Raw genomic sequence first — 72,089 nt, forward strand, 5'->3', positions numbered from 1 at the left:
AAGTTCCAAAAGCCACACCCACAGTGACCTGCCTTCTCTACTCAGGTACCACTTCCTGGTTGTCAACTCAAATGAAAAAGAATTAATTCGTGTGTGCCTGTGTGTGTACTTGTGTGTGCACATGTGTTGGGAGGTGCATGTATCACTGCTTGTTAAAGTTTGAAGTCAGGAGACAACTTGCTGAAGTTGGTTTCCTCCTACCATGGGGACTCTGTGGCTGAACTCAGATCATCAAGCTTGACAACAAGTAGTGTCCCCCACTGGGCTGTCTGCAGGCTTCCCCCCCCCACTCCTACCCCCATCATTTTAAACTAAAAGTTTTAAATCATACTGAAAATAAAAAATTCTCTTAGAACACTGAAATGCAAAATCAAAACAGATATTTACAAATGAATAATGACTGGACTATTGGTATTGTTGAGTGTGGGTTAAAGTTGGTTTTGATGTGACCAAATTGACCTACTGCCCACTGTGACTCTGACCCCATGCTGGGCCTCATCATGTTCTTCACCTTCACCTCTTCCCTCTTCTGTAGAAGGAATATAGTGATACTTGGATCTCTCTCTCTCTCTCTCTCTCTCTCTCTCTCTCTCTCTCTCTCTCTCTCCCCTCTCCTCTCCTCTCCTCTCCTCTCCTCTCCTCTCCTCTCCTCTCCATCCCCTCCCTCCCTTCCTTTTTTAAAAAACAGGGTTTCTCTGTTTAGGATGAGGCTGGCCTCAAACTCCTGCCTCTGCTTCCGAAGTGCTGGGATTAAAGGAGTGCTCCACCACTGCCTGGCAACTTGGGGCAAGTCTTAACACTCCATGAAGTACAGTTGTAGAGCTCTTACCACACCTGCAACCTCAGACCCCTGAGGCTGAGGCAGGAGAATTCAAGTTCAAGCCCAGCCTGATGGAGTGATTCTGCCTCAAAAACAAAGAAAGAAACAGAACCAACCAACAAGCTGACTGAGCTCTTAGATGCAGACATTCTCAGGTGTCCATCAAAGTCAAGGTTTTGGTGCACAAGGCTCACATGTCTTTGTATGGAGGAAACCCGATTCCACTGCTTAGATTCTCATTGCCAATGACATCTGAATGTGTCCATTCAAGGAAACTCTGTCACATCTACTTCAGTTCCTTTGGAGAAAATATTCCAGCAACTCAGAATTTTTCCTTGACATACCTTTGAGTCTGCTCCTCCAGATCCAAGTTCTCGAGTGGGAACCTGGGTTGATGGAGCCTGGGTCCTGCCCTCAAGTCAGAACCAGAAAGAGGACAAGACACACTCCTGCCCATCACCGTCAGGCCTCAGCTGCCTTTACACGGACTCTTCCACTTGCTAAGCAATCTAATCCAGCTAACAGCCACCACCCCCTTCTTTTCTTTTTCATTGTCTTTTTCTTTCTTCCATTCTGATTTTGGTTTTAAAAGAGGGTCTCAGGTGTCCTTGAACTCTACATGGAGTCAGAGATGACCTTGAACTTCTGAACCTCGTGCCCCTATTTCCCATACAATGACATTACAGACATGTATGCCCACACCTGGCAACACACACAAAACCACACCACACACGCACATATACACACAGAGAACACACACACATTATATACATGCCCCATACACATCACATACACATATATACACACACTCCATACATAAGCACACAACACACACATACACACAGAACACACATACATCATACATGCATACCATATATATGACACACACAAATTACACTATACACACACACATCTCACACAACACACCCCATGCACATCACAAACACAAATACACACCACACACATACATATACAGAACACACATACCACATACAAACCCTACAAACATCACATGCACACACATACACATTCCACACCACACATACATATGCAAAATATACCCATCACATATGTACACACAAAACACACACCCTATACACATTACACAGACACACATATATACCACATACATCACATACACATACCACACACATATCCCTCCCACAACACCTCCACCCCCACCACCAAGCACATCACACCACACACACACACGTTGTTTCAGTATTGAGGCTAGAACACAGGGTCTTACACAGAATAAAAAAGCCCTTTGCCACTAAGCTACACTGCAGCGGCCCTGTTCTCAAAAGGGGGAGAACCTGTTCTCCTATTTCCTCAGTCTCCTGCAGACACAACTCGTCCTGGTCTGTGTCTAAGCTCTTGTGTCTTTGGGAATTCTCCTTCAGCCTGTGGCTTATGAGATAAGCTGTACTCCAGGCATAGCTTTAAGCTTTGGTTCTTGATCTGCGGAGCTTTGGGAAGGGAAAATACTCACTGTAACAGACAAAGGGTTGAAGATGATGCTATGAGGAAAATGGCAGAGAATTTCATCACATTGTTACATTTCATCATCATTATTTCATGACACTTCAGGATGGAGCCTAAGGCCTTGACCATCCATGCTGGGCACGCCCTCTGTCACTTTTTATTATTGCTAGAAAACCTGGGTTGTAACCAAAGCTGCACCTGGAGGGAAAGGATGGCACGATAAATGTGGACCTGAGCTCTGCGTTAGACGCGGTTCAGAATGTCTGCTCTGCTTTTATCCATCTGTGTAACCTCAGAATCAAGGCTCTGAACACCTGTTCTGACAGGAAATAGAGCTCAATTCCCGACTCTCATCAACTTAGTAAGGTTAAGGTCGAATCTTCTTTTTAAAGGCTTTGGTTTATATATTTATCTAGTATGTTAAATTTCTCAAGTGTTTTTTTTTTTTTTTTTTTTTTTTTTTTTTACATCATTTGATTCTTATTTTTGGAAGGCTAAGACAATGGATTAATTCCTTCATTTCTCATTTTTATATCATAAATTGTTATTAGTTTAAAAACCTTTTTTTTTTTTTAATTTTTGAGAGTATAATTACATCATTTCTCTCCTCCCCTTTCCTCTCCCACCCTTCCACATACCTCTCCTTGCTCCTTGTTCTTTTTCAAATTCATGGCCTTTAAAAATAAACTTTTTATTCTTTGTGAATTTTATATCATGCACCCCAATCCCATTCATCTCTCTGTCCCTCCATATCCTCTCTCCACCCGTGCAACCTCCCCACCAAAAGAAAACAAACAAAAACCATTCTTGCCAAGGACCCTGCAGGGCACCCTTTTGTCCACACATCTTTACTGCAAAGAACTGTTAATTGCAGTGAGTCTTTGGTCTGGTTCGGGCTCTGGTTTCTGCTACACTTTGAATACAGGATCCTCACTAAGACTCTTCTCAGATATCTGGTTGTTGCCCTGTTTTGTGGTGGTCCTGTGGCTTTGGTTCTGGAGGACCAGTCCCCTCACACACTCCAGCAGATCATAGCTGGGGTAGATATTGGGGTGGGCTAACTCAAAGCCCTGGATCTGAGTCTGGAGAGAAGCTAAACTGGTCAGCCCACCAGCTCTCCCATGGTCAACACCATCTAGGGTTGGCTCTCCTGTGCTGCCCAGGCATAGGGCCACTTGTTGTTATTACATGCAATTCAATGTATTATTATTCAATGTATGTTATCACATGCATATATGTATATGTATATACACATACATTCTAAAATACAACCTGCTCGGTCTGTATAATGTTACATGTATGTATGTTTTCAGGGCTGACGATTTGGTATGGGATAACCATTTGGTGTGTGTCTCCCGGGGGAAGACTATTTTCCCTACTCCCAGCATTCCTTAGGTACCTGAGGTCAAGTCTTCTTGAAAAAAAAAAACCACACATTTATTTTATATGTGTGTGTGTGCCTGAGTATGTACCACATGTGTGCAGGAGTTCACAGAGGTTAGAAGGGGGTCTTGGCTCCCTGGACCTGGAGTTAGAGATTGTTTCGAGATACCATGTCATTGCTGGACCTGGGCCTGGGACTTCTGCAAGACCTGTAAGTGCTCTTAACTTCTGAAGCCCTTAATATAAAGTCTTAATTGTATTAACTGTGTGGTATTAGAAACACTGTGTAGAAGAATCCCATGAGAGAATTCACTTAGCATGTTTGGCACTATGCTTAGAGGACAAGAATCCTTGGACAGCCTTGAGGAAATGGGTCAGGAATCTTGATTCTTCTTCATCATTTATCATGTGACAGTTCTCCCAGTGAAAGGTGAGAAACAAAACACAAGCTGTCCCATCTCAGGGGACAACTGTACCGGGCCTCCGAGTGTCTTCCAGGTGGGACAGACTGGAGGAACAAAGCGAGGCTGTGTGACTGGAGGATGGTATTGAATGCCATTCTGAACAGGAGAGGTGTGTGGCGTCTACCGCTTGGCTGGAGACAGAGGTGCACACAGCAAAGCCAGAATGGTCACTTCTTCTTGGAAAAAAATAGTGTTTTCATCTTAAGACTGATAAGCAGAAACTGCAGAGGCAAACACGGAACCAGGTTGTGTACTGAAGTGAGTGAGGTCTGTAACCAGAGCAGTGGCTCTGGCTCTTTGCCATCTAACTCACCTGCACTCAAGTGTGTGTTGGCTCTAACAGCAGCAGTATAGCCCGTAACTAAGCCAGTTACGGCCCTCGCTCCCTCTGGCCAGTAACTAGTGTGGGAGCTTGATCCTGTCGGCCACAGAGAAAGGATAGATGTGGAGATGGTTCTGAGAAACAGTTCCTACCCATAGAAGCCACTGCTGAGAGAAGGGGCTCCCTGTGGCTCTTACCACCTATCCTCATGCTAGAACACTGACGGTCTGCAGACATGACAAGCTATGGATGGAATGGAAGGCCCTTTTTATACCGTTACCTCAGCCAGCCTGTCTTCCTCCTGCAGAAGGCCTTTCTTCTGCATTCACAAGTGCTCCCTGTTTGGGTAAGCTCCAGGGCACAGGGATCTCTCCTCAGCGAACTTCTCTGCCTGTGGATCTCAAGATCACTGCTGGGGTAGGAGTGGGTGTTCTAGCAAGAGCTCCACTTGCTTGGTGGCTGGGAAGTCATTATGATTTGAGCACAAGGCAGTTGGATGTCCACTTCAGCATCAGAACCTTTGAGGACATTATCCCCCAAGCTAACCCAACTCTATCACCATTCGGGGGTTCTTGTGATTATAGTCCCAGGGCGGGATTAACTTTAGATTTCCCCATTCATATATTCCCTCACCAACCTGACTTACAGGCCATAGCATACCATACCCACCCTTCTACTAGGAACCCTGTCAGTCCTGGCTCGTCTGTCCTCATGAGGATGGCATCATTCAAAATACTCATCACCTCTCCCCAAGACAGACGCCACCACCACAGGAATCCTTTATATTCCCACCCAGACTTTTTGCTCAGGAACCATCATGTAACTTTCTCTGGCCACTAAAATGTAGCAGAAATGACTGGCACTTGGGAGTGGAGACTTCAGGAACAGTTGTGGATCTGGGTCTTTCTCCCTTCTGTAAGGACACAGCAATGGGACAGCATTGAGGAGAGCTGCAGCTGGGGTGGGGGGGGGGCAGGGACATGATAGGGTTGGTGTGCTTATCCTAAGTAACTGATGGGATTAAGTAGGTCCTCATCAGGAGACCCTACATCCCCACACTGCACAGTCATCTGTCCCCAAATGTAACCTGGAGCTGGAACATGAGGCCAAGGGAATAGACCTGCCTGTCTGTTCCTGTCTTGGAAGCTTCAGTCTGCACTGGGCTCTGCTCCTGGCCGTGCCTGGGTGTTTGATGCACGCTTCACTCTCCTGCAGGCCTTGGCCTGGATGATGTGGACGATGTCACTGCAGGACCTCTCACTGCACAGTGAGGACAAAGCTCAGTCAAGGGTGAGGAACTGTTTCATTCCAAATGTTCACATTGCCGGAAGTACACATGATCATATAAAATTACTTTTATTAAAATAGAAAAGCTTTCAAGTATACTGCTGTATACTATATATAAAACATACATAGCATATTACAGTATACTATATATAGAATATACATACAATATAGTCTGGTATGTTGAAAACATTTAGACAGAAATAGGCAACTGTGACCGAGCACTGAGATCCTCTGAAAGCCTTAAGTGCCCACTTTTCACAACATTTTGGTATAATAAGCATATTACTATATTTCAGAGGGTATATATAACACTGGAAATACTTCATGTCAAATCTAAGTTCAGGTGCATACAAACAGGAAGTATTACATTAATAGCTTATTTCAAACTGTAAAACATTCAAAGTATCCAATTTCTTAGACAACATGCAAACATTTTAATATTTAGTCTGACATTTTAAATATATAAACCACATTCTTTATAATTCTATATAAAAGGAAAGTCAGACACACACTTAACCACACTGTGCACATTACAAAAAGCAGATGTGTCTTTATGAACGGAAAAGTATGGGACTAACACACATGATTGTCATTTTACAAATATGGCTATTCACTTTCATAATAAAATTAAAAATCATGTACTATTTACATGAACTACTAATTATCTTACTTTTTGGCAATTATATAGTAGCAGCAATTGGTTTAAAGTCTGATCTTTAAACCTGTGAACTTGGTGAGTACTGATGAGTGCATCTGGCTAACACAAAGCAGCCTGACACAGATGCCTGGATGCTGTGGGCCACCCCCATTCACAGACACAAACCGCAACTACTGAGAGGGCCGCTTGTCAGACAGGCACATGCGTGTCACTTGGTCGTCTTGCTTTTGCTAAGCACAGAGTCCTGCCTTAAATTTCTGTGGCGTCAGCCTGATGAGCTAATGATAATTTTAACACATTTTCTCTCCTCCCACTCTGTCATGGCAGTGGCTTTTCACTGAGCCCTCAGTTTCTAGACACACAAACAAGTACACAGCAGCCTCGACACTTACACGAACTGAGGAGACTAGGGCACAAACCCAACGACAAAGGGGGCTCCTCCTATAAAGTGACCATGTCATTGGTCAGTGATGGTAAATTTGCTTTGGGGCAGGGGAGCCATCTACTGAGCAAGTGTAAACTGGCCGGTGATCCACCAGTAAGAAGCATCGTCTTCCATTACATTGGGAGAGTCTAACTTATTGTTTTAAAAACCAAGGCAAAACCCCTAATATTGGCAGATTAAAAAAATACTGTGTGGTGCTAAGAGGTGACATGCTTTCAGTTGGTCACCAGCTAGCAGTGCTGAATGTCTTTCACAAGGTGGGACGGCTGGGTCGAGGAAGGCTTTGCAGTTTTGTGTGTGGTCAGGGACACATCTGGACCAAGTGCATGGTGATGCCCAGGCTGAGGAAGAGGAGCAAGGAGTGGATGGGAGGCCCGCTCACAATAGCAAATGACGGGAGACTGCTGGAGACCTGCACTTGGGAGATGATGAGGGCAGAGAGCGGGACGTGGGACGCCAGCGTGGGGCTGTCGGAGTTGATGAGGGACTCGATTTTCTCAGCCTCCTTATTGCAGGCCTCAATCTGCAAAGGAAAAGATCCTTTCAATATAAAACCTCAGAACCTTGAACAGGGCCTGGCAACAAGCTCCTGGCACACGTCAGAGAGAATGGCCACCGAGGCACTCTGCTTCCCTCTGTCCTTATTGTCAGAGCTACTGGTAACTATGGTCTTAACTGATTACACACATATAAGTGCATTAATGGAAATTAGAAACTGCAATGCCACTGCACTCGTCAGTCAGCCACTTTTAGCTTTGCACTATAGCATACCACACACTGCCTATCTACCAGCCACAGGAGATGCTTTTACTTCTGCTTTAAACGTGAGGACACAAACAGGCTTGGACAGAGGCAGCTGGAACTGCTTCCATTCACCCACCCTTGAGTCCTCGCTACTTTCTGATGAAACCTGGGCCTACACCAGTGAGGTTCCATGGCCTCCTGATCCACCGGTGAGGAAGAAAACTTGGGCCCTTGAAACTGACTCTGATGGACCTCCTCTGGAGATACTGGAGGCTTTGGCTTGGTCACTGCATGCCCCCTGCCAGTGCCCTACTCCTCAGGCCTTGGTGGCCTCATCTGCACAATGGGAAGATTTAGTGTGGCAGACTCCAGTCATTCAGAGGCTGCCTTGCCCTTTCCCCCTGCCCTCTCCAACTTCCGAGGTGCTCACACTTCCTTACCCCGTAGTCTTCTCTCCACTGTTAGTCCACTAAACTCTACACTGGCAAGATGGCTGCACAGTGTGCCGACTCTCACCTGCAAAGCTTTTGGATAATGGTCCACAGGAATAATCAGGATCACAATTTCTGACTCTATGCTCAGGTATCCAAACACGTCACACTGCGGCACAGACACGTGCATGCGGATCTTCTGAAGAAGCTCCAGAACTGTTATTGGCTTCTTGTCTGTCACCTGGAAGACATCCAGGGCCTGGAATGGATCTCTGCTGCCTAGGCTACTCTACTTTAGGTAGAGAAGAAGTACTCTACTTAAAAACAGTACTTTTTTTTTTTTTTTTTTTTTTTTTTTTTTAGCAGGGCCTTGCTATATAGACCAAGCTAGCTTTAAATTCATGATCCTGGCTCAAAAGTGCTGCTTATTTATTTAGGTTCTTTTTGTGTTTGAAATAGGGTTGCAGGTAACCAAGGATGGTCTTGAACAACAACAACAACAACAACAACAACTTCTTCTTCTTTTTCTTCTTCTTTGATTTATTTATTTTCTGTACATGAGTACACTGTAGCTGCCTCCCAACACACCAGAAGAGGGCATCAGATCCCATTACAGATGGTTGTGGCCACCATGTGGTTTCTGGGAATTGAACTCAGGACCTCTGGAAGAGCAATCAGTGCTCTTAACTGCTGAGCCATCTCTCCAACCCCAGTCTTGAACTTATCCTCCTGTCTCTACCTCTCAAGAGCTAGGAGATATATATATATATATGTGTCTATATGCTTGCTCTATCTATCTATCTATCTATCTATCTATCTATCTATCTATCTACCTGCCTGTTTGTCTGAGAGAGAGAGAGAGAGAGAGAGAGAGAGAGAGAGAGAGGAGGAGGAGGAGGAGGAAAAGGAGGAGGAGAAAGAGGAGGAGGAAGAAGAGGAGGATGATGAAGAGGAGGATGAGGAAGAAGAAGAGGAGGAGGAGGAAGAGAAAGAGAAGGAAGAAGAAGAAGGAGGAGGAGGAGGAGGAGGAGGAGGAGGAGGAGGAGGGAGGAGGAGGACAGACAGACACACACACACACACAAACACACAGGAGCCAGAGGTCAATCCTGGATGTCATTTGGGAGCTGTTTATACCCCCTTTAAAAAACTATTTTTATTTTATTTTGATTATGTGTGCATGACTTTTGTAAGGGTATTGTATGCATGTGCAGGCACCATGGAGGCTGGTGTTGCATGTGGCTGTAAGCTACCTGGTGCCTTGGGACCCGCATCTGAGTCCTCTGAAAGAACAGTAAGCACAGGAGCACTTAGGGACTGAGTGACTCACATTGTTTTTAAGACACAGTCTCTCATTAGCCAGGAACTTGCTGAGGAAAGACCTAAGCTGGAATCACAGACCTCACATCAAAATGTAAATGTTCTCTGTGTGGTGGGACATACTTGTAATCTCAGCACTGAGGCAAAGACAGGGTCGCTGGGGCATGCTTGCCAGCAGTCTAGCTGAATGAGAGAGACTGTAAACACAAGGCAATGACTAAGTGAAGCATCCAGCTGAGGGATGGCGCCAGTCCCATCAGCACTTCTCAGAGAGTGAGTGCTTGGAACAGGAGAGCACCGGCAAACAGTCCTGTGGGAACACAGGTCTCAGTAAAGACAGGAAGGATGCTCTGGCAGTGGCAAGTGTTTCCTGTTGCATCACCAGGGTTCTGGCTTCCCAAAAGAGAGCAACAGGAAATGGAAAGATGCACAGACAGGGAAGGTGGCTCCTTGGAGGACAGGATGGGTGCTGTGAGGAAGTGGGGTGCAGAGCATCTGGGTTTCTACCACTGTTGGCCAAGTGGCCCTGACCATGCTCTCTGTGCTGGCAGGGGCTTTTCTAAGGGCACAGCAGGAGGGAGCACAGGTCATGTGGGCACCAACCCCTGCTTTATTGATTGTGCAAGTCTAGGGACCTGGTTTATCTATACACAGAGACAATACATTCAGCTCTCAAGGATTCCTGAGATTAGCAATATGCTTTCAACAGTCTCTGGCTTATGACGCAACCTTACCTTAGCAATAGTGTCCAGTTTTTCTTTGTCAAATAAAACCCGTAACATCCCAGCACATAGTGGGCAGCAAGCCCCTGTAACAGAAACCATTTTTGTGTGTTCAGAATTAAAGCAAGGAGAATCCAAAATTACTGGTGAGGTGACCAGGTCCCAGGTGGCCTTCACCCGACTTCCTGATGATTGTATTTTTCAGCTGTGCTCAAAGACCAACCCAGGATCCTAATATCACCAAAGCTATCCGTCCTCCGAAAACGGTCCTCTGGGGATGCAATGCGCAGGCTAAGGGGCTGGGGAGTTGTTACGTGCACCTCTTCTGTGTCCCCTTCGCCCGCGAATAAGGACACGGAGGCAGTAATTGGGTATCACTACAGACGAGGCTTTACTTGTAACAGCAAAAGCGGAAAAGACGGAAGAAACCGGAAGAGGCTCCCTTAAATACACCCTAGAGTGACGTATTCACTTCTGAATGGCTGCTTGCTCACCACCCAATATTACGCCTCGGGATAGGCCAGTGACCTGGCGCTCTTTCTGCCTGGCAGCTGCGCAGAATGATTGTTTACATCTGGAGAAGACACGCGGCCAGTGCCATCTTGGAAATGCAACTGTGTAGCCACTGAAACAGCGGCTCACTACATCTCCCCCTGTTTAAATTATTAATATGAAACAGCCTTTTGCCGATTAAATGTAGTAACAAATAAGATTCGAACTCAAACCCGATCAAGCAAACTCCATCTTGGGGGAATAAGCGATCAAGAGCTTATAGCCCGAAGATTTTTCCTTACCCTAACCAGGTGCAATAGAAGCGAGTCCTCTGGGTGCTAAGGGCTAAGGAGATATAAAGAGAATTGACACCCATCCCTGTGCAATGGAGTATATATAGCTCCCAGGGGTGCGAGGGCTGTCAACCTATTATTAGGTACCACAATTATTTAGGCAAGAGCTGACTGGACTTGATCTCCCATCTATCCCAGTGCAATGAGCTGAGCTCCTGGGGTGCATAGACTGAGAGGGTCTCTGTCATAGGCTATTTTCTAGCCTAGATCGTCAAATTTCAGGGAGGGATGCTTGCTCCAAGGCTTGCGAGTGCTTAGGCTTTAAGCTACCTTGTCACTTATTTTGTTGGGCTCTGAGCTTACAAACCAACCATCTATGAATACTAATTCACATCATAGGGCTGTACCAATCAAGCCTATTCCCGCTCTTTAGAAAGAAAGAAAGAAAGAAAAGGGCAGAAGACATTTAAGAAGTAAAATCTCCACAGGAAACAGGGTCCATCCACACTCCATCAAGGCTGGAAATCCGGATTTGCAATTGCTGTTGTACCTGGTCCAGCTTCCCATTCCACTTTCCTTTTAAATAAGCAGAAAGATTATGGCTTTAAGTAAATGCATCATTCACAAATCTTAGAGGTGTAACACCTGGATGTGGGGCTGCTGACACAGCTTATTTGAGCCACATCTGTGAGCTGCTTCACATGGGCTAGAGCCAATCAACTCTTTGATTGACCAAAGTCTATTTTAAGTCTCCATAACGATGTACTGAGATGGGCACAAAGGTAGGCACATGTACAACCGAGGCTAGGTCTAGTGATCCATTTTAGCCTTGTGCTAAAAAGCATGTAACATTCTTACAATCCAAGATATCAGAATTATTCTGAAAGTTGGATAACATAAAGAAAAATGAAGGGTCTATACACACCAACACCGATTGTGCAGATGTATTCCCAAAACACCTTATTAATTTTTAATGTTATTTAAATGACTAGAGATATTAAATCTTGTAGCCGAAACATTTTGCACTTTATGAAACATATTTAACAAGACAAAGGCAGATATACCCCTTTTTAACATTTAAAACAGTGGCTACAACACATAATTTAATTGTGTTGAAGCAGGGTAAATTTAAGAAAATATATATATGATTTAATTTTGGACTTGTATCCCTTTGAAAACATTAAACAGAGGTTTTAAATCCTCTTATGGTAAGCTTAAAATGAGGTTTTAGTCAAATAATATCTCTTAACAACTTTTAAAATCACTAAGAGTAAATCAAGATTAAAAGTAAACTATTTTTCTTTGCATGTACACTCACAAGCCAGAAGATGGCGTTAGATTCCCACCACAAATGGTTGTGAGACACCACGTGGCCGCTGGGAGTTTAGCCTTTATATTTTAAATTAAGACCAGCCTTTAATGGCTGAGCTATTTCTAAAGCCAAATTGACTCAAACATAGAAAGACACTGTCTTTGAATACTTTTTTGGAGTAACAAGTATTTTAAAAAATTTAAGAGCTCGCTATATTGAAGCAATAGCTTGTAGAAAAAAATTTCTTTAGAGAAATCCACTAGTAAAATATCACATATGAATAATACACACCAAAAGATTTAACCTCTTACCCTTTTTGTATTAAGGCAACAAAATTTGTATATATATGTAAAATATAAAACATTACCCATTTTGTGAAGCAATTATTTTTTAATAAATATTGCTCCATGGGCTCTTAAACATTATGAATAAATTTATTACCTGTAAACCTTTTACCTTTACCAGAAATGTAAAGGAATGGTATAAAAATATCTTTTATGTAAACATTTATTGAAATGGTAGCTGGAGAAGACATGTTAGGCTGTATAAATCTTAAATTTGAACTTTATTTTGGATTAATTTAATAACCAATCTTTTTTGTCCCATGAGAATATCGGATAAAAGCCAATTTTATTCTCTAATAATTGTAACACATATTAAAGGAATCTAAGGCATCTTATTTTTAACAACTTTGAATATAGAGGAATTAAAATAATTTGAACCATATTTCATAAGCACATTTTTAGGATCTGGTCTTTAGACTCAGAACGAAAGCTGGTTTTTCTGGCCGCAGTCTGCATGTCTTAATTCAAATGTAAATGCACTTAACCTCCCTCTGTCTGCCTGCCTGCCAGTTTAGGCGCAGTTCCGAACTGAGTGATTTTGCTTTTAATTAAAACCTTAAATTTGAACTAAAACCCTCTGGAACAGTTTAAGATTTTACCAAATCCCACATCGATATACTCAGTCAAAAATGGCAGGAGAGTCAGAGCCGAAATCTTGTAATCCAGCTTCCTTCTTTCTGATCCTCCGACAGCTCCCGCTCCTGCAGCCGCATCTGCACCACGTGGGGGCCAGCGACTCCAGGCCGCGCTCCGCCGTCGCTCCGCCATTTTGGCTGCAGCAGCCGCGTGGGGACCCAAATTAAATTGTTTCCACCTGTGAAATAAACACAAACAGCTTCCCACCCCGGGCCACAGCAGGCCCTCAGCCAATCTTGTATCCTCTTGTTCTTACGAGGGACAATGGCTGCACGGCACCCAGCCATGACATCCTCAAATATCATCTTTTCCATCACTGGCATTGCTTGCTCTGAGCCCGCAGGACACTCCCTGTGTGCCCGCAGCTGGAAGGCAGCTTCCCAGGGCAGACTGCCTCCCTCCTCTGTCTGCCTTTCGCGGCACGCTCCCTTGCTCTGCCGGGCTGCAAGCCGCCACATGTAGCAGAGCGCAGACACCTCTGCAACCGGTCTGACCCAGGCCCTGTCGCAGTGTCTCTGTTCCCACAGCCCGAGCTGAGAAGCACGGCAGGGGATCCTCGAGCCCGAGCGAGCCGCTGGCTCCGGCCGAGGTCGGTGGGGCTGGGCTGAGTGACTTAAGATCCTTCTTAGTCTTATCTCAGAACGGCTATCCTTTGCACAAGCGACTACTTCCTCCTCTATGCTCTCCTCCTCGGAGCTGCCCAGTTCTATGGAGTCAGGCTCCTTAATGAAGTCCAGGGGGGTCCTTTTGACCTCCGTTCTCTCTCCACCATCTGGTGGAGGGTCCTCAAGCTTAATGGACTCTGCAGTAGCCCTTGTTCCTTTTGAGTACTCTATCTCTCCAGGCTCTTTGGCCTGACCTCCAGGCTCCTTGGCCTGATGCCGGCTAACACTAACACACTCTGATTCTGATAGCCTGGAGCGGACCTCTCTTGAAACCTCTTGACTTGCCCTAATAGCAGAAAGCAACACAAACAGGAGGCTAGCTATTGCTGCGGTGGCAATGGGTGAATATCCACCCGCAACGAAGGTTTCTGCCCCAAGCATACCTTCCAAAGGTGACCCCGTATCCTGTAGTTTTTTAACCCGCCCCAAAACTTGGGTGGTCTTCCGCGGCGCCTTGAAATTCCAGGGTTTCGGCTCCAGTTGTTACGCGCACCTCTTCTGTGTCCCCTTCGCCCGCGAATAAGGACATGGAGGCAGTAATCGGGTATCACTACAGACGAGGCTTTACTTGTAACAGCAAAAGCGGAAAAGACAGAAGAAACCGGAAGAGGCTCCCTTAAATACACCCTAGAGTGACGTATTCACTTCTGAATGGCTGCTCGCTCACCACCCAATATTACGCCTCGGGATAGGCCAGTGACCTGGCGCTCTTTCTGCCTGGCAGCTGCGCAGAATGATTGTTTACATCTGGAGAAGACACGCGGCCAGTGCCATCTTGGAAATGCAAATGTGTAGCCACTGAAACAGCAGCTCACTACAGGGAGTAACAGCACACGGGCCTGCCTGCCTCTCATCTCCCACTCTGGTCCTGAACCAACAGCTTGTGCTGTGCCTCTCTCTGCTTCTCTGTCTGCATAAGGGAATTTCAGGGCTCCTGAGTGTTTGCTTCCCGTGTAATATATTCCAAACTACCTTAACCTGTTTAAAAACCACGGCAAGGGTTGAGACAGTCACATCTAGGCCACAATTAACAGAGTTCCCACCAGGTCCCCCCATCCCTTCATCAGCTCCATCAGGCAGTTCTGATTTGACAGTAGGGTCTTGGGGAACCTTATGTCCCCTCCCTTAGAACATGGTCTCCAGGAGGGAAGGCTTTGTTTTGTTCACTGCTGGGTCCCTGGTGCTTAGAATATTATCCTGAACACAGTGGGGGCCCAGTGCGTCCCTGATGAGCTCACAGATGGAGACTTTGGAGACCCAGAATAACCTGTACTGAGCAGGCTTGGAGCGAAGGCTCCTCCACTCCGTCTCACTGATAAGCATGTGTTTAAGGTGCACTGTCCCTGAAAACTGACGCTCACAGCTGTTTGTGTGAATGGGCTCTCTGTTCCTACACACAGCTGAGATAAGGTGACTCCCCACCCCCACCACTTCTCTCAATTATGCGTTTGTGTTCATCAAACACGACAACTATCCATTTAACTAATAACTAATTGTCCAAGCATTTAAAAATAAGTAAATGCTATGTATTTAATCCACAATCCTAATTTTTTAATTTAAATGCTATTTACCTGCTTATGTACTGACACCTGATATAAAATTTTGCTCAAAAAAGTTGCCATGCTGCTGTTTTTCTTTCTAATTTTTATATTAGATTTATTCATTTTATGTGTGTTTTCATGTATATATGTATATATGTATGTATGTATGTATGTATGTATATATGTATATATGTATGTATGTATGTATATATGTATGTATGTATGTATATATGTATGTATGTATATATGTATGTATGTATATATGTATGTATGTATGTATGTATGTATATATGTATATATGTATGTATGTATATATATATGTATGTATGTATGTATGTATATATGTATGTATGTATGTATATATGTATGTATGTATGTATATATGTATGTATGTATATATGTATGTATGTATGTATGTATATATGTATGTATGTATGCATATATATATATGTATGTATATATGTATGTATGTATGTATATATGTATGTATGTATATATGTATATATGTATGTATGTATATATATATATATATGTATGTATGTATATATGTATGCATGTATGTATATATGTATATATGTATGTATGTATATATATATGTATGTATGTATATATGTATGTATGTATGTATATATGTATGTATGTATGTATATATATATATGTATGTATGTATGTATACCATATGTGCACTCGGTGCCAGAAGAGGTCAGAAAGGGGCATAGTATCCTCCAGAACTAGAGTTACAGATGGTTATGAACCAACTCATTAGTGCTAGAAATTGAACCCCGGTCTTGTATGAGAACGAGTGCTCTTACCCTGAGCCAGCTCTCCAGCCATTGCCGAGCTGCTCTGATGTCAGCAGAGCCTGTCTATCTAAGGTAACCCATGGCATTGGGGTTAGCTCACAATAATCAGCCTATGAGTCCCTTTTCATTAGGGATAGTGTCTTCTACCGTATCCCAGGATGCCTGTACCATGGGCACCCTTCCTGTCTCAGCTGAGTCTTCCATCACAACTTTTCAGTGTTTACAGACCAGTGAACTCTCTTCTCGATGGCTCATTTTCTGGGGTGGATCAGCAAATCTTTCTGGTCCTACCCCTGCCCGGCCGAGGCCTCCAGCTCACCTGGTGGAATGATGGGTTTGCAGCCTATAGCTGAGAGGGAAGGACACTTCACAGCAGCACACTCGGCCACAGCACTGTATTCAGAGAGGACCCCCACAGCCTGGCAGGGCCCATAGTAATCCACTGCCACACGATCCGAGTAGGCAGCACACACACTACTGTACGTCTCACCATTGTGCCCACAAACAGGCTCTGTGGTCCTGCAGAAAGGCTGAGGAAAGACAAATAACTTTAGCCTGGAAACTTCCATGGTGCATCTTTCTAATTGTGAGCACAGAGCTGATCTCCCTATTTTCAGGAAGTGAAAAGACACAGGTTTAAGTTTGGGGGACCCTCTAAAGTCCTGGGGTGGACTAAGTAATAGGTCGTCACCAGATTAACTGAAAAGGCTTTTATTCCACTGAGACTGATACAAGATAAAAATATCCCTTCACCCACACTTCTAGTGATTGTGAAGGTCTAAACAGAAAGCTCGCTCTTCATGAAAAGGTGGGGCCTGACCATTTCATGCTGGGTATGAGAAAAGATCTGTGGAAGCAGATCTTCCAAGTCTAAAAGACTGAGTTAGGACTATGTAAAACAAATCTTAGAGATAGATGTTCATGTCACTTCAGACCAGTGGGAGAAGGTGGGAAGCAGGGAGTGGGGGGAGGGGAGACTGCTTTTCTTCCTGATTTTTTTCCTTCCTTCCTTCCTTTTTTTTTTAATTTTTTTTAACTTTTTTTTTTTTTTTGAGATAGGGTTTCTCTGTGTAGCCTGTCCTGAAACTTACTCTGTAGACCAGGCTGGTTTCAAACTCATAGATCTCTTCCTGCCTCAACCTCCCAAGTGCTGGGATCAAAGGCATGTGCCACCACTGCCTGACCTGATTTGTTTTCTATGGCAGCCATAGAACTGCGAACTGGTGAAGCCTAATGGCAGCGGAAGACCCCGGCATATGAGATGCTAGTCTCATGGCATGATCAACAAGAACAGCAGCAGCAGTGGAGTGGATCAACCTGAGCTCAGAGTGCTACAGTGAGCAGAGCTGGAAAAATGATGCCAGCCCTTTGGAGGAGCCCAGAAGATCATGTGTAGATCCCAGACACTGAAACAAGAAGCTGTAACACTGAAGTTGCCTTGGAGACCCCAAGATGTTCAAGCCATGGGCTATCTGCTGAGGAAAGCTGCTAACAGGGAGTGGAACCAGCCCAGGAGAAAAAAGTTTGCAGTCAACAAAGATGAAAGAAGAGATGGAGATCTGAAGACGGCTTTGACAACAAAGAAATGCAGATTTGGAGTTTGCCCAGCTGGTTTCCTGTCTTGCTTTGGGGATTACAGTTAACTGATTGGATGAATCTCAGAAGGGACTTTGAACTTTGGACTTTTAACACTCTTGATACTGCTCTAGACTACGGAGAACTTTTTTTTGTTTTTTGTTTTTTTTTGTTTTGTTTTGTTTTTGTTTTTTGAGATAGGTTTTCTCTATGTAGCCCTGGCTGTCCTGGAACTCACTCTGTAGGCCAGGCTGGCCTCAAACTCAGAAATCCACCTGCCTCTGCCTCCCAAGTGCTAGTGCTGGGATTAAAGGCGTGCGCCACCACTGCCTGCCTAGCGGAGGCTTTTAAAGTTGGACTAAATGTACTTTTATTATTATTATTATGCTATGGCTAGATATGGCCCCTATAGACTCATGTGTTTGAACAGCCCTATGGTCTACCACGCATACCCTCTAACGCGCATCCCCCGAGACTTTACCATCCATGGAATATAAAACACGAGTCGGGTGTATCTGCAGAACAAGGACTTTTACTCTTTATCACACACGTGGGAAAATGCGGAAGGACTGAGGTGAGGAAGGGGCTTGGCTTAAATACAGTCTAGAGTGACGTATTCACTTCTGATTGGCTGTTCGCTCACCACCCAACATTCAGTGACTATGGCACGCCTCTCAGCCTAGCAACTGTGCAGATCAATGTATTGTGGCTCCTAACATCTCCCCCTGTTTAAATTATTAAAATGAAACAGCCTTTTGCCTATTAAATGTAGCACCAATTAAGATTCGAACTCAAACCCGATCAAGCAAACTCCATCGTGGGGGAATAAGCGATCAAGAGCTTATAGCCCGAAGATTTTTCCTTACCCTTCCAGGTGCAATGGAAACCAGTCCTCTGGGTGCTAGGGCTAAGGAGATATAAAGAGAATTGACACCCATTCCTGTGCAATGGAGTATAGCTCCCAGGAGTGCAAGGGCTGTCAACCTACTATTAGATACCACAATTATTTAGGCAAGAGCTGGCTGGACTTAGACCTCTCATCTACCCAGTGCAATGGGCCCAACCCCTGGTGTGCATAGACTGAGAGGGTCCCTGTCATAGGCTATTTTCTTAGCCTAGATAGTCAAATTTCAGGGAGAGACTCTTGCTCTAAGTCTGCGAGTGCTTAGGCTTTAAGCTACCTTGTCACGCTTTTTGCTGGGCTCTGAGCTTACAAACCAACCATCTATGAATACTACTTCACATCATAGGGCTGTACCAAGCAAGCCTATTCCTGCTCTTTAGAAAGAAAGAAAGAAAGAAAAGGGCAGAAGACATTTAAGAAGTAAAATCTCCACAGGAAACAGGTTCCATCCGCACTCCATCAAGGCTGGAAATCCGGATTTGCAATTGCTGCTGTACCTGGTCCAACTTCCCATTCCACTTTCCTTTTAAATAAGCAGAAAGATTATGGCTTTAAATAAATGTATCATTCACAAATCTTAGAGGTATAACACCTGGATGTGAGGCTGTTGACACACAGCTTATTTGAACCACATCTGTGAGCTGCTTCACATGGGCTTAGAGCCAATCAACTCTTTGATTGACCGAAGTCTATTTTAAGTCTCCATAACGATGTACTGAGATGGGCACAAAGGTAGGCACATGTACAACCAAGGCTAGGTCTAGTGATCCATTCTAGCCTTGTGCTAAAAGCATGTAACATTTTTACAATCCAAGATATCAGAATTATTCTGAAAGTTGGATAACATAAAGAAAAATAAAGGGTCTACACACACCAACACCGGTTGTGTAGATGCATTTTTAAACACCTTATTAATTTTTAATGTTATTCAAATGGCTAGAGATATTAAATCTTGTAGCCAAAACATTCTGCACTTCATGAACCATATTTAACAAGACAAAGGCAAATATACCCCTTTTTAACATTTTAAAACAGTGGCTACAACACATAATTTAATTGTGTTGAAGCAAGATAAACTCAAGAAAATATACATATGATTTAATTTAGGACTTACATCCCTTTGAAAACATTAAATAAAGGTTTTAAATCCTCTTATGTTAAGCTTAAGATGAGGTTTTAGTCAATTAATATTTCTTAACAACCTTTAAAAATTACTAAGAGCAAATTAAGATTAAAAGTAAACTATTTTTCTTTGCATGTACACTCACAAGCCAGAAGATGGCGTTAGATCCCCACCACAAATGGTTGTGAGACACCACGTGGCCGCTGGGAGTTTAGCCGTTATATTTTTTAAATTAAGTCCAGCCTTTAATGGCTGAGCTATTTTTAAAGCCAAATTGACTCAAATATTGAAAGACACTGTCTTTGAATCTCTTCTTTTTTTGGAGTAACAAATATTTAAAAAATTTTAAAGCTCATTATATTGAAGCAATGGCTTGCAGAAAAAATTTCTTTAGAGAAATCCACTAATAAAATATCACACATGAATAATATACACCAAAGGATTTAACCTTTTACCCTTTTGTATTAAAGCAATAACAAAAGTTTTATATATATATATATATATATATATATATATATATATATATATAAAATGTAAAACATTGGCCATTTCTTGAAGCAATTATTTTTAACAAATATTGCTCTATGGGCTCTTAAACATTATGAATAAATTTATTAACTGTAAACCTTTTACCTCTACCAGAAATGTAAAGGAATGGTATAGAAATATTTTTTATGTAAACATTTACTGAAATGGTAGCTGGAGAAGACAAGTTATGTTGTATAAATCTTAAATTTGAACTTTATTTTGGATTAATTTAATAACCAATCTTTTTTGTCCCATGAGAATATCGGATAAAAGCCAATTTTATTCTCTAATAATTGTAACACATATTAAAGGAATCTAAGGCATCTTGTTTTTAACAACTTTGAATATAGAGGAATTAAAATAATTTGAACCATATTTCATAAGCACATTTTTAGGATCTGGTCTTTAGACTCAGAACGAAAGCTGCTTTTTCTGGCCGCAGCCTGCGTGTCTTAATTCAAATGTAAATGCACTTAACCTCCCTCTGCCTGCCTGCCTGCCAGTTCAGGTGCAGTCTCGAACTGAGCGATTTTGCTTTTATTTAAAACCTTAAATTTGAACTAAAAACCTCTGGAACAGTTTAAGATTTGACCAAATCCCACAGCGATATACTCAGCCACAAATGGCAGGAGAGTCAGAGCCGAAATCTTGTAATCCAGCTTGCTTCTTTCTGATCCTCAGACTCTCCAGCTCCGCCTCCTGCGCCCCGCACCTCCGGCCGCTACGCCGCTGCGGGCAGCTCCGCCCTCTCGGCTTCGCCAGCCAGCCACACTCCGGAAGACGAGAGCCTGTGACCCAAATTAAATTGTTTTCACCTGTGGAATAAACACAAATATAGCCCCTATCCCCGGCCTGCAAAATGCACCCAGGCAATTTCGCAGCCTCCCGTTCCCGCAAGAGGCGGCTGCTGCTGCCGCGGCTGTACGGAGTTCCGCCACTGCCATCGCTGTGCGGCGTTTTGCAAAAATCCTTTGTTCCATTACTGGCATTCTCTGCTCTAAGCTGTGCCTCCCAAGTGCTGGGATTAAAGGCGTGTGCCACCACTGCCCGGCTTGCTTTGTCTGCAACCTTCTCCCACCTGCCGGTGGTTCCATGGACTCTGCAGCAGTCCGTGTTCCCTTTGAACACTCCCTTTTATCACCAGGCCCTTTTTGTAGCCTGCCAACACACTTTAGTTCTGATATACCCGAGTAGCCATAAAACAATTGCGATATGAGCAAGAGTTTAATTAATGAAGTGGCTGCGGTGGATTTAAATCCGCTTGTTAAGATTTCAACTCCGGCCATACCTTCTAAAGGTGCACCCCGCACACCTGCAGTCTTTTTAACCCTCCTCAAGTCTCGGGTCCCTCCGCTGCGCCTAGAAGTTTCCACGCCTAGAGGTTCCTGCACGCCTGGAACTCTCGCAGCGCCTGGAAAACCCGGGTTTCGGCACCAGATCTACCACGCATACCCTCTAACACACATCCCCCGAGACTTTACCATCCTTGGAATATAAAACACGAGTCGGGTGTATCTGCAGAACAAGGACTTTTACTCTTTATCACACACGTGGGAAAATGCGGAAGGGCTGAGCTGAGGAAGGGGCTTGGCTTAAATACAGTCTAGAGTGACGTATTCACTTCTGATTGGCTGTTCGCTCACCACCCAACATTCAGTGACTATGGCACGCCTCTCAGCCTAGCAACTGCGCAGATCAATGTATTGCGGCTCCTAACACTATGGGAGCCAGGGGGTGGAATGTCATGGTTTGAATATGCTTGGCCCAGGGAGTGGCACTATTTGGAGGTGTGGCCTTGTTGGAATAGGTGTATCACTGTGGGCGTGGGCTTTAAGACCCTCATCCTAGCTGTCTGGAAAGTCAGTATTCTGCTAGCAGCCTTCAGATGAAGATGTAGAACTCTCAGCTCCTCCTGTACCATGCCTGCCTGGATGCTGCCATGTTCCTGCCTTGATGATAATGGACTGAACCTCTGAATCTGTAAGCCAGCCCCAATTAAATGTTGTCCTTTATAAGACACCTTGGTCATAGTGTCTGTTCATAGCAGTAAAACCCTAAGACAGAGATGTACAACCAAGTCAATTTTATTCAGGGTATCAGCCAGTAACTCTCAGTTTTGCTTCTGTTGTATGGATGTGATGGTTGGTTTTACTGTCAGCCTGACACAACCAAGAATTACCTTGGGAGAGAAATTATCTGTATCATGGCCTATGGTCATGTCTGTAAAGACTGTCTTGATTGCCCTGTGTGGACAGCAACACTTTATGAGCTGGGCCCTGAACAGTATAATCAGAGCAAGTGTGGACACAGCTATCCCTCTGCTCCTGCTGTGGGCCAGTGCTTTAGGTTCCTGTGCTGGCTTCCCTGCTCTAGTGCACTGTCACCTGGAACAAGCCCTTCCCTTCTTAGAGCTGGGTTTGTGCTCGGGGTGCTTTATCACAGCAGAGGTGAACCTGGAACCGGGACCTCTGACAGACAGTCGCTGGCTCTTTGCTCCGTTGTTACATAAGAAAACCTCCCCTCTTATTCTGTGTCAGGGTTTCCATGACAAAGACTGCAATTTTCTGCACAGACTTCCTTCCTCATCAGGATAGAGCTGTGAGTCTAGGTGGAGGCCTGCTCAAGTCTCAGAGGTGAAGACCCCAGGTCCAGAAACTGATCTAGGTCAGCCACACCTGCCTGGGGTCCCCACAAGCAGAAGACACCAAGGCCAGGCCAATCTGGCTTGGTGAGGTGACAGAGAAGGAAGTCCAAGTAGAATGACAGCAGCTAACACTAACGCTGCACTCTGAGAGGCCTCACGTCTGCTTCCTACAGGAATGCTCGACTAGAAGAACCGGGTGGCTAATGAGAACGCACCCACTTCTCTCGGCTGCTTTGCTCCTGCCCTTTCCTTACTCTCTGCTTCAGTCTTGTCTCTCCTGGCAGAGAATCTCCTGTCCTGCTCCTTTGGCCGTCTGATTTCACCTATGCCAGCTTTCCTCTCTGCTTTTCATAGCTCCAGCTCAGGGTCCCGTCTGGTCTGAGACCCTCTGAGGCCCCTCCCTACCCAGCTGCACTCATTGCTCTACGTCTGCACTTTTCCACGGGCAGCCAGGAGCTCTGTGCAGCTCGCTCTCTCCAGACTCCACACCATTAGGACTGGGATCACTTTTTCCCTTGAGACATTGCAACATGTAGCACAGTAGGACCTTGAACTCACAATTCTCTAAGTGCTGGGATTACATGTGAGCCACTAAACCCAGCTAGACTACTTCTCAATCCACTTTGTGCTTTCATCCTGTGGGACATTCATAGTGGATACTCTGTAATGCACTGGTCTTTGGCTGAAAAAGAGAAGTCACTTATGGCCTACCTTTGGCTTTTTGGACAGAGGTTAGGATTACAGGGATCCTTGGAGATACAAGGTCCAAACTCAAACTGATGGTCTTGGAGACCCACACAGCGAGCGATGCAGGCACTGGGGTAAGTGCGTCCATTCTGTGCACACACTGGGACAAACTGATCTGCACAGTTACAGGGCAGACCTGAGGAGAGAAAACAGCCTCACATGAACACATCTGCTCCTTCCTTACATGCTGATGAAGGCAAACCACTGACAAATCATACTGAAATGGAATTAATTAACTCAGGAAAAAGACAAAAACAAAACAAATCACTCCCACAACCCCTGACATGGATTTATTTATTTATTTATTTATTTATGAGACAGGGTCTTACTATGTAGCCTTGGCTGACCTGGAACTCTCTATGTAGACCAGCTTGGGGTCAAACTCAGATATTTGCTTGCCTCTGCCTCTTGAGTGCTGGGATCTAAGGTGTGTGGCCCCACATCTGGTTCTAACAGAGATTTTAAAGACAGTAAAGCTCTAAACAGCTAACTTTCTGTAACATGGCATTTCTTTCTTCTTTTCATTGCTATTTAATAGGTGTCTGCAGACCCAGGCAGAAGTAGGGCTATAGGTAGGATCAACAAATCTCATTTCTCCTGACCTAGCAAATCAAACTTAGAAATCAGATCATTGAAGTCTAGCTTGGGGGGTTTCCTGAATCTTGTTTGTGGGAGCCTGTGCAAACCAGTGGATGAGGAGAGGTGTCTGAGAAAGAACACAATGAGAAACAAAGCTAGAACGTTGTGGACCATAGACTACCTCACAGGGCTGTGCACTGGCTCCTTTGCAAACAGGAAGAAGGTATGTGCTCTCAGGTGGAATACTGATGCACTATGTGCATCTGCAGTTAAGGCAGGGCCTACACCGCGTAGGTGGGAATGAGTGCCCCCCGGACAGCCTCTGGATGCCATGGCTACCTGTGAAGGTGCGACGGTCATCGTCTGAACTGTGCTCACTGAGGCACAGACGGGTGGAACACACTAAATTGCCGGCAAAACAAGAACAGACATTGCAGTCAATAGTAAAGGATGTTCCATGGCCTGAAAGAAAGAAAACGTCAGTTACATTACATACTAAGAAACAGACCACAGGGCTGTGAGACGGCTTAGTGGGTAGACGCCTGAGACTCTGTCCACCTGAACCCAATCCCCAGACCTATGTGGTGGAAGGAGAGAACTAATCAAGTCCTCCAAGTTTTTCTCTGATATCCACAAATGTGCTGTGGCCCAGACACACTGACAGATACACACACACACACACACACACACACACACCCCAAACACGAATTAAAATTTGTTTAAAACTTTAAAAAATTGTGACAATTAAAAAGTCTGAAATTAAAAAATCTATTACTATTGTGTGTGCACACACATGTGGGTGCATGTGTGTATCACAGTGTGAATGTGCAGGTGGAAGGCAACTTTTCAGAGCTGGTTCTCACCTTCCAAGGTAGGGTCTGGGACCAAATGTCAGGCTTGTGCAGCAAGCAAGCCTCAGGGATCCTGTTGTCTGCCTCACCAAGGCTGGGACTGCAAGTGTGTACCACTATGCCCAGCATCTTCACATGGGTTATAGGGAATCAAATTTAGGTTGTCACAAAATGCTTTGTCAAATGAACCATTCCCCAAGCCCCTCAAAAAGTTTTACAATGTCAATTCTTGAAAGACAACTTATGAATACATAAACTAGGGGCTTACATCTAAGATATTTAATTTGAGACAAAGTCTCATTATGTAGCACTGGATGTCCTGGAGCTTGATTTGTTGACCAGGCTGGCCTCAAACAACAGGGATCTTATGTCTAAAATGCAGTGGTACACTTTTAGAAACTCATTTTATTGTCCATAAATTGCACCACCCCCATCCAAGTCTCCCTATATAACTCAGGCTGGCCTGAAGCTCACTATGTCACCCAGGGTTGCCTGACACCCAGTCTCTCAAGTGCTGGGATCACAGGCATGAGCTCCAGTGCCTGGCAGAGTGACTCTAGGAGAATCAGTTGTAACGTAGGGATAGTGTGATGCTTTGTATATGCTTGGCCCAGGGAGTGGCACTATTTGGAGGTGTGGCCTTGCTTGAGTAGGTTTGTCACTGTGGGTGTGGGCTTTAAGACCCTCATCCTAGTTGCCTGAAAGTCAGTATTTTCCTAGCAGCCTTCAGATGAAGATGTAAAACTCTCAGCTCCTCCTGCACCATGCCTGCCTGGATGCTGCCATGTTCCTGCCTTGATGATAATGCCTTGATGACTGAATCTCTGAACCTGTAAGCCAGCCCCAATTAAATGTTGTCCTTATGAGTAGCCTTGGTCATGGTGTCTGTTCACAGCAGTGAAACCTTAACTAAGAGAGGTAGTAATAATAACAATACCTATACAAGGAGGAACTCAGATGACTAAAAGAGATAATGTGAGGTAAGTCTTGGCATCATGCTTGGCATAGTCAGAGCTCATGGAGATGCACATGCAGGCCCTTCTTGGGAGGCTTCCAAAGGGCTCCTTAGAAGTTCTAGTACTTGCTGGCTGTGGTGGTGTCTGACTGTGATCCTATCACTCAGGAAACAGAGACGGGAAGATGACTGTACATTCAAAGCCAACCTGGGCTATGGAGTGAGCTCCAGGCTAGCCTGAGGTACATCACAGGATCCTATTTCAAACAGAACTTTTCTGCAGCACCCCTCAGTATTCTGTAAAGATTGAGAAGTGCTGTCCTGGAATGTGTGATGAGCAGACTGTATTCTTCAGCAAGCACTCATCTAAGGGCTTTGTGCAAAGTGCAGACAACCAAGTTCACACTGCAAATGAGACCAAACTCAAGTATGCTCAAGACTCACTTTTTCTTTTTCCTCCAACAATACAAGACTTCTGGAGGTCAATACAGTGCATTTCCATACAGTTTTCCAAGAGGCCACTTTGTCCACAGGAACAGATCTTGTAACAACCAACTTCCCCTGCAGAGGATGGCACCTGGATCAGTGTCCCCTGGCAGACAATGAAGTCAGAAGCTTCTCCCAGTTTGCAGCCTGTACAAAAATACAGACAAAATGAACTGATAATACTGTCCTATGACAATGTTTCACATTAGACATACTTTGTAGATGTCTTCCAGGACTGTGTAGTTGTTAGAGATTGCAAGATTATGTTACAGAGCTGGCGAGATGGCTCAGCAGTTAAGAGCACTGGCTACTCTGCCAGAGGCCCCAGGTTCATTACCCAGCACGGACATAGTAGCTCATAGCCTTTATTTCTCCAGTTCACCTGACACCCTCTTGTGGCCTCTGTGGGCACTACACTCACATGGTATGCATATATAGATGCAGGTAGAACACTCAAACTCATAAAAATAAATAAATATTTCTAAAAAAGATTATGTTATATAACTTTTACCAAAATAAAAAATTGCTTTTGTTCACTGGCCAAAAAATATAACATCTCAAATGAAAATTTCATGTTTTATGGGTGATTAAGGACATGTACCCCAAATAATTTAGTACAAAAATACTATGAAGATACATAGCTTTGGCCAAGTACAGTAATATACACCTATACTTCCAGAACTGGAAAGCTGAGGCAGAAGGATGGCTTGGGCTACTATGTAGTGAGACCTTATCAAAAAATAAACAAATAAGGACTGGACAGATAGCTCAGTGGTTAAGAGCACTGACTGCTCTTCCAGAGGTCCTGAGTTCAATTCTCAGCAACCACATGGTGGTTCACAACCATCTGTAATGGGGTCTGATGCCCTCTCCTGGTGTGTCTGAAGACACCTATACAGAATATATACATAAAATAAATAAACAATTCTTAAAAAAACAAGCAAGCAACAAAAACACAGCTTTCTATTTCTGTGGGTTAAACATATTTGAAGAAATGATAAAATGTTTTAAATAAAATATATAAACTGACTATTTTTAGACTAATTTTGGGCAAGACAATTTTTAGTGATGGAATATAAGCATAATGCTATAAATTCAAAGAAAACTTGAGTATTTGGATGGGCTTAAGGAAAACCCATTTTCTAGGTAATACATTTTCAATTTGTCATAAACTGCGGTTTCTGAGTTTAACAAAAGAGTTTGGAACTGTTCTATATTACATACTGTAGACTAGAGATCTTGCCGTTTTCTTGGTGAAGAAAGAACTGGCTGAACACTAACACAATGGCAAAGGACATGAAGCAGCAGCCTGAGGTGGAGAACAGCCACGATCTCCTTCAGCTGGTAGCTGACACTATCATGTTATTCAAGCAGACAGTCCTTTAGACTCCATGCCGAGTCAATCTTTTGCTCCTTTTTACGTGTAAGTTTTTTAAGTGTTGATTTTAACATGATAAACATCTTCAACAGAGATAGATTAAAAATCACAATGTTATCACAACTATATTCTGAACAACTGACAGAGATAAAGATTATCAAAATCCCCCCGTCTCTCTGACTATCTCTGTCTCTCTGTCTCCCCCCCTCCCCCCCACCCCTCTACCTTAGTTCTTAGAGACAAAGTCTCCTCATGTAGCCCTGGCTGTCCCAGGCTGGCCTTGCACTCACAGATCCACTGGCCTAGTGCCACCATGCCCAGCTAGGATACCTAGTGCCACCATGCCCAGCTGTCTCTACCATTTCGACATAACATTACTCTTTATTTTTATTGAAATAGGGTGTCATGTTGCTTAAGCTGGCCTTGGATCCATTGTGTAGCTGGGACAACCTTGCCTCCTGCTGATACTTCAGCATCCTGTGGTGCTGGGGACTGAGTCCCAGGCTTTCCCACTGCAGAGCTACATTTGCAGCTCTATCCTTACAGAGAGGATAAGTATTGTAGTGAGCATGGCATTTCTCCATGAGCTACAGAGAAGAGAAGAAAGCCAGGAACAATGTTTTTCAAACATTACAGCACGGAAGAGCAGGTACAAATGGTTGGCTGGAGCCTCTCTTTTGTTCTATAGTCAAGAACCCTATAACTCATTATGACAGTTATATTGGTATTGATAGCATCAGTTTGCAATTTAAATGACAAGTTGTGGTAATTATTTAGTCTCAGTCAGAGAGTTCTACCTTGCCTTTGATCATTTAGTTCCCAGATAAAAGACATAAACTTTGTATTTATGATAAGCCTTTAAAACACTAGCTGGGCAGATTCTATCCTCTGTGCTATCATGTCTACTTCCCTGTCAATGACCCTGAGGTACGGCTCGTCATGTTCTGCCTGGGCCACTCTTACTCTGATTGGCCAGTTCTCAGTATCCCTTACCTCATGGCATCTTCTCTCCACCTTTTCTTTTTCTTCCTCATGGTCTCTGCCCCAAACCTCAAGCCCACCTACCCCTCTTCCGGCCAGCGATAGGCAATAGTTTTAAACTAAGGAACAAGGTTACACAGCATCACTTGGTGTACATGAGGATTTTCTCATCCCTAGGCGCAACCAGACCTTGGGAGCCAGTATTTAGCATTACAATACATAGTAACAAACCAAATATCAACATATGTGTCTTTGTTCGCATAAATATATATATTTTTTGTAGGAAAACCCTTAAATATTACATAAAAAGACAGCACAGAAAACATCCCTGGAACCTGGGTGTAAGACAACTCCTGTAAGGAAGCGCCATCAGCCATGTCCCATGCTCATCTCACGCACAGCCCCCATCTCTTACCTTGAACACAGGAATACGGAAGACAGGGATCTCCAGACGGACACCCCTTTCGGTTCACTTCACAGAGCTCATTGGCTGGGCAAGGATTTGGATTACAGGGATGAGTTACTTCTTCTATGATGTTACCTAAAGCACTTGGCCCTGAAAAACACAAAACTGATAAGTGTAACCAATCTAAAAGAACACCATGTCTTCAAGTTATCTAACTTCTTCATGGCTGGAATAGACAGAGTTCACAGGCAGAAAGCAAGGCCTGAGTCTAACTAGCCCTAACTAAACATTTGGATTTCTTCATTTGTCAGTTTATCACTATGCACCCAACCATTCACTTACTAATGGGGACGTACAGTACAGTTGGCAGGTCCTGGGTACTAGATATACTAATGAACAAAACAGCTAAGTTAACCTGGAGTCACTATCTGGAAGAGAATAAGATAAACTCAGATAACGTCAGTGGCCTGCAGTTCAGAGATTGGACACATTTGGGGTATGGTGATCAAATACATGTTTATGTGTAAGGGATCATTTTGCACTTTAAAAATAATAAATGTCAATCTGTTATGGAGACATGAGCCCTTACACAATCATATCTACACCCAACATCCTGTCAAGGCAGAGTGGCACTTCCAGCATGGTGGTATTTAAGGAGAGCACTGCTGTTCATGCTAGAGCGTCGTCCAGCTCCAGTGTCGTCCAGCTCCTGCTGGTACCGGTTTCTTCCACACACACTGCTGTAGGCTGCTACACCATGAATGTACTAATGTGCTTACCTGATCCTTAGCCTCACTCGGCTCTGAGACTTACAGAGACAGAGGCTGTGAAGCCTTCTCGCTCAGCCCCATCACTCTGGGCAGCTTTACCTGGAACTTGGGAAGGGATCTTGCCAAGGTCACAGGGGTAAGAGCCAGGGCATGTACCATAGTCTCTCTATCCTGAGAGCCCACAGATGCTGTCAGTTATACATCCACTGCCCTGTCTTCTCTATTTGTTTAGTAGATCCTTATTTGTATTCAAGGTGGTCATAGGCTCAAAGCCAAAAAGACCACCCACCCAAGTTTTCCATACACTTATAAGTGTTCCCTGCAATTAAAGAGAAGTCTCTCCCCCTCCCTCTTCCCTTTTGCCAATTCAAGTCAGTTGGATGAAACGCCAGCAGCCATGGCAGGACAGTAAAATGCAGGGAGTAACTGAGCAGAGTGCAGAAAGGCTGAGAAGCCTGTATTCCTGATGTTGCACCACCATAAACATCCTGGCCTACTTGCTTCTGAGCTTTTCTGTGCTTCTAACTGTTCTGTTATTGGCAGTTGGGCTTAATCCTAACTGGAAAAGCAGCAACTAGGCTCCTCTGTTGGCCAGCCAGTTTATGGCACTGGCGCCCCCTGGTGGCAGCCCAAACACCAAGGGCATGGTCTCTGACACTGGTCTCACTGCTAAGGAGCTCTTTCTGGAATTCCTCCTTCAAGGAGGTACCAACCTACCGCCTTACCTATTGTCAGAAGTGTCTAGCAGGGAGAAAGTAAAGTAGTGGGACAAGTTCCACTTCCCCATGGGAGCCCAGGGGAGAGCTCTTTCTTCTCTTCTCTATTGGGTAAGTCCAAGCCAGGCCTGGCTCAGGTCCTGATACACAGATAAGAAATGCTGACAGCTTCCTAGGAGAAATTCCACTTTCTGGGCACATCATGACTTCTGATGATATTGTCCTCTGCTTTGATCTTTACAATTCCTGACTAGTAAACAGTTCATATTTCCTCCAAAAGATAAAATACAACTTCTGCTTACACATTTAAAGATGACAATGACAAGTTGACAGGATCTAGTCACTTAGGAGACAAAACTCTGGGCCCCTGGGTGAGACATTAGCCTTGCCCTATTTGATGGTGCCATTCTATTAGTTGGGGACCTGGACTGAAAAAATGAGTTGAGCACAGCCTCTGGCTTTGGAACGCCTGATGCTCCTGCTTCCCATTGCCATGGCTGCCCCTGTACACTTGAACTGTGAGCCAAGTAAACCCTTCCTCCATTAAAATGCTTTTGTTGGGTGTTTTTGTCACCGCAACAAGAAAGTAACTAATGCAGATGGTATCATCAGACAACAGTTCCTCTTCCAAGGCAGAGAACAAGAGCAGAGGCCATGAAGGAAGCACCCGAACTCTAAAACCAAACCCACCCAGTACTTACTGAGGTACGTATCCAGAGGTATACAGTTCTCCAGGTCGTCTGCAGGGGACAGAAACTCACAGATACTTTCAGCTGTGTGGTCTTCAGGGAATTTATTCTGGTCTCCACATTTCTTAAGAATCTCTACACAATCTGATCTTAAAAGAAAAGAGAACATTTTGGATTCATGGCTCTGCCTCATATTGTCTGGTCAAAACTATGTTTCTGAAACTTCTCAGAGGCTTTCATTACATTTCAGACGTTCTCCCAACTGGCTAGGACTAAGTCGGGTCAAAGGGCAGTCACGGTGAACTTCCAACTACACAGTAAATCCAAAGCCTAACTTCCTGTAATCTGAGACCAAAGGCCTCATTCCAGATTTATATTTACTGCTCCAAGCATGGTGTAAGCTTCTACCGCCTTTAAAAGGAAAGTGAACTAGGCAAGTCTGTCTTGCAAACTGTAAGCCATTTCCAAGGCCTGTGTCAATCGCTTCTGCTTCCCTTCCTTTCCTTCCCTTTATTTTAAGATCTTTTTACTTTTTAGTTATGACTGCTAAGGTGTTTGGCTTATAACAACCAGAGAGTTTACAACTTTTTTTTATTAGTTTAGGGACTGGAAAGATGGCTCCATAGTTAAAAGCACTTGTTGCTCTTGAAAAAGGACATGGCTTTAGTTTTTAACACCTACAAGCTGGCTGAAGACCATCTGTAATCCCAGTTTTAGGGGTCTTTTGACCTCTGTGGGTACCAGGCACACATGCATGTGGTGTACATACATACAGGTAGACCAAACATTCATATAGATAAGACACGAATATTTTTAATAGTTTTCTTTAGTAAAATCTTGAGTAAGGGCTTGACTCCTTAGGTGGAGGTTTCCTATGAGCACGTCCTTCCCATGTGCGGTCTCTGACTATTACATAGCTAGACCCCAACTTCTCCCTTATTCAGCGCATTCTTGAGTCATGTCAGAAAACTGATTAGAAGCAGGGCATGACAGGTCATACCTGTAATCTCTGCTCAGGAGGCTGAGGCAGGAGGATCATTATGAGGTCAAGGGCAGCCTGATGATAGAGTGAGATAGGAAGACCCCAAAATAAAAACTAAACCAAATAAGAAAAAATAAAAATGATCTGGACCGTTAATAACCTGAACTGAGCAGTACTGAGCCACACACCAAAGGTTTAGGGCTTGGTGTGGACTTGGTCTTGGAAAAACTTTTGAAAAACATGCCTGAAGAGCAGCTGAAGGCTGTGCAGTGAGGGTCTGTTTCTCCCACCAGGCAGTTGTCATCTTGGCCTTGTCTTAGATCTCCTAAGTAAACCATTCAGAACTGTTTCCTAGGAACAGGACTTGATGACTGGCCACTGACTCCCACTGGATAACAATAAAGACAGAACAGTAGCTGAGGAGGAGGAGGAGGAGCAGAGAGGGAAGGGACAACAGCACAGCAAGAGAACCCCTAGGTCAAAGGGAAGTCGGGAGCACAGCTAAAGCTGCACATGAGCTGGAGATGGCACAGCGACCTGAAGTACTGCCCGCCAAACCTGAAGAACAGCTTGAGCCCGATCCCTGAAAACCACCACACAGTCTGAGGTGGTGTGCCTTCACCCATATCCTCCCTTCCTAAATGTTTACAAATAGGGCCAGCAAGATGGCTAGTTGGAAAAAGGTGCCTGCTGTGAAGGCTGATGACCTGAATTCAATCTAGGATGCACCGAACACCTACACATCCCCCCCATTCCCCCACACCCACCCATTCTCCCCTCCCCCCCCAACACCCACACTCCGGCCCAAGTTGTCCTTTGATGTTCACATGTATACACATGGACACATTTGTACATAGTTGTACAAATGAACACTCACTCACTCAATCAATCAATCAATAAATGTAATCAACCATTTTAAAGTATAAAATTGTAATTGTACACTGAAGGTATTTAGAAACTTCTTGAATTAGATTCCATAATAAAGTGCACATGGGAAATAAAGTTCAATGGGAATCTGCACTAAGGATAAATTAGTATCAGCCAAAGGAATGTGGGAAGCCTCCTTAAGAATGTCTGGTGTTTGACAAGAGGCAGGCTTCAGGCAAGAAGGTGGGGACCATCCCTCAAGCAGAAGAGGGGAAAGTGTGGAAGCACCTCGTGGGGGAGGGGCACATGCAAGAGAGGCTGAGATAGAGATGAGGGAGGGACTCCCCAGGACTGGAATGGCTTACTTGCAGATGATACTTCCTTGGGATTTGCTATGGCAGGGCTTAATCTGCAGGGAGCATGCGACTGCTTTCCACATCTCTGGCTGGCAGGTTTTAATATCCAGGACAGGGATGCTGATGAAGGGCATCTTTATGATTCCCTTCTCCCACAGCTTCATGTCACTCATGGCCCCCTGGTCAGACTGAACGGTGCAGCTCCTGAACAGTTCTGTTGGCCTTAAAAAAGAGCCAGAAGGAATGGAGACAAATTATTTCCTGAGACAATGAGTAAACTCTTGATTCATCCACAGATCAGAAAAATCTGATTTTCTTAAAGAGAGAGTGCATAAGACCCACCATAAACTTTCAGCTTCAAGCAGCTGAAGACAACGTGTCACTAACATCAGAACACTGACTGCATACTTTAATTTAACAGGTTCTTATGAAGCAGGTTAAAACTTCAAGGTGCTTTGGATAGGACTAACATCTCCAGGCCATTTCACTTTATTTTGGAAAATAAATGAGTCTCAGTCTATAAAACAGAGGTATAACTGGGTGGTAGTAGTACATGCCTTTAATCTCAGAACTGGGGTGGGGGTTGGTTGCTGGAGGAAGGGGGTTGGGGAAATGGATCTCTGAGATCATCCTGGTTTACAGAGTTGGTTCCAGGACAGCCATGGTTACACAAAGAAATCCTGTCTTGAAAACCAAAATCAACCAACCAACCAAACAAAAAGGCACGCAAACAAAACTGAGGTATAACTAAAAACCAAAATGTACAGAATATGAGTTGGATGTGATTTGACACGTGCTTAGCTCATAGAAAGGCATGTAAATCAATAATGAATATTGCTATCACACCTGGTACCTTGTGCCCTGCTGAATCACCATATGATCTACAGTCTTCATACACAACTTATTTTAGACTGTTCTAGAATGTCATATAAATAAAATCATTTGGGGGTCTGGCATAGTCACTAAAACATAATCTTTTTGATATTTACCCACATTGTTCTATATGCAAGCATTTTATTCCTTTTTTGCTGGGAGCCAGCCATGTCAGGGTAAGGTACTAAGGTGGGACACAGTGACAAATGAAGGCCAAAGTCTGATGACCTCTGGCCTTGTAACTCTCTCGTACTGTTCTGAGGACCAGAAGCTGACAGCTTCTGGTAATTTAACTCTTACTGTTCTACGGTCAAAAGCTGATGACTTGTGGTAATTTCACAGAGAAAAGAAAAAAGAAAAGAATAGAAAGAAAATCAGGTACACACACACACACACACACACACACACACACACACTCTGAGTGGCTGGGCCTGACCACCTGTTTCATCAATTTCACAAGTGCACATGCATACTTATATACATACATATATACCTACATATGTATGCATGTACATACATATAGATAGACATATATTCATTTGGTGGATGCAATAGAGCCCAACAGCCACACTTTATATTTTCTCTCAGCTTTTTTATGCCTTCTTAGACAATTTTTTTTAATAAAATTACTTTATAGATAGTATGTTACATAAAAGGGGAGTCACAGAAGGATGTTGACAGTAAGTTCAATGCAGTGTCTCAGTCCATAAGCTCATTATAAGTTCAAAGCAACAGTTTTACATGGCCTTGCTTTATTATACTGCACACCTGTGTCTTCATCCTTGGATCAGGATCATTAGGCTGTATATTAGTGGCAGAAAAGGCATATCATCCGTGAGAAGCAATCCTGGAAGGAAGTCTCTGGGGCTCTGCCTCTCTGGAGCACAACCATTGCAACCATGCTATACGTTGGGCCCAGAAACTCACTTGCTTGCCATAGCCTTTCCTAGATGGCTTCTGTCACTTTTTATTGTTAGATATTATCTATTAATAAATGTTATCTTTTGTGAAATGTTCCTTTCTGTCCTCTTTTAAAAGTTGAGGGGCTGGAGTGCTAGCTCTCAGTGGTTATGAGAACTGGCTGATCTCACAGAGATCCCAGGTTCAGTGTCCAGCACATACCTGGTGGCTCAAAGCCATCTTCAGGTCCAGGGGATCTGACTCCCTCTTCTGGCCTCTGAGAGCACTGTATGTATGTGGTACTCAGATACACACAGTCAAAATATTCATACACATAAAATAAATCTTAAAAAAAGCTGAAACTTTGATTACTGAGGGGTTGTAAGGGTTCTTCATTCATTATAGATGTTTCCTTTGTCAGATGTATGTAGTATAGATATTTTCTGCTAGGTTATTGTTTATCTGGTAGTATCTTTTGATGAGGAAAAAAAAAACTAAGTTCATATAAAACATTACTTTAAAGCCAGACATGATAGTATAAACCCTGTACTTGGGAGGTAGAGGCAAGAGAATGAGGAATTCCAGGATAGACTCAGATAGATAGCTAGTTTGAGGCCAGCATGGACTACATGAGACCTTGTCTCAAATAAAAACAAAAAATTACTGGAGTTTAACTACATAAATTATAATGTACAGATTGGGAATTTAGTTCAACAATGTTTGAAGACTGTATCCAGCTATGTAATTAATACCTCTACACAAGCTGGGTGCAAAGGTGGTGCATGCCTCAAATCCCAGCATTCAGGAGGCAGAGACAGGGGGATTTCTGTGAGTTTGAGACCACATAGTGAGCTCCAGAATAGCCAGAGCTTCACAGCGAAACCACCCCCAAAACAAAATGCAAATCCTGTACACGATCTAGAACATTTCCATCACCCTGCAGTTCCACGATGCCCCTGGTTTCTGGGTGCTTATCCTCAGCCTACTCTTGCTTATATCCTTGGACTTCATGCCCTTGGAAGCACAGAGAACACTGGGCTTCTGTGGCTGAATGTGAGCCCATTCATACTTGGGTATCTTAGGAGTTTGCCTTTTTTCTGTATACTCCTCCACTGTTTGGAACAGCATGGTATGTTATGTTGTTTTTCCTCATTCTCCTGATGGATGTTTTGGGTCCTCTCCTAAAATGGGAGATGACAAATAATGCTGGCACATGGGTACTGTCTTGGACACATGCTTTCATGTCTCCTGGGTAAATAAACACTCACTAGCAGGAAAGAGTGAGAAGCCAACACACTTCATATGCATGCCAGGCTTTTAATCTAGCTATACCAATGGGTCTGAGGAAGCATCAGAGGAGTTTTAATTCACACTTGCCAGGACTAGTACTACCAAAACTTTTCATGTATATTCTTTAAAAGAAAAAAAGCACCTTCAACTGCTAACTCTATGGCATTCAACAGCATGTTTTCAAATGTGTACATATTGTGGAATGGCTAAATCAAACTAACTAACACATATTAGCACAAATGCTTTACCCTGTTTTCGTGGTAAACACATCAAATCTATTCTTAGCAATTTCACATATGCAAAGTACTTATTAGCTGGAATAATTATCTTTTTTTGTTTTTGTTTTTTTTCAAGACATGGTCTCACTATGCAGTTCTATCTGTTCCAGAACTCACTGTGTAGACCAGGCTGGTGGAATCACCTGCTTAAAATTCAAGGATACTCAGTCTGGGCCAGAGCACTGAGCAGATCTTGGGTGGCAGCTCTGCCCCCAACATCCAAGAACCCAGAGGAAGCAGGGATCCCAGGCACTCGAACTCAGGCAGTATCCTAGGTAAGCAGACAGCAGGGCTCACCCTAAACAGGGAGTAACTGGGAACCAAAAGGACCCAGGAAGTCACTCCTGGCCCGGAACACTGGTTCCTTCCAGTCTGGGCCAGAGCACTGGGCAGATCTTGGGTGGCAGCTCTGTCCCCAACCTCTAAGAACCCAGAGGAAGCAGGGATCCCAGGCGCTCTAACTTGGACAGTGTCTTAGAAACTAGTTCCCAGATCTGAGGCCTAGATCAGACGTCTGCCAGGTCTGCTGTTGTGTGGACCCCAGATTCCACCTGAGACATACTGGAAGGTCCACTCAATCCAGATCCACAGAGGAACAAATGAACTCAGAGCTTCAGACAACATATCCTGAGATATTCTAGAGGAGACACTGCACCCAGAACAGCAGACACCTAGCTGGACTACTACCTTGGAGGCACCATATCCTGAGGCATCCTAGAGGTACCACTGTAATCAGTGCAGCTGGAAAAGATTACAGAGACATCTGGACCCCTAGGAGATCAGACACAAGCTAGATAACTAGAAAGACAGGCTTCAGTCAGAGACAGCAAGTACAGGCAGCACTAGAGTTAACCAGATGGCAAAAGGCAAGAGCAAGAATGTAAGCAACAGAAACCAAAGTTACATGGCATCATCAGAACCCAGCTCCCCCATCATAGCAAGCCCTGAACACCCCATCACACCAGAAAAGCAGGAATCAGAATTAAAATCACTTCTCATGATTATGATAGAGGGCTTTAAGAAAGACATAAATAACACTCTCAAAGAACTTAAGGAGAGCACTGGTAGACAGATAGAAACCCTTAAAGAGGAAACACAAAAATCCCTTAAGGAATTTCAAGAAAATGCAACCGAACAGGAAAAGGAATTAAACAGAACCATGCAGGATCTAAAAATGGAAGTAGAAACAATAAAGAAATCACAAAGGGACAATACCCTGGAGATAGAAAACCTAAAAAAAAAGATCAGGAGTCATAGACACAAGTATCACCAACAGAATACAAGAGATGGAAGAGAGAATCTCATGTGCAGAAGATACCATGGAAAACATTGACACAACTGTCAAAGAAAATGCAAAATACAAAAAGCTACTAACCCAAAATATACAAGAAATCCAAGACACAATGAGAAGGCCAAACCTAAGGATAATAGGTATAGATGAGGGGGAAGACTCCCAACTAAAAGGACCAGTAAATATCCTCAACAAAATTATAGAGGAAAACTTCCCTAACCTAAAGAAAGAGGTGTCCATAAATATACAAGAAGCTTACAGAACTCCAAATAGTTTAGACCAGAAAAGAAATACTTCCCGCCATATAATAGTCAAAACATCAAATGTACAAAACAAAGAAAAAATACTAAAAGCAGTAAGGGAAAAAGGCAAAGTAACATATAAAGGCAGACCTATAAGAATTACACCAGACTTCTCACCAGAGACCATAAAAGCCAGAAGATCCTGGACCGATATCATACAGACCATAAGAGAACACAAATGCCAGCCCAGACTACTATACCCAGCAAAACTGTCAATCATTATTGATGGAGAAACCAAAATATTCCATGACAAATCCAAATTTACACAGTATCTCAACACAAATCCAGTACTTCAAAGAATAATTGGTGGAAAACTCCAACACAAGGAGGGAAACTACAACCTAGAAAAAGCAAGAAAGTAATCTTCCAAAAACCCCAAAAAAAGATAGTTACACAAACATATCTCCACAGATGTTAGCCCAAAAGCTTGGATTAGCGAAGACTCAACCCACAGACCACATGAAGCTCATGAAGAAGGACGACCAAGAGGGGATGCCTCAGTTCTACTTAGAACGAGAAATAAAAATGCTCAAGGGAGCAAATAGGGAAACAAAACATGGAACAGAAACTGAAGGAGAGGCCATCAGGAGACCTTTCCACCTGGGTATTCACCCCATGTACAGCCACCTAATCTAAACACTGTTGTGGATGGCTGGAAGTGCATAATGTGAGGAACATGATATAGCTGTCTCCTTAGAGGTCAGCCAAAGACTAAAACACTCAGAGGACAATGTTCACAATTAACCACTGATACGATCAGGGGTTTCCCAATGGAGAACTTAGTGAGAGGACTGAAGGAGCAGAAAGGGTTATTGACCCCAGGTGGAAAGCAACAATACCAAACAACCAGAGCCCCCCAGGGTCTAAACCACCAGCCTGGGAACGCATAGGGAGGGACCCAAGACTCCAGAGGTATATGTAGGGGAGGATGGCCCTGTCGGACATAGGTGGGAGAGGAGTTTCTTGGTCCCATAAAAAAAATGAATGAAAAATGAATGAATGAACACACAGTGGGGGGGGGGATATGAGGGTGGGGAGGGGATAGTGAGGGGGGTAGGTGTGGTCACTGCCTCATAGAAGCATGAGGAGGGGGATGGGATAGGTTCCTGGGTGGTGGGAGGAAGTAGGCTAAAGGGATAAAATCTGAAACGTAAATACTACAACCAATTTTAACAAGCGGGGGGAAAAAAAAGTCTTCAGAACCAACATCTTTTAAAAAAAATAATGTCAGCCCCCTGGGGGTGGGAAATTTTTTTTTCTTGATACTAAAACTTGTTCTGAGAATTGAATATTGCAGAATACACAGCCTTGGTGTATCTACTCATCAAGCATACTGAGCAGACCTGCCCAAACCTCTGATGTCCTGGAATTCCATCTGGATTCAGTGAAGACACAGCATCAGAGGCTTATCAACTTACTCTCCCCCCCCCCCTTCTAAAATCTCAATGCCCTTAATCAGCTTGAAGAAGTTAAAGAAGAGTCAGCGCCCCTATTCCCTGGGCTTGGGGACTAATGTGGTTAATAATGGTCTGTCTTTCTAGGGACAAGTAGTGGTTTTGTTGGAACAGGGAGGATTAGCTAGGACTTACTGCATAGCCATAACCTACTGGTAGAAATCTGTATAATTATTATCAAGATGAAGTTATAATTTCTTAAATGGTACAAAATTTACTTTGATCTCAAATTTAAGGTTTTCATTGGTATGAGCCTCTTATTAATATAAAAATGAGATGAATATTGATACACTCATGGGCATTGTGCCTGTATAACACATTTAGGAATACAATGCCTAGACCCAGCCCTTTTTTAACTTTTTTAACTGATTTGGGACAGTTAACGTATGAGTTAAGGGACTATAGCAAATTCATATTTTTGAGTTTATTGTTAGGGTGTTTCCCATATTTTACTTAGAAATAGCTGAGAGGAGTTAACAGAAAACAGTCCAGGTTACCTTACATGGATAGTTGGTTTTCAAAACATCAGAAGTCCATAGAACTGATGCTACAAATATTTATATATTAATGTTCATATTGATTAGAGACCTGTCTGCTCCTGACAGCTTCCTGTCGTGGATTCTAAGAAGAAAATGAGCATCCTTGGAGTTACTCCAGTTGTGTGGTAACAACCACTAGGCAAGAATTGCCTCTCTCCATCTACAGACAAATTACTGTCCAGAAAAGGACACGCATGCAGAATAGTCGACTGATTATATCTGCCTAGACAGAGTAATCAGTCCTTAATAATCCTGCATCACCAAGGTCTGTCAGATGATTCTGGGCCAGAAGGCTGAAGATTTGATGCTCCAACATTCGGTAGTATAGGGGCTTTTCAGGTGTTCAGAGGTCTCTATAAATTGGCTAAGTTTTAGAAGCTATGCTTTGTGCTTCCCACAATTATAGTTAACTCAGTCATTCTGGATTTCTGACGGGGTTGAAAACTACTATTTACCGTAAGAGAAAAGATTTGAGTGGATGGTCGTCAGCTGACATTCATCCTAAAGCCAGGTTCAGAACTAAATGTTTTAGTTAGGATAGATGACAGAGGTGCTGGTTAGTCAACAAAATGATGGACTGGGTATTAGGACTATCTTGTACCTCACTGGTACAAATTGGCATAATTATGCTCTAATTGTATTTTGAGAGAAAAGTTTCATTTTAACAGGAAGGGTGATGTGTAGGAGGAGCTAAGGTAGGAGGAGTACTGAGAGGAAGAAAAGGAGTAAGAAGAGGAGGAGAAGAAGGATAGGAGAAGCTAGGTGATGAAAGAGAGTAAGAGAGGGGAGACAGGGAGGCAGATATTCATGTATCTCCACCAGTCAAAGATAGTTGTTATATCTAGGTTGGTCAGTGGGTTACACCTCTGATTGAACAATTCCAAACTTATAACGCTTATGATTAACATCATTTAAAAAAATGTATAAATGCAAAAAGGAAAAGGGGGCATGGGATAGGGGTTTTCTAAGGGGGGGAATGGGGATATGGGATGGCATCTCAAGTGTAAATAAAATATCTAATAAAAAAAAATTCAAGGATACTTCTTTACTGAACAATTCAAATCAGAGTATCCTGAGGTATCAGGATAGTAAGAAAAAGAAGGGGCCAAGATCTGAGCCCGAAACATATCAGTTAGCAGCTAAAGAAAACAGAAAGGGGCATTGTCTTAGTCAGGGTTTCTACTCCTGTACAAAATATCATGACCAAGAAGCAAGTTGTGGAGGAAAGGGTTTATTCAGCTTACACTTCTACATTGCTGTTCATCACCAAAGGAAGTCAGGACTGGAACTCACACAGGGGAGGAACCTGGAGGCAGGAGCTGATGCAGAGGTCATGGAGGGATATTGCTTACTGGCTTGCTTCCCCTGGCTTTCTCTGCTTGCTTTCTTATAGAACCCAGGACTAACAGCCCAGGGATGGCACCACCCACAATCGGTCCTCTCACTCTTGATCACTAATTGAGAAAATGCCTTACAGCTGGATCTCATGGAGGCATTTCCTCAAGGAAAGCTCTTTTCTCTGTGATAACTCCAGCTTATGTCAAGTTGGTACCCAAAACCAGCCAGTACAGGCATTCAAAGCACAACCCTGGAGACCTCCACCATTCCCAGTGAACCACTGGTGCAGAAGGGAGAGTGAATGAAGGCACAGAATATTCTGAGCTCCCAAAGCTTGAGGCATTCCTGACTGGAAGAGACTTTGCAATCATACTTCCTTTCCAGGGGCCATGTAGAAGGGACAGAGCATGTCGGGATGAGACCATAAAGAAAAACAGCTTTCTTTACTCTTGAAGGCACATCAGAAAGTGGTATTTATTTAAACAAGTTAATAATAGTGCATTTCTATTTTCATGATTAATAATTTTCATACCTGTTGTTAAAGTTCGTACAGTAGGTAAGGTTCGTACAGCCCAACTGGCAAGGTTCCCGGACATCAGCTAGACATGTCAACATGGATACCTCCACCGGATTATATTCACAGATGCGGTCAAACTCTTGCCAGCTCTGTGCATTTCCCCAGCTCATGCTATAAAGTTTCATGCACAGTTCCCTGAAACAAAAGAATAAATACAGAACATTAGAGAAAAGCCCAATGAATATTTGATCTGTGCAAAACTGCAATTGTATTAACTATTTTAGGAACATAAAGAAAAAAAGTACAAATTAACTAGCTCCTGGAAGCTTTGGAACCAGACAAAGTCATCTCCATGAAAAATGGCCTTTTAAAATTATCTGCGGGTGTCTGGAGAGGCAGCTCATCAATTAAGAGCTCTTCTGGAGGTCTAGGTTTGATTCCCAGCACCCACATGGCAGCAGTTCCTGTCTGTAGCCCCAGTTCCAGGCGACCCAACACACATCTCTGGCCTCTGAGGGCACAGGCATGCATGTAAGTGCACAGATAAACATGCAGGGAAACACTCGTACAAATACAATACAATACAATACAATGTATATATTTAAAAAACTCGCCCACGGGACAGAGTGGGGCTGAGAGATGGCTGAGCCGTGCGGAGCTCACCATGCAGGTTACCATGGTGACCTGAGTTTGACCCCAGAACCCACTTTATGGTGGAAGCAAAGAATGAAGTGCAGCTTCCGATGATCTCCACACATCTTCCATGGCATGCCTGCCCACTCCACCCCAATAATAAATACACAAATTCAGGAATAAATCAGTAAATACATTTCCAAAAATTAAAGAAAAATCACCCAACCCCTTTGCTATGATGGACAGAAAGGTGAACACTACATTTTCCAGTCCCTTAAGGTATTTTGTACATCCTTAGTTCTGACAATTCTTTCCCATAGCTTTCTTACTTCCTCCTTTTCTCAATATGTACTTAAAGCAAAACACAAGGTTTTACCTCCACAAAGGTACAATTTCCTCTAATTATGGTAATCATAGAAGGCAGAGTACTTTACTAAAGCATTTTAATAGCAACTCTGTGTGAGACTCTGTGCCTGGGGTACTCAACACCTGGGTTCAGTCCCCAGAACCAAGAAAGATGGGGGTGGGGTGGGGTTTACAGAGTCAAATGTGTCTAGGTCACTTATATTCCCTAAGACCCTCAAAGCCTCTCCCTACTACTGGAGTTGATCCACGACACCCTGATGCTCAGTACTTGGTGACTATAAAGCAACTTACACGTTTCTACAGATAAACCAATTCTGCTATCACATTTCCAAAGTGCCTCTATACACTGAATTCATTAGTTTAATTTTTTAAAATGAAAGTAATACATGTTCACTATGAAAATTTGGCATCATTGAAATATACAAAACTATAAGTAAATATTTCCCACTGTTCTCACAGTTACCTGACTCTCAAAAATACCCCTATGAAGAAGGGTTTCTTTTTTTAATGTGTGAATGTTTGCCTGCATGTATGTCTGTGCACTACGTGTGTTAGGTGCCAATGGAGGACATCAGATCTATTGGAACTGAAATTACACACACTTGTGAGCTGCTATGTGGTTGCTGGAAATTGAACCTGGGTTGGCTGGAAGAGCAGCCAGTGCTCTAAAACACTGACCTAAAGAAAGTATCTTTACTCTGCAGTCTGGCTGCCCACTCTTCCTGTAGTCATGAGCACTGTTTTATGTGTGTGCTTCTTCAAGGCACTGGTGATGCAGTATCATTAAACAGACCAGACCCTGGCTCTCACAGGAGCATGCACATTTGAGGAAGAAGTCAGTATTTTCTCTAGCTGTTAACTTTCTATATTTGCCCTGAACAGATTATTCAACATCTCAGAGTTAGTTTCTAACATTTAAAACAGAAATGATATAAATTTCCCCAATTATCTCATAAGGTTTCAGAAAGGTCACGTCTAATGAAACTGAAAGCATTCAACAAACTATACCCCCTGAGTTGTTAAGGTAGCTCAGCAGGTAACAGGGCCTGCTGCCAGCCTAACAAACCCTGGGACCCGTATGGTGGAAGGAGAGAACCAGCTCCCAAGTTGTCCTTTAATTTCCACATGCACCACAGCAGACACCCTCCTAAATGTTAAGAAACAACAGTAACACTCTTTAAAACCAAAACCAAGCTGGGTGTGTTTAACAAGCTGCCACCTTTAATCCTAGCATTTGGGAGGCAGAGTTTTTTAAATAGTGAGTTTCAGGACAGCTAGGACTACTTAGAGAAGAGTTGTCTCAAAAAACAAAAACAAAACAAACAGCAACAAGAACCATCCCAAGCTCCAGGCACTCAGTACAAACAGAAGCTTACTTCTGTGAGTGCTGAAACACTCCTCAGCATCCCTCTCATTGATAACGTTATTAACTTCTATACGGAATCCATCTCTGTAACTATAGGCTAGGCTACTTACAATTAGGACTTTCAATTGACTTTGTTTAGATTCTTTTGTATCTTTGGTAAAGTTTGATGGATTACCCTAGGCATAATTTCTTCTTGTAATGATCCATTCAATTTTATGAGAATAAAATATTTTTATTTTTCCTTCAGGATATCCTAGTAATATTTGGCTCCTTTTTGTGCAAAATACCTTTAGTAAGGCAAACTTCTGTTTACATCTTTGTTGTGATCTGAATGAGAATGGCCCCATGGGCTCATGTATTTGAATACAAGGTCCTCAGTTGGTGGAACTGTTTGGGAAGGATTAGAAAGGTGTGGCCTTGTTGGAGAAGGTGTGTCATTGGGGAGAGGGGCTTTGAGGTTTCAAAGGGCTTGTGCTACCCCACACCCAAGTCTGTTTCATGATTGTGTCTCAAGATATGAGCTCTCAACTACTGTTCTAGCACCATGCCTGCCTGCTATCACATTCTCTGCCATGATGGTCATGGACTCTAACCCTCTAAAACTCAAAGTCCCAAATAAGTTAATTCTTCCATAAGTTGCCCTGGTCATGGTGTCTCATCACAGCAATAGAAAGTGACTGTCATCATCTCAGGTATCTCCATTTACTTTCATCTCTACATTGTTTGCTCTGTCAACATTTGCATTATTTTTTTATCTCTGGGTATAAAACCCAGTTGATGCTGCTATGATTTGGATGTGAAATAAGTCCTCAAAGGCTCATGTGCAGAAGGATTGGTCCCTGGCTGGCAACCCTATTTTGAGAGTTGGCAGAAACTTTAGGAGGTTCAGTTTAGCTGGGAAGTCTGACTGGAGGAAGTAGGCCACTGGGTGGGCAGCTCTGACCACCACACTCCCTCCACTGGAATATTTTGCTTCTCCTCAGAACAAGCCAATGGAGCCAGAGGACTATGAACTGAAACTTTCAAAATAGTGAACTGAAATAAATCTTCCTTCATTTGTTTATGGCAGATTATTTTGTTTGAGAACCACCACACCGCCACACACACACAGTAATTCTCCAACTAACACAGATGCCTATATCATCAAGGTTGTTATAACAAAAGACTGTTTAAATTCAAAGTTCATTCCTTCCTTCAGCAGTGGGTATCATGTGGCTCAGACTGGCCTTGAACTCAGTATGTATAGCTGGAGCTGAAGCTGACCCTCCTGTCTCCATCTCCTGAGTGCTGGGATAATAGATTTGTGTCTCCGTGACTAGTTTATGTGGCATTAGAGGGCTTTATGCATGCTAGGCAAACATCCTACCAACTAAGTTACACTCTTCACCCCAAAATTTCATAATTTAATAAAGAGACTATCTCTTAAATATCAGATCAAAACATATTCTTCTAAATAATTAATTACATGTGTAAGTATGTGTTTGTACACATACTTGTGAGTAAAGGGCCTGAAGATGCCAGAAGAGAGTATCAGACCCTCATAGTTGGAATTAGAGGGCATTTTGAGTCACCCAGTGTGGTTGCTGGGAATCACACTCAGGTTTTCTGCAAGAGCAGTAAGTACTCTTAACCGAGCCATCTCTCCAGGCCCAGCATACTGTAAGTTTAATGATATCACATCATCTTTAAATATTTATTGCCCTTTGAATGGTTAATTTTTTATACCCCCACTCAATCTATAAAACAAAAATTTAAAGGGCTGAACTCAAGTTCCATGGGGTCCTATGACCTCTTCTGACTTCCATGGGCACTAGGCATACATGTGGCACACGTGTATACATTCAAGGAAATAGTCATATATATATTTTAATTAAATTGTCTTTATGTGTGTGTGCACATGCGTAGTGCATAATGTATAGCAGTAAGAGAACAACTTGAGGGAGTTTGTTTTCTCTTCTACCATATGGATCCCAAGAATTATACTTAAATCATTTAATTAATTAACCAGGCCTGGTGGCAGGAGTCTTTACCTGCTAAGTAGTGACCTTGCTGGCCCTAAAATATTGTATTGTACTTAAACAGTCTTCAGTAAATATTTGGGTGGTGAGATGGCTTAGTGGGGAAGAGTGCTTACCACTCTTGCAGGACCCAGGTTCAGTTCTTAGCATGTGCATGGCAACTTACAGTTGTCTGTAACTCCAACTCCAGGGGATCTGATGCCTTCTTGGGCTTCTGGGGGTACCACCCATTCACCCAAGTATAGACAGATACTCATAAGCATAAAATAAATAATCTTTTAAAAATTTTTAAAAAGTAAAAGATTTTATATCTTCTATTACCTTTTGCACTGAGAATTGAATCTGAGCATGCTAAGCAGTCTACCACTGAGCTACACTCCCCAGTGTCAGACTGTTTATCTTCCAAATGCTAAGCTTATACAATATAAGAAGAAGGCATTTGTTAAAAGTCACCAATTAAAATCCTTTTCCTATTGATCTTGATAAAGGAAAATGAGATACTAACCTACAGATTGAAGTGTTTGCTTTAGAGCAACAGTGCAATTTGGCCCCATCAAGACCGGTTGAGGGAGGAGGGTGCACAGTGACTCCGGGGTGAACGGACTGTGAGCTTTCGAGAAAACACTGCCAAAGAGGATCTTGAGGCAAGGGCTAGGTCTTACAGCCCTCAATGAGACCATCAACTGCGACGCTACCTCGCCGATAAGGAGAACGCCACACTCAGGATTCTTCTGACAGCATTTATTGAACAGCTCTTCAAGATGGAGAAAAGGGGAAGGACACCGAGCTCAGAAAGCCCGCTGCTTAAATAGAGCTTTGGGAGATGTGCAGATCCCTCATTGGCTCAAATCTTTCATCCAATTGTCATACTCGGTTTTCGCGCCATGTGCAGGCGCATTCTCAAGTAAAGCTTCCGTGAAGAACCAGGAAGCAGAAGCCGGCGCCATCTTGTAATGGCGAATGCGGCTCCTCACATCTCCCCCTTCCTTATTAAACTGCAACAACAATTGAGGGCTGTTAGGTTGTCGATCTAGCCCACCGTTCTACCGATAGGCGTTCAAGGCAGTTAAACAGTACGAGACCCTCCACACCTTTTATCCCGTGCAATGGGAACCTGAGCCCCAGGAAGTGTGGAGGACCACCACTAGGATACCTGGTGCAATGGGAACACGAGCCTTCAGGATATCCTGTTAAGTGATGGTGTCTCATTGTTTAAGCAGATTCAACCAGGCTTGAGGGGATGTTCCCTGCTCCACGGCATTGCTTGCTGTGATCACCACCTTATCCTTTTGATGTTGTTGTTTGAATTTGCAGAGCAACCAGAGGGTAAGCAGCACTCCCCCAAAGATCATGCAGCCAAATAACCCTACCCCCACCCATTCCTTAAAGTAAGAAAAGACCAAAGAGATCCATGAGGAGAGTCCCTGGGTCAAGGAGAAATCCAAGCGAGTAGAATTGATCTGGACGATAGCAATCCGCAATCGTCGCATGGTCTCATCCAATTCTGCAATAGCTGCTGAGATAAGGTTCTTGAAAGGTTAGCTGCCCGAGTAAAATTTTCATATTGAATGGAGGTAACACACAGCCCCGGAAATTTAATCTCACAGCCTAACTGAGCCATCTGCCATAAAATATCAATTTGTTCTTGCACCAAATCAATACGCTGATTAACAATCATCAATCCTCCTCGAATCTGTGCATTAGCAGAGGCTTGCACATCAATGGCCTGGCTCACAGAGGCTGACAAATTATTAAGAGTGGCAGCAGTTTGAGTTTGACCAGAGATGGCTAAAGCGGAGGCCGTGAGAGAAGCCGCAACCGCTGTAGTAGCAATTATGCCAATAATAGCGGCAGTTATTCCAAAGTCTCGCCTCTGCCTAAATAAGGTCAAGGTTCCAGAGGTTTCAACTGGGATAGGTACAAAACGAGGCATACGGGCCACCGCTGCTGTATGGTACTCGCTGGCATTCCAACACAAGGCATAAAAGTTTGATTCTGGTCCACAAGTCTGGTTGTTAGAAGCGTTACATACGATCCAAACAAATGGGGGCCAGACACAAACTGGGGTGGCTTTTACTAATAATTGGTTGGGACTGCTCCAAGATGTACCCAATTCTTTATCAGAAGAAATATTATGTTTGACCTGACCCCCTCTCAAACCTCCCCCTAATAACATGGCCATGAGTGTCAAGTCTGTACAGCTACCGCCCATCCCACAAAGCAACCATACATTAAATGGTTTAATATCATAGCTCCATGGACTCATGATGGTAAAATCTCCATGACCTTCGAACGGGGAGAAGGTAAACTTGTCTTTTTTAAGCCAAACAGCTCTCCGACTCTGGCAACCCGTCCAAGGAATAAGAGACTTATAAGGTTTAGTACCATTACAAAAAGGGGGCATATTGAGGCTATAAATAAGGGGATAGATCGATCAGCATCAGAGGAAGTAATATTGGGCCACCGGCCAAACAGGATTGTACCATTAGCTATCAAAATTTTACTATCTTACTTTTCTTTATATTCATCCTTTTCATTAAAATATATATATATATATATATATATATATATATATTTTATATATATATATATATATATATATATATATATATATATATATATATAAAATATATATATATGATTGCCAAGCTTAATGCAGGAATGATCTCTCGAGTCCGAATTATTATAATTTATAGTAAAACAGAGGCTGCCATTCAAAAACATTGATCTGTTATCTTTAACTGGGGTAACATTATCATCCATGGGTAAAAAGGGCAAGCCCAAGGAGTCATTTGTAATAAAGAATCGGGGAAAAACCTGTGCATCATACATTACCAGCATAGGCAATGGGAATGTTGACATAATTCCCCATCTGGTCACCCCCCCATTACCACCGTTATCAGTATCTCCAAAAGCACTATCTTCAATGGAAGAGACGGGTGCTTCATAATCTTTCACTGTCCGAGTTAATCTTGTGGGGATCCAAATGGGATTCTCTTGGTCCTGCAGAAAAACACAAACAGCTCCCCTGGATCTTACCAAAACCGGATCCGGGCCCTTCCATTGGTTAGATAAGACATCCTTCCATTTAACACACTCTTTAGTAGTGTGAGAGGGCGTAACATGTCTGTCAGCTGCAGACCACCCATCAGCATCCAAATTTAAAAAATTTAATGTAAATAAGGCAAGGGAAATAGAAGTCTTAGGCCCCATATTGGGGCCTATTCCTCCCTTTTGCTTTTGTAAATAGGTTTTCAGCGTGCCATTGGCACGCTCCACAATTCCTTGTGCCTGAGGATTGTATGGTAGGCCAGTCACGTGGCGTACACCAAGTTGTGTACAAAATTGGTGGAATGCTTTTGAAGTGTATGCTGGCCCATTATCAGTTTTCAACTGAATAGGCTTTCCCCAAGCAGCCCATGCCTCCAAACAATGAGTTATGACATGGGACACCTTTTCTCCTGTAAGGGGGGTGGCATGAATAACTCCAGAACATGTATCAACGGAGACATGGAGAAATTTCTGTTTCCCAAAGACATTATAATGCGTGACATCCATTTGCCAAACATGAAGAGGTTGTAAACCTCTAGGGTTAACTCCTATAAGTGAGGGAGGTCTAAATTCCGCACAGGAGGCACATTTAAGAACAATATCTCGTGCCTCAGCACGCGTTAGCTGGAACTTCAACCTCAAGGTATTAGCTGGAACATGATACAGCTTATGAAATTCAATTGCATTTTCTAAGGGCGAGCTTGCCCAATATAATTCTTTGGTAGCATTATCAGCAACTGCATCTGCATGAGCCATGGGTCCGGGGAGCAAGGTATGTGCCCTCATATGCTGAATAAAAAATGGATACTTCCTATTCCTGATACATTTTTGAATACTCTTAAAGACCTCTACAACAGTGCTTCTAGGATGAATAAAATCAGTTACTTCAAGTTGTCTAACAGCTATGACAACATAATGTGAATCTGAAATAATATTGATAGGTTCAGAAAATTTCTGTAACACCACAGCTACAATGGCACATTCTACTAATTGCGGTGATGTATAGCTAAACTTAATCTGAGTAGGGACTTTATTAACCACATAACTACCAATGCCTGTTTTTGACCCATCTGTATAAATATCTAGGGCTCCTGCAATAGGCGTACTTTTGGTCACTTTAGGAAAAATAAAGGCATTGTTAAGAGTAAACTGTAACAAAAGATGTTTGGGATAATGATTATCTATATCTCCTGGAAATGAACACCTCAAAATTGCCCATGCATCTTGTGAGGCACACAACACTTGAACTTGATGCATGGTATAAGGGCATACAATCGTATCAGGGTATCGCCCAAAATGTGTTACAGCTAGTTGAAGTCCCTTCAAAGCCAACTCGGCTACGGTAGTAGGATAATATCCAAGTATCTTCCCAGGAGAATTATGTGGATGGATCCATAACAATGGTCCCTGTTGCCAAAGCACAGCGGTAGGCTGTTGTGGGGAAGAAATAATGCATAATTGGAAAGATAATTCAGGATTAATCCTGTCTAACTGAGCCGATTGTATAACGGATTCTACTTTATCCAATATCTTTGATGCTTCAGGAGTTAACTCTCTTGATGAGGTGATATTAGGGTCCCCCTCCAATATCTTAAATAGGGGTTGAAGCTCAGTTGTAGTCAGCTTTAGATAAGGGCGAATCCAATTGATATCCCCTAACAATTTTTGAAAATCATTTAGGGTTTTCAACATCTCTCTCCTAATGGTTATTTTTTGTGGTCTCACATAATCGGGAGTAATCACTGCTCCCAGGAATTTTCCTACCTCTCCCTCTTGAACCTTTTCAGGAGCTATGACTAAGCCTTTCTGTCGTAAGGCAGTAATTAACATGGCAAATGCTTGTCTTAAAACCTCTCCATTGTTGGCACACAAAAGTATGTCATCCATGTAATGACAAATTCTGAGTTTTGGAAACTGTTTTCTTACTGGTTCAATGGCTGATGAAACATATATTTGGCACATAGTGGGGCTGTTCGCCATGCCCTGTGGCAAGACCTTCCACTGATATCTTTGATCTGGTTCTTCATGATTAATACTGGGAAGCGTAAAGGCAAACCTGATTTTATCTTCAGGATGTAGGGGTATAGAAAAGAAACAATCTTTAATATCCACTATAATAATTTCCCAATGCCTGGGTAAGGCGGCCAACAATGGGAGTCCCTTCTGGATTGATCCCAACAACTGCATTTGATTATTAATAGCTCTAAGATCATGCAGCAGCCGCCACCTGCCTGATTTTTTCTTAATAACAAATATGGGTGTATTCCATGGGGACCGGGAAATCTCTAGATGTCCTAATTGTAATTGCAGAGTCCAAAGTAGTCTTGAACAAAAACTAGTGTTTCTCCTGCTTCAGCCTCCTGGGTAGGAGACTTCAGGCCAGAGCTACCAGGTCCAGTGAAACTGTCTCATGGGTCAGTTTGTCTGGTGCTGCTGAGAGGCACTTGGGATAAGATCACATTTGAACCCCCAGGGCTTTGGAGCAAACAGATAGCCTTTCCAGTCGTGGATAGATAGGTCGTGTCGTGTCTGATCAGCTGAAGGCCAGAGTAACTCAAAAGGCTGATCTTCCCCCCCCCCCAAAAAAAAATCAGAGAATCTGCAGACAGAGATGGCAAATAAGACCGAAGACTCAGTTTGAGCCCTAGGATCCACATGATGGAGAAGAAAACTGACTCCTGAAAGATGTCCTCTGACCGTGCTTAAGAATTATTACACTGATTATTGTGTATGTGTATGCAAGAGCTACACAGCACACACGTGGAGGTCAGAGGTCAACTGTATGGAGTCTGCTCTCTCCTTCCACCTTTCTGTGGGTTCCAGTGAGTAGATTCAGGTTGCCAAGCTTGCTCAGCAAGTGTCTTGACCCACAGTGCAATCCCATTGGTCCTTAAGTAATTATATTTTAAGGACCAGTTGCCTTACATTGTGATTTGAGGTTGAATTTAGAATATACATACACTCTATAAACAGTTTGTACTTTTATATACTATATATAAAAAGACATTGAACCTCCCAGGCACAGTGTTCATTTGAGACTTAGGAAGGAATGCTGCCTTCTGGGAGTTTTTTTTGTTTGTTTGTTTTTGTTTTTTGTTTTTTGTTTTTTTTTTTTTTTCATTACAGCAGATAGAATTCTAGGCCTTCCCATGCCAGGTGGGTCCTTGCCTGCTGTCCCCATGCCAGGCAGGTCCTTGCCCACTGCCCCATGCATCTGCAGCTTTATTCTTTCTGTCTTACTACATTATCCAGGATGACCAGGAATTTTCTCTGTAGCCCAAACTGGCCTTGAACCCCAAACAACTGGAATTACAAGTCTGTACCACCTGGCGTGGCTTGGTTTATGTTTCTTATACCAAGACCCCATTGGTATACACTGTCAAGGAAGGCAAGCTCTTTATCTGGCCTGACTTCACCTCTTTTATCTCCTTCCAACTCTCCAAGCATCCTGGGGCAGGTAAGCATCTGCTAAGTGGGCCTGGAATCCTCAGAAGACTGAACATCTGGAGGCAAGCAGTATGTCCACATGTCAGTCCCTGGGTGGCAGCAAAGACTGGATGCCATGGGGGCAGCCTGTGAGATTCCTCTGATGGTAGCTTTTTGGTGAAAAGTGACAGGAAGCGAGGGAAGCCAGGTGGGCTTCTGAAGTCCCACCTTTGCCAACCCTGTAGCGGGTTCCAGAAGGGGAACAGCACCACAGGTTTGTCCAACCCTGAGACCCAGTGCCTGGGCCTTACTCTTGTGTTCAGCAGACAGCTGTGGAGGACAGACCTGGGACAGTGGGTGACAGCACAGCTTCTCAGAGGATAAATGGCAGGGAATCTGAGGTACTATCATTCCGTGCTTTCGGCAACTGAGAAGACAGATCTCAGCCAGTGATAAATCTAGGGTAGACACCATGAGTGTCAAACATACCCCTGTACCACTTACTGCTCAGATTTCCCTTTAAAACAGATTACGTTTACATGTGTTCTTTTGTTTTCCCCTAGCAGAATCTCACATAGCCCAGGCTGGCCTTGATCTGGCTATATATCTCAGAAATCTGATGACCTGATAGTCCTGCTTTTACCTCCCAGGTGAGGGGTTACAGGTGTACCCCTCTACTGTGCCAGTCTCACAGCATTTAAGAAACACTTCAGAGGAAATATGACATGTCACTTGTTTGTTTTTGAGCCTTTCTTGTTTATTACAGAAATCATCTCTAAGTGGCTTCAGGCACTTGGACCTCACCCTGCTGTGTCCGTGATTAAGTCCCTTTAGGCCTTGGCTTGGAAGAGTGACCTCGTGTCTCCAGGACATAAACAGGTATCTCTTGCTCTGCTGTAACCTCAGCAGAGACAAGTGTTTGTATGAGGTGTGGGGGGGAGGGGGGCAGGGGGGGTCAACAGCCCTGATCCTGGCCATCATCTCTGGTATCTTCCATGCCCTGCCCTGTTCCCACCTCCCCTCTAGCCCCTGCAGCCGCAGCTCCCACATACACACTCAGCTCAGAATCTCCTTCTGAGACTCCTCCCCAGGGGCCCAAGAAGGCTGGAGTACCTATGCTGACTGGGGGATTCAACCTGAGCTCTGAAGACACAAAAGCAAAGTCCCTGTGTCTGCCATCCTTAGTCATTCTTAACACACTGTCACTGAAAGTGACCAGGAAGGAAGTGTGCCTTAAGGAATGTGTTCCTCTGAAAGAACTGAGCACACACCACTCACAGCAGGGAAGGGAAGGAAAGCTAACAACAGTAGAAACAATGGTAAAAGGGGGTTAAGAGCTGGAGCCTGTTGGTGGTGCATGCCTTTAATTCAAGGCCAGCCTGGTCTACAGAGTGAGTTGCAAGATAGCCAGGACTACACAGAGAAACCCTGTCTCAAAACAAAACAACAACAACAACAAAAACAACCAAACAAAACACCCCAAGCAAACCGAAAGTTGGATCCTGCAGGGACCTGTAGGGCCTTGGGATGTGACTCAGTGGTAGACTGCTTGCCTATTTAGTATATCCCAGGTATGGTGGTATATGCCTGTAATCTTACTGCTCTGGAGGTGGAGACAGAAAGATGACCAGTTCAAGGCCATCTTCCTGATACATTGGAATTTATGGTCAGTCTGCTCTCCAGCTGCATTCCAGGATACTACAGACTACAGGGTACCCCATGAGGAGCTCTGGAGACTGAGGCAGGAGACTGTCAGTTCAAAGCCAGCCTGGGCAATTTAGATCCAGTGTCAAATTTTTAAAAAAGAAGAAAGAGACCTGGGATGTAGTTCAGTGACAGAGCTCTTGTCTAGCACTGAGGCGCACTGGGGTCAGTCCACAGCACCACCAAAAAGAGTCAGAGAAACTAAGTAAAGCCCGGTGACCAGAGCACAAAGGATCAACAGAAGCTGATGAGTTCAGGGAAGGAGACAGTCCTGTGCCCAGCACTCTTGGGGGACCTGAAAAACCACCTGTGGGTGGCCCCACCCTCCCAAGGGGCTGATGTCACTCTTGCCAGTGGGGACTGGGAATTGCATTTTATCATGGCTCCCTGGGCGGTTTCTGATGGGCAGCCAGCCAAGGACCTTGGAGCCAGATCATGCAAAGCAAAGCCTCAGTTCTTTGTGTGTGTTTTTGGGGTGGTGGTGGGAGCTTTATTTTAGAAGCAATCGAAACCACTGAAGTCTCTCAGGAGGGCAGGTGAGCGCCACCCGCCAGCTTTGCCTCTGCCTGATCCTTCTGGGCAAGTATGGAAGGTGGCTCTCAGGGACAGAGCGGTGGAGTGGGCACCACCTGTGCCTACTGTGAAGATAAGACAAAGGAGAGAAGGGAATCAAAAGTTTGGAGAGAAGGGGATCAAAAGTCCATCAAGGAGAAAGATGGTGGTGGTCCTGGTGAGCAAGAGGAGGAGGGGGTCATAAATAGGGCCTGCAGGGAAAAGTGAAAGGCGGGGTCCTGGCAGCCATAACACATTGGTGATGCTGTTGGTGGGTTCACTAAGGGCTAGGAAACTCATTCTCTGCCTCCTTTAGGCACTTGGTTTCATGGTTATCTGGCCGGACTTTGGGACACATTCTGTAGTGATAAAAAGGTTTCCTTGCCACCTTTGGACTTAAAAAAAAAAAAGAGCATGTCATCTAATGACATTATCTTTATTCATAGATGCGTTTGAAGGAGGGGCTGGAGATGGCTCAGTTGGTAGAGTAGTTGCTTTTTGTAGGAAGACCTGAGTTCAAATCCCCAGAATTTCTTTTTTAAAAAGACTTTGAATACTGGTGCATGCTTATAATCCAAGTGTTGGGAAGGCCCACTGCCTATCCAGCCAGTTTACTTGGAAGGTTCCAAACTAGTGAGAGACCCTGCCTCTAAAACCAAGGTGGATAACACCTGAGGAGCTACCACAGAGTTTGTCTTTTGTCCTTACACACAAAACATACACACACACACACAGAGAGTACACTAAGTCGCAAAGGAAAGAGGTGACACACACACACATAGTACACTAAGGTGCAAAGGAAAGAGGTGACGTGTCATCTTGTCATAGAGAGCCTTAAAGGATTGAGATCACCTATATTTGATATCCAGGATGCCCATTAGGACTTCTAGACCAAAAGAACATTCTGGGCCCAAAAGACCAGATAATTTCAAGTGGAAAAAGTATATGTTGAGTTTTGACAGGAAGAATCCAAGGGGACTGGTGTGTCTGATGGCGCCCGGGAGCCCCAGCAGCAGATCCTAACCTGCAAGCTGTGAGACTGGAGCATGTTCCTTAACAGGCTCTTTCATGAGAACAGAGATAATAACAGTCCCTACCTTTAAATGAGTGCAGGGAGGTTCCGCACGTGGCCTGCAAACTGCTCTAAAGGCAGCAACGGTAATTACTGTCATTACTGCTGATAACACTGCTAAGTAGGGGCCATTTTCTCCTGCTCTAAGTAATGTCAAGCTAATGCTTAGTGTGAGACTCAGGTCTTCACCCATCTGCTTGAGATCTCTGCCAAGCCCTGGACACCCAGTCCTGATGCTGTCACCTGCTTGGACGACTGCCACAAGCGTACTTGTTGGTCTTTCTTCTCCAAACCACTGCTAGCATTCATCCACGGCAGCCAGAACGGAACTTATCTTACTCACTGGGCATCCACCATTCCAAAGAGATGCCCACAGGGCTGGATGACAGCTCAACTCACCATCTTGTTTCCGGCTGCCTGTGGCTGCCTGTGGTCCAGCCGAGGCCCCAGAGCCATGAGTACTCTGTGTAGCTCCCACATTCACACCTGTGAAACCCTACTGCTTCCCCGGTGCAGGAAGGAACAAGTCATTGTAACTAAGATTCAGACAGAGTCCCTGCTACAGATGAGACAGGAAGCCCGTCACTCATTCAGGCTATACCAGTTCCTTGGCCTCCCCTCTCCTCAGTGGCTAATCTAGCTGATACTTACTTCTAGGCTTTGTTCCTTAAACCAACACAACTCATATGAGGGCACAGAGCATGTAATGAGAGTTTTATTTATTTTTATATAAGTAGTACATGCTTTCATATATATATATATATATATATATATATATATATGCATGTGTGTGTATATATATATATATATATATATTTTTTTTTTTTTTGGTTATTGTGCTTCATGTGTGTGTATGTGTGTGTGGTGACCATGGGCACACATGTGTTGTCAGAGATCAACTCCCAGGGTTGGTTCCCCTGTTCCACCATGGATTCTTAGAACCCAATTCAGAGTGTCAGGCTTCCTCAGCAAGGACTATTTACCCAGTCCGCCATTTTGCTATTCCTTGCATAATGTTCTGATCGTGTGTGTGTGTGTGTGTGTGTGTATTTATGTATATGTTCATGTGTGTGCAGATGCAAGTGGCTCATGTATGTGTGAAGCCAGGGGATTTCAGTACACTTTACTTCTTTCTTTTGAGATAGAGTCTCTCACTAGTCTAGACTCAGCAATAGGCTAGGTTAGCCAACAAAGGGAAGCCAGGGGATCCAGTATCTCTGCTGGCCAGCACAAGGAAGGCGACCACATTCAGTTTGTTTGTTTGTTTGTTTGTTTGTTTGTTTTTAATGTGAGTCTTGGGAGTCAAACTCAAGTCTATTTTGTTTTTGTTTTCTGATGGAGCTGTCACCACATCCCAATAATTTTATTTAAAAGATTCAACAATGCACTGGGCAGCAGTGACACACACCTTTAGTCCCAGCAATCAGGAGGCAGAGGCAGGCAGATCTCTGAGTTTGAGGCCAGCCTGGTCTACAGAGTGAGTTCCAGGACAGTCAAAGCTATACAGAGAGATACAAACAAACAAACAAAGATCAGTAATGTAGCCTTGTGGTAGAACACCTTTCCCCATGAGTCATCTTGTCAGCCTGAACTTGTTTTTCTTAATGCTATAAAATATTCTGCAAAATGCCTTAAGGATATTGTAGTTACTGTCCCCAGAAGCACAGCTACTGGGAGTATACTAAATAGGTCCAGCCCCATAAGCTTAAGAAAATCCTAGTACATCATATGACGAGCTTCTCTGGATTGGCAGGTACACCTTGACTCAGCACCCCCTGATAGTCACCCTGGAAGACAGGGGATTCCCCCTGCCAGATTGCTCATAGAAGACTGCTGCTTAATAATATTCACACGGTAGCAGAAGAGAACCAACTCCTAAAAGTTTTCCTCTGCTATATGCACATGATGGCATGTATGTGACTACACACACACACACACACACACTAGTAATAATAATATATCATTTAAAGTATAAAACGATCAAAATACGTTGTATGAATTATAAAATTTAAAATGTTATACTAAATATGTGTAAAATGTGTCTACTCCAGTCCCCATTAGACAAAGACCTTCTAAAAAAGCAGTCATGGGGCAATAAGGTTTTTGCCAAACTTGAAAATCACCTGTGTTTATTAACTACTTTAATTTTTAAAAAGTGTTTAGAGTTAAAAAAAAAATACCACCTTTCATTTGACATCGTGTAGCATCTGTGAAGCTACAGATTCATGTGCTGCTTATGATTTCTTTCAGATGCCAACCAAGGAGAATATACTCTCAGTCTTTGTTCTTTCTATGTCAGGCCATAGACCTTTTATTTTAAAATCATTCTGGGCACCAGCAGAAAGGCATAACACTCGGAGGAAAATCACCTCATGCCACATCTACTCAGTGAAATGTTTAAAAATACTTTTCATTTTAAAGAAAGATAAGGTGACAAGGTGGCCAGGTGACAGACAGCACATCAGGAGGAAATGTCGAGGGCCAGCAAGATGGCTCGGTGGGTAAAGGCACTTGCCACCAAGCCAAGCCCAAAGACCCGAGTCTCTTTTCCAGGACCCACAGGGTCTTGGTGTAGTAGCAGTTTGTAATGAGGTCTAAGCTGTCCGCCTCTAGCCTGTGTCATAACTGCTATTTAGCATCCCAGACTTCCGAGAATGGTATTAATAAATGAACCACGCTGGTGATCCCTCACTCAGCTCTGGACCCTAAGTCTTGGGAAGTTTCTAGAAGCTGGTGCTGTCAATCCTGGCAAGAAAGGAGCAGCTGTCGGAGCCCTCAGTCCCCATGATACAGAAGCATGGCTGCTCAAGGAAGATTTGGGCTTTGAGCTCAGTTCCGAATCCGACAAGAACTTACTAAGACAGCATCTCAGCTGGGAAGAGGAAGGACCATCTACTTGGTTTCTTTCCAGCCTCCCTCCTCCCTACATCCTGCCCCAAAATGAGCCAGTTTCTCAAGAGCCCAGCAGCCTGAAAACCCCCAGATGCTCTAGGGAAAGTGACCCAGTTCTTGAGTGTTTTCCCTAACATTCCTCTGCTTCAAGAGTCCCTCATGGCATGAGGCTGTGATCCCACTGACCCATTCCTGATCACTGAGCTCCTCAGCTGGGGTCTATGTCCAGAGAGAAGCCTAGGTCTGCCACCAACTCATACCATGTGACTCTCTGTCAAAAATGAAGCTCTCTAAATTCTTTAAGTCCTGAAATTCACTATTTTGCCCACACCAGTGAATGCAGAGATTGCCCCCCCACCCCCACCCATTTGCAGGCATCTGTCTCCAGGTTGGCTTGCCTGGTGGAGTTCAAGTGTCTCTAGAATCCAGAGGTCCTACGTTGTCATCACTATCTGTCCCGGCCACCAGCCTTACTTGGCGTGTCAGGTTACCAGTGAGCACTCTGGCTGGGTGGTAGCCCTGCCTCTGATATTTATAGAGCTCTCCTGGGCCTGGCTCTAACAAGAGTCAGATGTGTTCAATCCCTGATGCAAAAAGGCAGGCTACATTCCACCTAAATCATGGTCTTAAGAATAACACCTGCAGGGAACGAGACAAGACCTCACTAGTGATGGGGTGAGGCAGGGGAACCTTCTCTTCCCATTCTCTCCCTCTCAAAAGGGACCCCCATCTTTCCCCAGGCTCGGACTCCGGTTCCTTCTAGCACAGAGGAGCACACGCTCCTGCTCCAGTGTCTCTCTGATAAACTTTAATTCACTCTTCCAAGAGAGTTCTGCTCCCCAATCCCACCTTTGGGCTCCAGTTGAGCTACCCATGGCTTTTGAAGGAGCTGCCCCACCTTGATTAGCCTGGTCTACAGAGTGAGTTCCAGGACAGCCAGGGCTACACAGAGAAACCCTGTCTCGAAAAACCAAAAAAAAAAAAAAAAAAAAAAAGAAAGAAAGAAAGAAAGAAAGAAACCTGTGTCAGAGTGTCAGAGCCCCAACCTGACACCTGACAGACATGGGCATCAGTCACACATTGCAACATGCACATATACAATTAGCTCCCCCCCCCCACCCAGAGGTGGCTGGATTTCTGACTCCTGGCCACCCTCAAGGTCCCAAGCCATTCCATGTGCCCTGGAAAGGTATTTATATAGTTTCTGTGGTGTCCGTTGGAGTAAGTTCACTGTGACAAAATACTGACTTCCATTGCACCTCACTGATGAACAGGGAGGCTGTGAGAAGAGGGAAGGAGACCACAGGCGGTAGAGTGTCAGTATGTACCTGAGCATAAGCAAAAAACACTGGCAAAGTGGCCCTCCCTGTGGTTAATACCTATGGGGAAGATAAGACAGAGAGGAATCTAGATGTCATTACCTTAAGGACGGTGTGTGTGTGTGTGTGTGTGTGTGTGTGTGTGTGTGGGGGGGGGGGGCTGCTAAATAGATATGCGCTGTATTTACAATTAAATTATCCCTTGGGGCAGTGTGAGTTTGAGAGGGGGGCCTCCTTTGTTGATGAGGCAGCACCTCCCTGCCCTGCCCTCCCCTCCCCTCCCTACTGGCTCCCTCCCCAGCTTCCCACACAAACACCCTTGCCCAGATTACAGGCCAACCTCAGCTTCTGCATTTGAGGGACAGAGAAGGCTCCAGGCTGTGTGACCGGCTCTCTGACTCTCCATTCTTATGGGGGTGGAGGTGGTAAAGATCCAAAACCCCTTGGAGGAAAAACAGGTTCTGCACCTTCTGGCCACCCCTAGTGCCTCCCTAGGCTGTGGGCCCCGGTATCTATCTTCCCAATAGCTTGTGGGGACCCACACCTCTTAAAAGGACTCTCCGAATTTCTAGCAGCCCAATTAGGTATCTCCTGGTGGGAATGGGAGACACACGGGGAAGATAGGGAGAAGGTGTGGCTCAGCAGCCTTCAATACCAACTCTGCCAGGTCTCTAGGCCAGGTTTCTCCACCTTCAACAGGAGGGTGTGCTGTACCGGGACAGCCCAGAATAAGGCTCTCCGGAGGGAGGGGAGGAGGAAGTACTCGGAGCTCATACCCCTATTGGCCTTCCACATCCTCTTCCCTTGGGTCTCCCTTGTCACCTGCATGGATCCATCCTACAGAACCTTTACCCTTATTTGAAAGTCACATTCCAGGGAGAGGTGGGCAGCCTCCATGCCTGGGTTTTGGGTTTTCTCTGATTCAAAGTACACAAGCAGAGGCGGCTAGAAGTGTCTCTTGCGCCTCTCGTTGTGGTAAAATACACATAGCATTTATGATGTAAACCATTTGTAATTCTACAAGCACACGGCCTGAAATGAACCAGCAATGTTGAGTAACACCCACCACTATCTAGACTCAAAACTTTCCATCATCCGCAATTAAATCTGTACCTGTTAAACAGTTCAAAACCCCAGCCATCTCTATCACCTGGCAACGATCATCCCCCACTAGATTGTCTTTGAACTTGCAGGTTCTAGGTACCTCATAGTAGTGGGGCCCTGCTAAACCGAACCTAGAAGCTTCAGTCCTTCTCCAAGGTTGGCATGCACACTCAGTTATACCTCCTTCTCCCGTGGAATCATGGGTGCCATCCCTCCTTCCCTTTAAAGCCCACAGATCTGCCACAGTAGTCAAGAGCAGGCAGGGGGGGGCCATCCTTGGAGCTTACACCTCAGGCTGGGACACTGTTAAGAACCCAAGGAAGCTGCCCCTCGCCACGGAGCCCAGACCCGGAGGAGCTCGCGGCCCTCAGGGACCCGCGGACCAGGTCCTGCCTGACTGGTATTGCTTGGGGATCAGATACTGAGTACCACAGGCGACAAGTGGGCTACTCTGGACTTTCAGAGCTTTGGGCCAGCGGTGGCGGAGAGGGGATCCGCCCTGACTCTTCCCCAAACTTTTCCCGCCCGCTTGGGCACAAAAGGCGGCGAATGCCACTCAGGAGTGGCACGGTGGCCTTGGGGACATCAAAGGGGAAGTCTGCGCCCCAGAGGTCTGGAGCAGTGGGGCTGTCGCATGGACCGCACCCCAACCCCTCCCTGTAAGCCACGGATCCCCCGGCCTGTCCCGACTCCTAAAGAGGGCAGACCGCTCCTCTGTCATCCCGGAACCCCGACGTCACCGCAGTCCCTGGGCGCGCCTCCAACTCACCGAGCGCAGGCGTCTGGACACAGTGGCGGGCTGCGCGTGGGGCGAGGCGCCGGCTGTTTTGAAGCTCCGGGCTGGGACTGCGCAGCGTCCTCCGCCCTCCGGGCCACCGAGCCTCCTCCCCGCCGCCCTCTCCCGAGCCCGCCTCCCTGCCCATGATGTCAAGAGCCGCCGATCCAGGGGGCAGGACCATGGGAGGCTGCAGGGGACCCCCCCGCCCCTTTCCCTGCCGGGCGGTCCAGCGGCACTCTGCAAAGTTCAAGGGAGCTGGAAGTCTCTTACTGAGAACGTCGCTACCCTTCTCATCTATGTCACCCCTCTTCTCTTGACTGCAGGGTCAGGACCATGAGATTCCCCCTTCTTAACTAGCAGCTCTCTCTGTCTCTCTTACTAACTTAACAGGTGGTTAATCTCTCTTGCCTGTTTCCTAAAACAGAAACGGAAGGCCTGGGGGGACCTGGCTCTGAGGCCTAAAGGCCACACTCACACCGTGCCTCCAGGAGAGGCTGAGTAGCCAAGCCATAACTGAAAAACCACAGTTCCCTCCCTGAGGTAAGACCACCATCTGTCTGGACCAGTCTTAAAATCTCTCCAAGCCTGGCCAGGCCTGTAATCTTTTTTGTTTGTTTGTTTGTTTGTTTGTTTGTTTGTTTTTGTTTGTTGGTTTTTCGAGACAGGGTTTCTCTGTATAGCCCTGGCTGTCCTGGAACTCACTCTGTAGACCAGGCTGGCCTCGAACTCAGAAATTCGCCTGTCTCTGCCTCCCAAGTGCTGGGATTAAAGGCGTGCGCCACCCCCGCCCGGCCCAGGCCTGTAATCTTAACTACTGAGAAGTCGGAGGAGGGAGAGGATCCAAGTTGTGGCCTCAAATGGGCATCGTATTCTTGCTTTCTCTTTTTCTTGAGCATTCCCCTCACCACCACCACTTTGCAGAGCTGATGTTCTCCTTTCTTCTTTGTGTTACTCCTGAGGCTCGCAGGGCTTACACAAGAAGTGCCTTCACCTGGGAGCCATTTTGCCGCTTCAGTTATTTCTGTTTTCAGTATTTTTATTACATTTATTTACTTATTCGCGCATGTGCATGGAGAGCACACAGAGAGAACCTTCTTCTGCATAGGTCCTGGGAACAGAACTGAGGTTGTCCCACCTAGTGGCAAGTGTCCTTATTATCCTCTGTCTCTGTTGCTGTGATAAACACCAGGTCCAAAAACGACTTAGAGAGGAAAGCACTGGTTGCACCTTACACTTCAGGGAAGCTCCTCACTGAGGAAAGCAGAGCTCAGGTGGGGACCTGGGGCAGAAACTGGTGCAGACTGTGGAGGAAGTCTGATTACTGGATTGCTTCCCTTGACTTGCTCAATACCTTATATAGTCCAGGCCTACCTGGACCTGGGAAAGGACCCAGGGATGGCATTGCCCCCAGCGATGGTCAGGAAAATACACCACCAACATGCCCACAGACCAGTCAGATGAGGCAATCGTTCAATCTGTTTCCTCTTCCCAGGTGTCTCTGGGTTTGTGTCAAGTTGACAGCTGAGCTAACTATGACAGCCGTCTCGCCAGCCCTTGATTTATTTTATTTATTTACTTATTATTTTTTGAGACGAGGTCTTTCATGTGACCCAGGCCCTTAAACTCTCAACCTGCCAAGTGCTAGGGTAACAGGTACACGTGGCAAATACCACCACCCCTACCACCCCAAGCCAGGCCACTGCATCTCAGTGTTCACAGGCATCATTTGAAAATCCAGTTGCAGATCTCTCTAGAGGGATGCTCTCACTGGGTCTAAGTTAGAGACTCCTTGGGGGACATGACACTCCCAAATCCAAAGGGTCACTCCCCTAGGCCACCAGCTGATGCAATTAGTCTAGGCTCTCACTTGCATGGTGAAGGCAAATCAAGAATCATTCCTCAAGTCATTGGACAGAAGACATTACTTTGAGCAAAAGCCTGTCTGTCCCATGGTCATCTGGAAAACAACAACAAGCCAAAAGCTTTGCAAGAAGGGAGAGTTCCAGTGGCTACTATTATTTACTAACCATTAGCCACATATCAAATACCTTACCAACATTACCTCATTATTGTTGCTATTGAGACAAGGTTTTCATGTAGCCTAAGCTGGCCACCAACTTGTTATTAAGTAACCAAGGATGACCTTGAGCTTCTGATTCCTCGCCTTTACCCCAAAGTGCATGAATGACAGGGGTGTACCCCACTCTCAGTTTTTGTGGGGATGGAACCCACAGCTTCCGGGATATTAGTCAAGTTTCTTACTTGAAACATATTAGCTGTAATGTTACACAACTGCCCTGAAAAAGACAGCCACATTTTATCGACAGAGAAGCTGAGACGCGTGAAGATATGAAATGACCCTGCACAAAGGCCCTATAAGAATGACCACGTGGATTTAAACCCAGGCCGACTGCATCGACCCCTTTTTACTCTTTCTTTGCCAAATAACACACCATGTTTGTTTAAATATATTTATTTGAAAGGAAGCCCCGTGTGGCAAACAGGAAGCCAGAGCCATCCTCCAAAAATAGAAGATAAACTCACAAATATAAACACCACCAAAATAAAAGTGTTAGCAAACTGAAGCCAGGCGTGGTGTTGACTGAAGGGGCTACAAGCCCAGGGGTTAAGGTCTACAGCAAAGATCCATGGCAAGTGCCCACCACAGGCCAGCCTAGAGAGGACAGCTCTCAGACCTCAGGCCAAATGGCTGCCAAAGGACCAAGACCTCACCCCAGAGAGTTTGGTGTGGCCTCCTGCTGTTGGGTGTGTACTGAATTGGGAAGAACAGGACTGAAGAAAGGAATGGGCGGATTGAGCCTCACCCACCTGTTCCCTTCACCTGTGCTTGCTGGTTATTTTCCTTTATACTGCTCTCTTCAGGGGGAGGCAGAAGCCTGCCCTGTATATGCAGTACGCTTACTCCTGGCCTCTCAATAATGAACCTGAGACCTCAACATGGTGTGTGGGAAAGGGAAGGTGTGTTCCATGGAGTTCTCACTCCCAAAACTTTGATGAGGTACCAGGTGGGCAGGGCACATTCTCTCACAAGCTGGAGCCCTGGCTGGACCACGTGATTTCCTTCATTCAGCCAATGAGTAATTAACAACAAAGCACTTCTGAAAGTTGGAAGCCTTTGGGCTCCTGTCACATTTTTTGCCATTTGAAATCAGTAAAATAGCATTCTGGTACCCAAGTGGGCTCAGATAAATGAAAGCTCCTTGGGTCAGAGCTACACTGGGTAAGTTGCAGGATTTCCTGTCCTGAGGCCCCAGAGCTGCAGCGAGGTGGGGGAGATCCGCATGACCATTTCTGTATGCCACTGCAGCTTCTTGACTATTTGTCAAGAGCTAGTTAGTAACAGGATCATCTTGCTGGGAGACGCCATCTGAAGACATGGAACGCCATGGAGAAAGGCTACGTGAGGGGTTGGCTCAGGGTTGGGAAAGAGATAGACCGTCTATAGACATAGCTCAGTGTTAAGGGCATTTCATCCACAGTTACGAGGATTGGAGTTTAGGTCTCAGCACCCATGTAACAAACTAGGTATCCCTGGAAATACCTATAACTGCAGCTCAGATGGGGACAGAGACAGGAGGATTGCTGGGGAATGCTCACTTCTAACCTAGCAAAAGCCCCATCCTCAAGGAGAGACCTTGCCTCAAAGGAATCGGTGAAGATGACAGAAGGGGAGCAACTGACACCCTCTTCTGGCCTCCATATGTGTATGTGCACATGTTTGTGCACATACATAGAGTGACACACACACACCCCACATATTTTCTTCTTAAAGAGAGAGACCAGTTGGACTTGATGGTTCATGCCTCATATCCCAGCCGCCAAGAGGCAGAGGTAGACAGATCTCCATGACTTTGAGTCCAGCCTGATCTATATAACATGTTCCAGGCCAGACAGGCTAGATGTAGTAAGACCCTATCTCAGAATCGAGAAAGAGTGAGAGGTAGAGAACGTAATGATCTCTCATTGGCCACGGCCCAGCAGATGTACTTCAGAACCCCTTCAGTTTCTTGTCAATGTTTCTGTTGGCTCCTTTTTGTTCTCCAAAGTAAGGCACAAAGTTAGCTAAGCCTGGGGCAAATCCGGTCACAGGCGTAAGCAGCTTGTGTTTGTTACTTGTCTGTGGCTGTGACATACCTGACAAAACAACTTAAGGAAGGAAGGGGTTATTGTGGTTCTCGGTGTGAGAGTACAGTCCATCATGATGGGGGAGTCACGACAACAGGAGTGTGCAGCGGCTGGTCTCACTGGGAGGTGCTGCCTACAGTCAAATGTGAGTTTTCCCACCTCGGTTAATGCAATCTAGAAAGCCTCAGGCAGACATGCCCAGAGGCTTGTATCCTAGACGATTCTAGACCACCACACAACAGCCTAGCAGAGTAGGTCTTGAAGTTAGCATGGAGTCTTGTCCAAAGGATGGAGATTTTAAGGCAGTTGTGATTTAGGTTCACAGTGTCATTAGGAACTAATCACAGTTGAGTGTAGTCCAATCGTCAGGGTTGGGGAGTTGAGACCTCACAGATGCCTCGTTGACTTCCATTCCAGGACTGTTTCTTTGGAGAACAGTTTGATGTCTAGGCTGCTGTGCTGACCTCAAATGCCTGAGGTGCCTGGTATTCATCATCTGTCCTCCCCAACAACAGACTGGATATTATAACTTACTTCTAGTGGGCATACTAAATGTATTGTGTGTCATTTGACTAAGTTGAGAAACACCGTAACATCTGTCTCACCAGCTAACTTTCTCTGTTGCCTTCTAGGCTTGTGTCCTTCTGTGTGGTGAGCTGGCTTATTAATGATTCCACTTGGTAAAGACTGCCAGATGCTTCAGCCAACACCAAAATCTTCAGCTTGCTCCACATCATGCCCCCTTTTGGTTTGTTTTTCAAGACAGGATTTCTCTGTGTGGCCCTGGCTATACTAGAACTCTCTGCAGACCAGGCTGGCCTCAAACTCACAGAGATCCTCCTGCCTCTGCTTCTAGAGTGCTGGGATTAAAATCGTGTGCCACCACCACCACCCAGCCTCTCACTAGCCATGGTCCAGCAGATGCATTTCAGATTCCTGTCAGTTTCTTGTCAATGTTTCTGTTGGCTCTTCTTTATTCTCAAAAGGAATGTGTAGAGTTAGCTAATCCTGTGACAAATCTGATCACAGATTTGCCTGCCCTATAAACAATCACAATACCCCAACATCATGTGAGCTTTGAAGTGAATCCTACCCCAGCCGAAACTCCAGAGAAGACCCCAGGTGTGGCCAACATCTTGATGGAACACTTCGGAGAAACCAAGGTAGAGGGTTAGCTAAGCCCTGCTCACAACCAAGATCCACGCAGACTGTGAAATAATGAACACGTGTTGCTTGGGGCTGCTTATTTGTGGGGTAGTTTGTTACAGTTTGGTAGCTGACACACAAAGAATGGAATAAACTTTGGATCACTCAGATCTGAAGACTGAGTTCCAGTCCTGGCCTTTGCATCCATTAACATATGTAAGACCTAGCATCCTAACTCCAGTAGCTTACAAGTGTCTGTACCTCTTGTGTGTCATGAGTCTATCATGGATTGAATGAGACACATGGTCCACATCATCTTTACTCGGGAACAAAGGCTGGTTGTGTCCGTCACTTTGCTGTTTGCATCTGACAGAGAAACTTAAGAGAGGAAGGGTTTATTTGGCTCACAGCTTGAGGCCAGAGTCCGCCTTGGCTGGAACATGAGCTGGCTGCGAGTCACCCTGCACCCACAGTCAGAACCAAGAGAAGTAATGCTGGTGTTCTGTTCCCTTTTCCCTCTTTAATCATCTATGGGACAGGGCCACCTACTTTAAGGTGACTCTTCCCACTTCAATTAACTCAATCCAGAAAGTTTCTCACAGGCCTCCCCAGAGGTTTGTCTCTAGATGATTCTAGATGCTGTCAAGTTGACAACTGATATCAATTATCACCTGGTGGAGCCACTTCCCTCTGAAAGCTGCCCAGTCTCAGGGAAGTGCTGGGCTGGGCTAAGTCATCTTCTGCAGACTAACATTTCCTTAGCTACACTGCACAGGTCTCCTGCTAGCTGTGGCACTGTGGCAGTTTGCCTTACCTAACATTAGCTTTATGTTTGGTTTATAGCTTTCTGTGCTTCTAGTTACAGGAACAGAACAAAGGCCTTCCAAGTTTCCTATGCAATCCTACCTCTTGTTTACTCTCTCAGAGATGAAGATGGATCCTCAGATGAGGAATTCACAGAAAAATCTGAGGTGTGATCAACACTTAGGTGGAGAAAGTCTTTGTAGTAAGTCTGAGGTTAGCCTGGGCTACATGAGACACTGCTTCAAAACACCATAAAACACCAAGGCCCATCTCATCAAGGTTCATCTCAGTGTGGTTCATCTAGCTGTCCACTGGCACATGAAAGACTGGCAGGTAGGAACACAGGCCCTTCCAGGTCCTGATGTACATAGACTCGAGACTGCTGTGCTATGTTGTCTTGAGACCCTTTCCTCTTTATCACCCACCTACCTCCACCATCTAGGAGGGGCAGGTTGCAGACAGTGGTTTCCAGCAGAGACTAGAAGATACAAGTCCTTCAAGGCTTCAAGCTGTGAGCTCTGGGTCTCATGGATTCTTCCTGTGAGCTGGGCACCAGGCCACACTTGCAAGACGTGTTTTTTTCTGTCTGTAATAGAATGGCAGAAATACCTATAACCCCATCTCCATGAAGCTTCCTGCAGATAAGGGAACTAATTCGGTAGATGGGCTGCCACCCTTCCACTCTGGGTCCATTCATTCCACCTGCACATTATAAAATCATTTGCCAGAAGATCCTGAAAAAAAAAAAAAACAAAAACAAAAACAAAAAAAAAACCTTGCTGTGATCTCTTCAGAACACAGTACCCAAGATCATCAGGACTTTGCCTTTTGCTTGCTTGGGCTTGCTGTTGCTGTTGTTTGTTTTGTTTTGTTTGAGTAGAGACTCATGTAGCCCAGGCTGGCTTCTAACTCCCTAAATAACCAAGGTTGATGTTGAGCTTCTGATCATCTTGCTTCTAACTACTGAGTCCTGGGGTTGCAGTTATTCATCATTGTTCCCAGGGGCTGTGGTGCTGGTTTTGGAACTGGGGTCTCGTGCATGCTAGCAAAACACCGTACCAACCATCAGCACTTCAAGAACCATGTTGGGATGGATTCTAGACCTGGTTGGGGGATGGGGGGGCGGGCACTTCATGGATAAGGGGTGACTGTCAAAGTGTGGTTCTGACTGGCTGTCTGTGATAATTTTTTTCCCCATAAAGTTCAGAAATCGAACCTGAAAGATTAATGTTATGGTATCATCTGCTTGCTTATGACAAAGAGGTTTGATAATTTTCAAAGACAATGATCTCAGAATTCCCCATCCCCTGGAGACATAGCCTCAAAGCATGCTGCCTTGGGCTGGCTTGTGTATTTTAAAGCTACAAACACAAACAAATCCAAGAGGCATGTTTACGGTGAAATACAAAATGTGTATCAGGGCTTTTCCACTGTCATTCCATGTACTCAAAATGCCTGTTGCTCTGACTCCGGTTCCCACATCTATCAGGATCTTTGGTACCATAGGGCCAAAGCTTAGCTCTGCTGTGGATAGCCCTGGTCTTGTACTTTGGTGCTAATTCCTCTTTCCTGGGAGGGGCTGCAGATGAGGAGTGAATCAGTATACAGGTGACTCGTGACCCTTCTGCACACCTTAATTTTTGGAATAAAGGCTAGAGCAGTAGAAGGGGAGGTGGATTGAAGAGTTTTGGGAGAGAGAGGAGGACAACGAGGAAGAGGTGGAAGGACAATGGAGGCACGTGGCCTGGAAAAACCACCTGTTATAAGGGATCTCATGGATGGGAATAGAGAAGTGAAGGGGTAAATCTGCCCAGTCTAGGTGTGCAGTTTGTACCTATATCATTTGAGTTGTGTTTTTATTGACCGGGCCTTCTTGGGTTGGAAATTTACTGCAACATAGCTCTCTGATTTCAAGTTCTCTGAAGTAGAGAAGAGGATAGCAGGGATCAAGAAGGGGTCTCTGGGGTCCTATCCTTCACTACCAACTGTAACGCGCGCCCCCAAAATCCCTTTTCGCCCGCGAATAAAGACAGGAGGTGATAGTCGGGTTTACTGCCACGAGGAACTTTTTACTACTCCATATGATAAAGCGGAAAGACCCAAGAAACCGGAAGAGGGTCCCTTAAATACACCCTAGAGTGACGTATTCACTTCTGAATGGCTGTTCGCTCACTACCTAATATTACGCCTCGGGATAGGCCAGTGGCTTGGCGCTCTTTCTGCCTAGCAGCTGCGCAGAATGATTGTTTACTGCTGGGGAAACATGTGGTCAGCGCCATGTTGGAAAACGTACGTGTGTAGCCACTGAAACAGCGGCTCACTACAACCAACCTCACCATGTCCCAACCATCTAGAGACCAGGGTGGCTAAGGGAGGCCCAGTGTGAAAGAGCAGAGAACAGCGTGGTACTGAAAGGCCCAGAAAGAGAGAAGGGGAATTTTTTCCTATACCGTGTGGCTCATTAGTAGAGTCTTTATCAAGCATGCCCAAAGCCCTGGGTTTGAGCCCTGCATCCTATAAGCTATGTGTGGTGGTGCACGCCTGTACTACCTCCCATAAGCTGTGTGTGGTGGTGCACACCTGTACTACATCCCATAAGCTGTGTGTGGTGGTGCAGGCCTGTAATCTTAGGGCACAGAGGTGCAGGTAGTAGGGTTAGAAATCCATGAACATTTTAAGCTATATAGTTTGTATCTAGTCTAGGATCTGGGATACATGAGACTCTGTCAAAAAAAAAAAAAAAAAGTCCTTGTCACTAACATTTCAGAGGTGGACAGTTGCCATCTAGACAGCTTTGGTACCATCATGAATGTACTTCCTTCAGCCTGTGAGAGCATCCTTGTCTATCTAAATATTTCTAATTTTTCAAAACAATAGCCTTTCCTTCTGCCAAACAAAGTCTCAAAGAAACAATATTTCCCCCCAGTCATTCACTAAACTTATATTTACTTTGACTCTTCAGTGCACCCGACACTGAAGTCCTAGACCACAGCAGTGGATAACTGTGTCCCCGCATTTCTTATGGAACTCAGTAACCGATGCTGGAAAAGTTCCATTTGTTACTCTTTTTCTTGCTACATGTGTTTTCTTTCCAAGATCACTAGAGAGATTTGTGTAAACATTGTCTCTTAGGCTATAAGACCATGGAAATCCCCCTCAAACAACCGACTCAGGACCTCACTGGGCAAATCTAACTGTGAGATCTGGGCTGGACTCAGGAACCCTCAT

At 44.5% G+C, this 72,089-nt stretch overlaps 1 protein-coding gene across 1 annotated transcript; it reads right to left on the minus strand.

Moving 5' to 3' along the window:
* Window positions 1–5,814: 5,814 nt before the first annotated feature.
* On the minus strand, window positions 5,815–49,739 carry LOC117710366 (reversion-inducing cysteine-rich protein with Kazal motifs-like). Its single transcript, XM_076935275.1, is given in 15 exon segments — window positions 5,815–7,387; window positions 8,125–8,280; window positions 10,092–10,165; window positions 16,485–16,862; window positions 21,008–21,083; window positions 22,475–22,538; window positions 23,651–23,822; window positions 24,605–24,727; window positions 26,516–26,704; window positions 29,332–29,472; window positions 31,510–31,646; window positions 33,712–33,924; window positions 42,500–42,679; window positions 47,373–47,562; window positions 49,703–49,739. Coding segments are annotated over 15 exon segments (2,352 nt in total). The 3' UTR covers window positions 5,815–7,165.
* Between the last annotated feature and the right edge of the window lie 22,350 nt (window positions 49,740–72,089).

Source organism: Arvicanthis niloticus, chromosome 6 (assembly GCF_011762505.2).
Source record: "Arvicanthis niloticus isolate mArvNil1 chromosome 6, mArvNil1.pat.X, whole genome shotgun sequence".
NCBI classification, from domain to species: Eukaryota; Metazoa; Chordata; class Mammalia; order Rodentia; family Muridae; genus Arvicanthis; species Arvicanthis niloticus.